The 53,672-nt window shown below is 44.2% G+C and overlaps 1 protein-coding gene across 2 annotated transcripts; it reads right to left on the minus strand.

Annotated features, from left to right (window-relative positions):
• Nucleotides 1-21,443: 21,443 nt before the first annotated feature.
• On the minus strand, nt 21,444-46,337 carry LOC122559839 (nuclear transcription factor Y subunit beta-like). 2 transcript variants are annotated; one of them, XM_043709942.2, is made up of 7 exons: nt 46,215-46,337; nt 36,720-36,813; nt 33,090-33,223; nt 27,609-27,806; nt 26,745-26,829; nt 24,252-24,331; nt 21,444-21,985 (listed from the first exon to the last, which is right to left on the minus strand). In XM_043709942.2, the coding sequence occupies exons 2-7, from the start codon at nt 36,811-36,813 to the stop codon at nt 21,953-21,955; spliced, it is 624 nt and encodes a 207-aa protein (XP_043565877.1). In that variant the 5' UTR covers nt 46,215-46,337; the 3' UTR covers nt 21,444-21,952. The 2 variants fall into 2 exon arrangements, with proteins under 2 accessions (XP_043565877.1, XP_087853161.1); XM_087997035.1 differs by lacking the exon at nt 46,215-46,337 and adding an exon at nt 37,097-37,275.
• Between the last annotated feature and the right edge of the window lie 7,335 nt (nt 46,338-53,672).

Here is a 53,672-nt window from a genome sequence, read left to right on the forward strand (position 1 = left end):
TTGGCCCATAGTAGTTAGTTCCTAAAGGAAAAAGATGAAATATGGGATGTTGAAGATGGCCTTCAGTCATCATCCTGATATGGGTCGTCACTAAACTCAGACATTTGTCACTGGCATCTTCAAATGCAGTTCATTTAATTGAGTTTAACTCCTTCAGTAGACTTTCAAGAGAACAGTTGACTCAGTGTTTCAGTTATCCCACTGGATACAACAAAGGGTTCATACAGAAAGGTAGAGGATGAGCTCAGTAGCTTTTGTCTCCCTTTGCAGGCTGTACCCTAACAGAACTCCGAACAATATCTAAAACAGCCATAGACCCAGACATGTGCTTTCCAGTAAGCAAGGCTGAGGAATTATCTTAAACCATGTGACTTTCAAGAAGTGTCCTTTTTAAATAAAGTCCCAACATCTTTTTTTATGAAAAACAGATTTGTGTATCCAAATGCACCACGGTCCACAATTCTTTTTAAGATTAATCCTCAGAAATTTTATGAATGAAGAACTTCATAACATTAGGTACTTTCAAAATGTGGCTGGCGAGATGTAAAGATCAGAATGTATAACCACTGATCCTTGCATTTATATGGAACTTTTATTCTCTTTATTCTTTCATGGGATGGGGGGGGGGATCACTAGCAACAATGAATATGTATTGCCCATCCTTAATTGCCCTTGAACTGAAGGCTTGCAAGAGAATTTCAGAAGGCAGTAAAGAATCAACCACATTGCTGTGGGTCTGGAGTCACTTGGAGGCCAAATTGTGTAAGGATGACAAATTTCCGAAAGGACATTAGTGAACCAGATGCTTTTTTAAATTCACGGTCACAATTTCTGAGACTAGCTTTGTAATTTTAGATTTATGAATTAAATTGAGCTGCTGAGGTGAGATTTGAACTGCTGTCCCAAGAGCATTAACCTGTGCTTGCCCACCTGCGTTGGCTCCTAGATCCCCCAGTTTTAAAACACTCAAAATCATGTTCCAATCACACCATACCCATTCTCAGAACCTCATCTAGCTGTATCATTTTCTAAGGGTTCTCCATTTCTCTGAACATGGGCATCCTTCCATTCCATTTACCCCATCAATGGGGGTGGGGGTGACTTTTCAGCTGTATGGTTCCCACGCTCTGGAGTTTCCTCCTCTAACCTCTCTTCCTCAATCTGCTTGTCTTTAAAATTTATCTCTTTGACCCAGCTTTTAGCCACTTAGCTTTATTTTTATTATTCAACCATGGAATGAGAGTATCGCTGGCTCTCACTCATTCCAGAAGGCTCGTAAGGGCTAACCACATTGACCTGAGTCTGGAGTCACATGTAGGCCAGACCAGGTAAGGTTGGCAGTTTCCTTCTCTGAAGGACATGAGTGAATCAGATGGGTTTTTCCAACAGTCAACAATGGATTTATGGTCATCATTAGACTCTTAATTCCAGATTTTTTATTGAATTCAAATTTGAACCCAGTCCCCAGAACATTACAGTGTGATGCTGGAAAAGCACAGCCGGTCAGGCAGCAGCTGAGGAGCAGGAGAGTCGACATTTCACACATAAGCTCTTCATTAGGAATGTGGGGGGAGGGAGAGCCCAAGGGGGCTGAGAGATAAATGGGAGGGGGTAAGGCTGTGGGGGAGGTAGCTGGGAATGCAATAAGTGGATAAAGGTGGACACCACCCTCTTTATCTATCCTACCTGTCCATCTTCCTTCCCACCTATCCGCTCCACCCTCTGCTCTGACCTACCACCATCACCCCTAACCTTCATCTACCTATCACATTCCAAGCTACCTTTCCCCCAGCCCCACCCCCCTCCCATTTATGTCTCAGCCCCCTTTGCCCCCGCGCCCCCCACATTCCTGATGTATGGCTTATAAGCAAAGCATTTACTCTCCTGTTCGTCGGATGTTGCCTGACCTGCTGTGCGTTTCCAGTGCCAAAAGTTCTGACTCTGATCTCCAGTATCGGGAGTCCTCATTTTCTCTTCGGATTAACAGTCCAGCGATAAGGCCCCCAATGGCTCAGTATCAACTTACATCTGATTGGGCCTCTCTCAGTTGATTGGGAGGGGGAAGATGGAAGGGCACTCTTTCATGTCAATGCCATTCAGTAAAGACAAGTTATCGTTGCGATGCCTCTGCAAAATCTGCCAACCCTAAAATTTGCTGCTCATAGTCACACCTCTTGCAACTGGAGAAAGGAGGTGGCATTGAAGACACTTGTTAGACTCCACCTGGAGGATTGTGTACAGTTGTGGGCACCACATTAATGGAAAGATGTGAACGCATTGGAGAAAAGGCAGGAGTGATTTACAAGAATCTTTCCGGGAATGAGAAACTTCAGTGAGGAGGACAGATTGAAGAAGTTGGGACTGTCGAGAATAAGGCTGAGAGGAGATCTGGGTAAGGTTGTCAAAATCATGAGCAGGCTGCTCAGAGTAGAAAGGGAGAAGTTGTTTCTGCTTGTAAAAGAATGAAGAACAAGAGGGCAGAGTTTCAAAATGATGTGAAAAGGAAGCAAGATTGATGTAAGAAAAACACTTCTAAACAGCAAGTCATTCGGGTATGGAATGTGCTGCTTGGAAATGTAGTGGAGGCAGTTTCAACTGAGGATTCAAGAGGGAATTGGATGATGTTCTGGATAGTAATGGTGGTTCAGGATACAGGAAGAAGATAGGAAATTTGTACGAGGTAACAGAGCTGGACTGGATGATGATAACGATAAAAGTAATGGTACAGGCAAAGTAGGCTGAATGCCCCCCATCTGCACTGTAATAATGCAATGATTCTGTGAATTGTATTTCTCTCTCTTTCTGCAGTTGACAGCAATGGCTGAGTCACAGGTTATTGGAAACTACCTCTGAAAACCAACACCAACAACCAGTTCCACCTTGCTACAAATCCCCACCTCCCCGAAAGCCTACATCTTCTGCTGTAATCCTTGCCACCTCCCGCAGATAACTTCCTGCTCTGGTGGAGACATGATGCGTGAGGTGTTATATTTTCAGTGGCACATTCAGTGGAAGGATATTGTTACAATCGAGAGCTTGAGGCAGCAGCACAAGTGCATTCTCAAAGGCTGCTTGATTCACTGTTGAACAGCTATATGTGCAGCTCAGTGTTTGAGCTCTTTAACTGCAGTAAAATATGCATACATTCCAGTGATCCTGCTGTAGACACCATGCTATTCTGAAGCCTACATCTGAATGTTTCTTCCCCATGGTGAGGACATTTACATAAATGATTTGGATGTAAGCAGTTAGCAAGTTTGCAGATGACACCAAAATTGGAGGTGTAGTGGACAGCGAAGAGGGTTACCTCAGATTAAAACAGGATCTGGACCAGATTGGCCAATGGGCTAAGGAGTGGCAGGTGGAGTTTAATTCAGATAAATGTGAGGTGCTGCATTTTGGGAAAGCAAATCTGAGCAGGACTGATACACTTAATGGTAAGGTCCTGGGGAGTGTTGCTGAACAAAGAGACCTTAGAGTGCAGGTTCATAGCTCCTTGAAAGTGGAGTCGCAGGTAGATAGGATAGTGAAGAAGGCGTTTGGTATGCTTTCCTTTATTGGTCAGAGTATTGAATACAGGAGTTGGGAGGTCATGTTGCGTCTGTACAGGACATTGGTTAGGCCACTGTTGGAATATTGCGTGCATTTCTGGTCTCCTTCCTATCGGAAAGATGTTGTGAAACATGAAAGGGTTCAGAAAAGATTTACAAGGATGTTACCAGGGTTGGAGGAGTTGAGCTACAGGGAGAGGCTGAATAGGCTGGGGATGTTTTCCCTGGAGCGTCGGAGGCTGAGGGGTGACCTTATAGAGGTTTACAAAATTATGAGGGGGATGGATAGGATAAATAGACAAAGTCTTTTCCCTGGAGTTCGGGAGTCCAGAACTAGAGAGCATAGGTTTAGGGTGAGAGGGGAAAGATGTAAAAGAGACCTAAGGGGCAACTGTTTCACACAGAGGTACGTGGTACGTGTATGGAATGGGCTGCCAGAGGAAGTGGCAGAGGCTGCAACAATTGCAACATTTAAGAGGCATTTGGAGGGGTATATTAATAGGAAGGGTTTGGAGGGATATGGGCCGGGTGCTGGCAGGTGGGACTAGATTGGGTTGGGATATCTGGTCAGCATGGACAGGTTGGACCGAAGGGTCTGTTTCCGTGCTGTATATCTCTATGACAGGAAAATTCCCTTCACAAATCTCTCTTTCCCTCTTTTAAGGCAATCTTTAAAACCCGGCACTTCACCTGATCCAACTTTTATTAATTCATTCCTAGAAACATAGACATGAGGAGCAGGAGTTGGCCCTTTGAACCAGCTCTTCCATTTAATATGATCATGATGATCATCCAACTCAGTCCCCTGTTCCTACTTTCTCCCCATCTCCTTTGGGCCCTTTAGCCCTAAGAACTATTATCTATCTCCTTCTGGGAAACACTCAATGTTTTGGCCTCAACTGCTTTCAGATGTGGGCGTTGTGGCAATTCCAGTCTTTATTATCCCTCCCTAATTTTGCTTGAGAGCGTATTGCTGTCGGTCTGCAGTCACATGTAGGCCAGGCCAGGTAATGAGGGCAGATGTCCTCCCCTGAAGGATATTTGTGAATCAGATGCGTTTTTACAGCAATCAGTGATCATTTCGTGATGACCGTAATCAACACTACATTTCACTTCCAGACTTCATTAATTGAACGTAAATTAAATTAATTGCTGTGGTGGAATTTGAACCTGCGCCCCCTCCACCACCACCACCACCACCAAAAAGCGTTAATCTGAGCCTTACCAGAACCAATAACATTACCATTGCTCCACAGTACATAATTCCCTAACTGGCTGGGTACCAGGCTTCTTTAAAAATCAACCTCATGGGGTTTACCAGTGACCAGATACTCAACTGGACTCACCACTTAAACAGTGGTTATGAAAGCAGGTCAGAGGCTGGGGATACTGTGGCAAGTAACTCACCTCCTGACTCCCCAAAGCCTATCCACAATGCACAAGTCAGGAGTGTGATGGAATATTCCTCACTTGCCTGATGAGTGCAGTACCAACAACACTCAAGAAGCTTGATACCATCCAGGGCAAAGCAGCCCAGTTGATTGGCATCACACCCGCAAATATCCACTCCCTCCACCTTCAGCGTTCAGTAGCAGCACTGCAGGAATGTACCAAACATCTTAAGACAGCACCTTCCAGACCCATGATCACTTCCATCTCGAAAAACAAGGGCAACAGATACATGGGAACACCACCTGCCAGTTCCCCTTCAAGGCACCTGATCTGGAAATATATCACGGTTCCTTCACTGTCGCTGGGTCAAAATCCTGGAATTCTCTCACTAGGGGCATTGTGGGTCTACCTACAGCATGTGGACTGCAGCAGTTCAAGAAGGCAGCTCATCACCACCTTCTCAAGAGGAAACTAGGGACGGGCAATAAACGCTGCCCAGTCAACGACGCCCATGTGCCACTGTGCCTCACAGTGCCAGAGACCCAGGTTCAATTCCCACCTTAGGCCCCAACACCAGGCGACTGACTGTGTGGAGTTTGCACATTCTCCCCGTGTCTGCGTGGGTTTCCTCCGGGTGCTGCGGTTTCCTCCCACAGTCCAAAAATGTGCAGGTCAAGTGAATTGACCATGCTAAATTACCCGTAGTGTTAGGTGAAGGGGTAAACGTAGGGGAATGGGTCTGGGTGGGTGCGCTTCGGCGGGGCGGTGTGGACTTGTTGGGCCGAAGGGCCTGTTTCCACACTGTAAGTAATCTAATCTAATCTAAGTGAATGTAAAAAAATGCCCTGTTACGTACCCTGAGACGTTCTCATTACTGCTGGGCGACCCTCCAGTTCTCACTCTGCAAGCCTGTGGTCTGTGTCCTCAACCATCCCATTCACCCATCACACTGAGCTCACTCACTCACAGACTCCCATTCAAGCAAAGCATTCATATTCAAATTATCAACCTCACTTACAAATGCCTCCATGGCCTTGCCCCTCCTGTACTTCCATAATGTTCTCCAACCCCCACAAAACTCTCCAAGTTATCTGCACTCACCCAATCCTGGGAATGTAACTATCCTTAATTTTAGTCACTCCATTATTGGAAACTGTGCCTTTAACTGCACTTTTGTTGGATTCCTTAACTCAGAATTCTCTCCCTAAGTCTATCCAGCTCTCCTTTTTCCTTTAAAACCTCTTTGGCCAAGCTTTTGGCAGCACAGTGGCTCAGTGGTTAGCACTGCTGCCTTCACAGTGATAGGAACCCGGGTTCAATTCCAGCCTCGGGTGACTGTCTGTGTGGAGTTTGCACATTCTCCCCGTGTCTGCTTGGGTTTCCTCCGGGTGCTCCGGTTTCCTCCCACAGTCCAAAGATGTGCAGGGCAGGTGGATTGCCCTTGGGAAATTGCCCATTATGTGCAGGGTAGGTGGATTAGCCATGGGAAAGGCAGGGTTAGAGGGAACGGATAGTGGGGTGGGTCTAAGTGCAATGTTCTTCGGAGGGTCAGTGTGGACTCAATGGGCCAAATGGCCTGCTTCCACACTGTGGGGATTCTATGATGCTTTTGTTGTTGACTTTCCCTATCCACTCATATATTCATGGCAAATCTTGTTTGTCAACTCTCCTGTGAACAGCTTTGAGATGGAAAGAGAGAGGGAGTGAGGAAGGAAGAAGCTATGGGAATTTAAAGGGGTTACGAATACAAGCTGTTGTTCAATATACAATAACATCAAAACCCAGGCAGGTTTTCTATTGTAGGCACTAATCTTTTGATAGATGACTTGCCAGCTTGCAAGCAACTACTGAGAGTACACAGCCTCTTCCCTTTTTCAACATTGAGTGCATCCAAAGTTCAAACGTATTAGAAGCTACACCCTAGAGGTTTAGCCTGACTGCCAGACTCACGATGACAATGCAAAAAGCTACAATCATGTTCCAGCAAGCTAACACAATCAGTTCTGCGGAAGGGAGCACTGATACTATTCTGCTCTAAATCAATCCCGACGATACAGCGGAAAATTTCACTCAGGCAGATGTCAGCCGTGGCGAAGTTGGTTGAAGCCTTGACTCTCGAGTCTTAAGGTTCAGGACTTATGTTTTGCTCCAGGGCTTAAGTGTACCATCAAGTCTGATACTCCAGTGTGGTATACAGACAGTGCTACACTGTCAGAATTTAATGGGTGAGATCTCAATGGGGGTCCCAGCTGCCTTCGTGGGTGGAATACTCTGGGGCAGAATTTTGAAAAGGGGTTATTCATGGTGTTCTGGGAACTGCCTCATTGCTTGTGGGAACTTGCTGTTCGCAAAGCTGGCTACTGCTTTGCAACAATAACCATACACTGTGGCTGTAATGCTTTCTGAAACGTCCAGTGGCCATCAAAGGTGCAATATAAATGCAAGTTTTTTTTCTTTCAGTCCCACAATCAAATACTAGATTAGATTCCCTACAGTATGGAAACAGGCTCTTTGACCCAATTGTGGGATATAGGTAAAGTAGTGTTATTTCTGCAATCATAATTACTTATGCAAGGTAAATTAGATTAGATTACTTACAGTGTGGAAACAGGCCCTTCGGCTCAACAGGTCCACACTGACCCACCAAAGCGCAACCCACCCAGACCCATTGCCCTACATTTACCCCTTCACCTAACACTACAGGCAATTTAGCATGGCCAATTCACCTAATCTGCACATCTTTGGACAGTGGGAGGAAACCAGAGCACCTGGAGGAAACCCATGCAGACACGGGGAGAATGTGCAAACTCCACACAGAGAGTCGCCTGAGGCTGGAATTGAACCCAGGTCTCTGGTGCTGTGAGGCAGCAGTGCTAACCACCGTGCCGCCCACTGAACTCACTCCAGTGCATAATTGTTTCAACCAAGAGCTGAGTCAACAAGAATGAAAACTATGTGAAGGAAATATATAATTGTTTTGTATTAGCTAAAATGTGCATACAAGAATGAAATGTGCCTGCAAACAATGGTAGATGTTACAGACAAATAGATAAGGTGCTGTGAGGGGAGGGGGTTGTAGGTTAAGCTAGATATGCCTGTACAAACAGTAGTTATAAGCATCTGTTTTCCGCTTCTGCAAAAACAAAAACAAACCATAATTAAAAGGTCATAAGGCTCAGTATGGATGAAGAATGGGAGGAAATGTTACCAGCAAGGGAAACAGATGGACCACAGCAGGATGTGGTGAAATGGCCAAGTAAAACTTGTACTTTGTGATGCACAAGGCTGGATAAGGCAGGAGATAAACAATAGTAATGGGCACTGGGTTTGGAGTAATGGGAGGAGGGAAAGAGAAACGAATCTTATATAAGTATGTACTTGCTAAACTCTGCGTGTCTATTTTAGGCACCATGCTTGCAAGCGTATAATAAACGATACTGTTGCTTCAGATCTTGTCTCAGACTGAAATTATTCAAGTGAGTGGGTTCTATTTCCCACACAATGAGTCCACACCTACCCTCTGATGAGTAACCTACCCAGACCAATTCCCCTACATTTACCCCTGACTAATGCACCTAACAACACAGGCAACTTAGCATGGCTAATTCACCTAATCTGCACATCTTTGGATTGTGAGAGGAAACTGGAGCACCCGGAAGAAACCCACGCAGACATGGGGAGAATGTGCAAACTCCACACAGACAGTCACCCAAGGTTGGAATCAAACCTGGGTCCCCAGGGCTGTGATGCAGCAGTGCTAACCACTGAGCCACCCAAGGCAGAGCTCAGTGGGCTGAAAGGTCACTGAGAGGTCTTGTTGGCTCCTGACTGCTACATGCACAAGGAAACTTTGCCACCTATGGGCTGCTCAGTGGTTAGCAGTGCTGCTCACAACACCAGGGATCTGTGTTTAATTCCAGCCTCGGGTGATTGTCTGTGTGGAGTTTGCACGCTCCCCCCATGTCTGTGTGGGTTTCCTCCCACAATCCAAAGATTTATCTTTCAGCCCCCTTGGGCCTCCCCCACAATCCTGATGAAGAGCTTATGCTCGAAACGTCGTCTCTCCTGCTCCTCGGATGCTGCCTGACCTGCTGTGCTTTTCCAGCGCCACACTTTTTGACTCTAATCTCCAGCATCTGCTGTCCTCACTGTCTCCTCCACGGTCCAAAGATGTACAGGTGAGGTGGCGTGACCATGGGTAATTGCCCGTAGTATCCAGGGATGTGTAGGTTAAGTGCATCAGCTGGGGGGAAAGACAGGGTTACAGGGGATAGGGTGTTTCTGGGTGGGATGCTCTTCAGAGGGTTGGTGGAGATTCAATGGGCTGAATAGCCTCTTTCCACGCTGTGGGGCTTCTATACTTGCTCTGGTTCAGGTTGTTTCCAGGCCCTCAGATAAAGCAAATATTCAGCCTTGGTAATGTCTAGATGCCCATCTCTTGATGTGCATGCCACATACCACTGGTACACCCTATCCAAGCTAGAAGCAGAAACAGAAATTTCCTGGCAATATTCTCAAGGAGGAAAATCTTACAAAAACTGTGGAGCTCCGAAGTAAACAGCAACCAGCATTTATAAGGCAGCTTTTGTTAGGCAGGGGAATCAAAGAATATTGGGGAGAGGAAGGCATGTGAAATTTGGAACACAACTCAAAACAAAAATTCACTACTAAATCACATAAGGATACCATAGCTTCCCAAAAAGATAGATTTTATGGAACATTTTATGTGAAAGAAAGAAGTGGGGTCGCAAAGAGGTTTATAGAGGGAGCTGCAGACCAAGACAACTGAAGGTATAACCTCCCAAAGCAAAGGCAATTAGGGGTGTACGTGAGGCCAGGATAAAAGGTGTGGACATTTCAGAGGGTCTGAATGAGGTTACAGAAATAAGGATTGACAAAGGTGGAGGGTGAGGATCTGGGAACGTCTGAAGAAATTTTAAATCCCAGTGGTGCTATGCTGGGAGTCAATTAATAAGCTGGCTTCCCCCTATCACATGTCATTGGGCCTCGTGCTTCGGTTAGAATACACATTGAATTGCAATCTATTTTGCGCATCACCATCAGGAAATGCATCTGGAGCATCTGTTCCAAATCGCTCTCATTTGTGAAATGTTTAATTGATGCCAGCAAGCAAATGCTTTCCCATTTGTATATGTTCAGGATGTCTTAACTAAAATCACTTGGTGGCCAAAGAGGTCCTACATGAGGCGTGGTCACTGCTGAAATGTGGGCGAGCAATGGGAGCCGATTTGTACATAGCAAGATCCTACAAAGAACGGTTACGTCAATGTCCAGAGATCCTGCTCCAAGGTTCTGCGCAGTCTGACAGTGGCACAGTTGCTCAGTGGTGTGCACTGCTGCCTCACAGCGCCAGGGATCCGGGTACAATTCCAGCCCTGTGTCTGCATGGGTTTCCTCTGGGTGCTCCGGTTTCCTCCCACAGTCCAAAGATGTGCAGGTCGGGTGAATTGGCTATGCTAAATTGCCCACAGTATTCAGGGATGTGTAAGCTAGGTGCATTAATCAGGAGTAATAGGGTAGGGGAATGAGTCTGAGAGGCTGACTCTTCGGACGGTTGGTGTGGACTTGTTGGGCTGAAGGGCCTGTTTCCACACTGTAGGGATTCTATGACTGGCATCAGCAATCCAATCGAGGTGTGGACTTCCAATTCCAGAAGTCGCAGTCAGAAAGGAATCTAGAGGGAATGCTGGTCACGATACAGAAACTAAATTCACTCCAAATTGCCAAAAGCGATTGCAAAGACAAATGGAATCTGTTGGACAAAGGAGCTTAATATAAACCGAAAAAAACTGCGCACGCTGTAAATCAGAAACAAAAGCAGAAATTGCTGGAAAAGCTCAGCAGGTCTGGCAGCATCAGTGGAGAGAAATTGGATAGGCACAGTGGTTAGCATTGCTGCCTCACAGCGCCAGAGACTCGGGTTCAATTCCCGTCTCAGGTGACTGTCTATATGGAGTTTGCACATTCTCCCCGTGTCTGCGTGGGTTTCCTCCGGGTGGTCGGGTTTCCTCCCACAATCCAAAAAAAAATGTACAGGTCAGGTGAATTGGCCATGCTAAATTGCCCGCAGTGTTAGATGTAGGGGAATGGGTCTGGGTAGGTTGCTCTTCGGAGGGTTGGTGTGGACTTATTGGGCTGAAGTACCTGTTTCCACAGTGTAAGTAATCTAAAAAATCAGAATCAACGTCTCAGGTCTGGGGACCCTTCTTCTGAGCAAGGGTCACTTGACCCTAAACCTTAACTCTGATCTCTCTCCACAGATGCTGGATGAAGGAGCTTTGTTTTTTGGTTTTCCAAATTCTTACCCAGCTCAAAAAGGTCACAGCCCTTGACTGGAATGGACGCTATGACCATGAACAGCCTTCTCAGTGTATTAACCATGTATCTGTTCCTCATGATCCTGTTACCACAGAAGTGAGGAACGGTACAGTTGAACCTGCTCATTTTAGCTTGATCGGCCAGGCAGCCTCTTGCCTTTCAACTGGACCCACTTAATCTGTGCCTCAACCCATCATTGTTCCATATTCCCTACAATCTTCAAACCTTCACTGTCGCTGGATCAGAATCTTGAAACACCCTCCCTCCCATCACTGTGGATGTATCTACACTCCCAAGGGCTGCAGCAGTTTGAGAAGGCCACCCACCACCACTTTAACTGTAGCAGTTAGGGATGGGCAATAAACAATGACCAAGGCAGTAACACCCTCATCCCATGAACAAACAATAAAAATCTCCAGTTGCTCTGTGGCATCCATCATCCTTTAGTGTGAGAGTTTCAGATTCCCACTCCACTTTAATGTGGAAAAACTTCTTCTTGCTCAAACATGGCCTGGGTTTAATTTTAAGGTTATGCCTCGAGGAAACAGTTCCTTCACCTCGATTCTCTCAAATCTCTTAATTATTTTGCACTTAGTGCTTTGCACGTATGCTATTCCAACAGGGATCGTAAGATGTAACTGCAAAGTGATAATTCTGATTAAGTTTCCTGTTCATAAACCAGAGACAGAACGTAATCATTATCTATACCATGACCTTCAGGTTGACCTGGTCCAATGTAAACACTATGTCCTTCCAGATCTAAGTTGGCACTAGATATGTCACTGCTGGAGAGGTCAGAGGTTAAAGTTAGCTTTCCAGCTGACGTGTACTTGCACAAAAAATGACTAAATCACAGATTTCCAGACTTGAAAACATTTTCAGTACAAGGGATTCAGTAGAGTACCTTCACTTACAGAAAGGTAACTGAACTGTATCGAAAGACACTCTGAAATCTACCAACTTGGTCCAGCTCTAAAGGAATAGAGAGAATGTGGAACAGCTCCTTGATCTACATCAGGCTGAAAGGAGAGTTCCTGCATAGCTTTCAGCAGATTTGGAAAGCTTACGAGTTTAACCACAAATGTAATGTGACGTCAGTGTTCTCCGGTGCTAATATGTAACAAGGATATCAATCGTCAGAAGGACACCTAAAGGAGCCTTATTCACTTCAAATTGAATCAACTTGTGTGACATTAATGGTGCAGTACACACCTCTTGTATATTTTGTGAATTAAAATGTAAAGCAAGCATTGAGTCACATCCATTGTGCCTCCTGCATGCAACTTGCCAATTTTTCTTCCAATATACTCCTCACATAAAGAAGACAACTTCCTGAGAACAAACATAAGGCAAAAAGGGGAGAAAATGAGTTAATGTGGGATAGGGGTGTGTGGTGGGAAATGTTTTATCGAAAAATAGAGACAGGAGAAAAGTCATGAGGCAGGGGCTTTCATCGGCGAAGAATAATTGATGTTGGAAGTCATAAATCATGGAATCCCTACAGTGGAGACAATTCATAATTTTAAAATTAAATTGAATGGGCACCTGAGACGCAAACATGCAAAGCAGCTAGGATAGGGACAGGAATTGGTTTGACGGGATGGTTCCATGCCTCAAAGGGCTAAATGGCCTCCTTCTTTGTCATAAACGCGCCGTGAGATGGATTAAGTGGACTTTGCCTTAAATTCTCTCTGTTTTCCCTTTATTACAAAAGGACTACGATTCTGAACTTTTTATCTCTCTATTTTTCTAATTTATGACTATGATTTTGTACTTTTGAAAGTGTGTAATGCTGGATTTTTTATTTCGTTATGTTCTAATTTTTCTTTTCCCCCAAGAATTTGTACTCAAGAATCTGTAGATAGGTACCTTTGCACTGAAGGTGGCGCCAAAAGTGGTGATTTATAAACTTTTCACTGTACTCATATGAGTACACGTGACAATAAACTAATTCAATTCATATCTCCCGGAACCTGATTATCAGGTAGAGTTTCTTTGGTTTCCATTGTACTCCTAAATGAGCTTTCTTTAGCCTCCTGTTGATGATTTTGAAGAAGGATTGACAAATCCTCAGGATTTACCTGGAGTCTACAGCAATTAAAGATTAATCAGGAGGATACTGATGCAACCAAATCTACAAATCAAAACATTGAAAATTTTGTGTATTTTAAAAATTTGTCTTTGAATAATTCTGTTTGTAATTCTAGCTGATGGTAATACAGGACAGGTCAAATCCCTGAGTCAAACTTGGCTTGATAGATCCTAAGTTCTAATTCAAGCAATTTGGTTTCCATGCTGAGCAGTCTCTGAGCACAGGACAAAGTGAGGACTGCAGACACTGGAGATCAAAGTCAAAAACTGTGGTGCTGGAAAAGCACAGCAGCATCCGAGGAACAGGAGAGTCGACGTTTTGGGCATAAGCCCTTTATCAGGAATAATGAGCTTATGCTCGAAACATCAACTCTTCTGTTTCTCGGATGCTGCCTGACAGGCTGTGCTTTTCCAGCACCGCACTTTTAGTCTCAGAGCATATTCACATGAGACTTCCTATGTACTCTTTATCAAAGGGCACAGGTTAATTACAAAACAAAGAAATAACAAAGCTTTACATATATTTAGCAATTTGGAAAGAACTTATCATAAATAGCACAAAGAAAGATTCGACCCATTTTCCCAACAATATTCTTTACAGATACTCAGTCCCAGTGCACCATTACTACGATCATTTGAAAATTTCTCCTCAACTGACAAGGTCACATCTCTGTGAATTTCTGCACACTCACCTGATGTGATTTTCCCCATTCTGTCTCTCTCTGAGACATACAAACACGGGCTAGTTCCTGATGTTTCCTTCCTGAATTTTTAAAACAAAAATCAGGGCTTTTTCCAACTATGTCTACTTGAACTGCTAAAACAGATGAAGATTTCTGTCCAGCTCTGTTTGGCTGGGAAAGATGAAGTGAGAAGGCCAGGACAGGCAGTCCGTATCACCTCGAGGAACAGGCAGGTTAGGACCCCAGGAAAGGTGACAAACCTGACACGTAGTCAGAAACAAAAACAGAAATCGTTGGAAAAGCTGAGCAGGTCTGGCAACATCTGTGAAGAGAAATCAGAGTTAACGGTTCTGGTGACCCTGCCTCAGAACTGGACACGTGGTCAGGGAATGTTCTTTCTGCAGAAGCTGCTAACTCTGAGTTTGAAAAAAAGAGGTAAGAGTTTTGCATGTTAAGGGTTTATCATGCATAATGTCTAGGGAGTTTTGTTAATTGAGCATTTTATTTGAAGTTCCTTGGGGACAAAAGGTGTTGGATCTGTGTGGGGGCCCTGTCCTGAGTTGAATGAAAGTGGGAGAGCGATATTATCGGAAAGCCATGAGTTGATTGCTTGTTTAGTAGCTGCTGTTAGGGATTATGTTTCAACTCCAGTAATTTTGAAAAACATAAATTTCGAGCACAGAGAGAGAAAGAGAGAAGTTTTAGGCACAGGAGGGGGAGCTGATCTGTCAGTAAAGGCAATGAATTTAAAACCAAATAACTGCAGATGCTAGAAATCAGAAACAAAAACAGAAATTGCCGGAGAAACTCAATAGGTCTGGCAGCATCTGAGGAGAGAGGGAAACAGAGTGAACATTTCAATTCCGAAATGACTCTTTTCCTCTGAGATCTGGTGGGATTTGCTGTTTTTACTTCAGATTTCCATCATCTGCAGCATTTTACTTTTATCCAAGGTGGGGTGCTTTGTGTTGGAGTCCCACTTCAGGATTTTCTGGACCCAGAAGAACCCAGTCACTGGCCCACCCATCCAGACCCATTCCTCTACCCTATTATCCTATATTTACCCCTGACTAATGCACCTAAACGACACATACCTGAGCACCACGGGCAATTTAGCATGGCCAACTCAACTAACCTGCACATCTTTAGATTTTGGGAGGAAACTGGAGCTCCCGGAGGAAACCCACACAGACACAGGGACAATGTGCAAACCCCACACAAACAATCGCCTGAGGTTGGAATTGAACCCGGGTCCCTATTGGAGCTGGTTCCTCGGCTTTGTAAGTGGAGAATGTTATTGCCTGTAAAACCAATCACCAATCCACAGATGATGGTTGATAAGGGTATGTCATGATCCACTGGGATAGTGCAATGTAAATTGAGCTCTGCTATTCCCAAAGTTGTACCGACACTTAAAATGTTTTAAGGCAAGCGCAGTACACCAGTTTACTTGATTTTCAAACCCAGGTTGACAGAAAGCATAGACCCGGTTTCTATACTAGACAAAAATTGTTTGTGAGTAATTAGACTATAGTTACAGGTAAACTAATAGAAACTACTAACACTACCAATGAAAACTCTAATCCTCCTACATACATGTAATCAGATAGGGAAAATAGATTATTGGCTGAGGATAAATTGGAAAATGTGGTCAGTGCTCTTTGCTTCCCAATTTCAATGTTGAGATGATCCTTCTTCAGCTAGCTAGCAAGTCTTTGTCTATAAGCTTCCTTTGGTTTGTAAAATGTACAGAGTGGCTGATTCAATCGGAAAATGTCTCTGATTTATCAATTCAAAAGTCAAACCTCACAACAACTACTGCAGAAGTAACTGTTAATTCCTCAAGTTCAATCTAAGTATTTTACTACAGAGAACATGCAGTTTCTGCTGAAGAGAACAAAACATCTGTCTGTGTTTTTGCTGTCTCTCTCTGTGCCTATGTAACTTGTTTCCAATTCCAACCTGCTCAGTTAACTCAGAACCAATCAGCTTCACTTGGGAATAACTCATTGGCTCCTGATCATCTGAAGGAACTCAGAGCCACAAAAACACAGTTCACAATAAGCATCAAAGTTTTAAAAAAAGTTCTATCTCATTGCAGTCTACAGTTTTTAAAGTTACAAAACTGAAAAGACACAGTCCTTACAAGTGGAGATGGAAAGGGGTGATCAACCAACATTGTGACAACACCATGTGATATAGGAAATGCCAAGACAGAGAACTGGTAACTCCATTGTTAACTTCAATATGTATATTAATTATTTTGTGATATACTTGAATAAAATAACTTTTGTGTTTTTAATGTGAGCCATGTCTGGATTATTCTGAATGTAGGCTATGATTTTTCACTTTAAGCCATTCGTTGCCAGGATTGGAGGATTTGAGCTATAGGGAGAGGCTGAATAGGCTGGGGCTGTTTTCCCTGGAGCATTGGAGGCTGAGGGGGTGACCTTATAGAGGTTTATAAAATCATGGGGGGCATGGATAAGATAAATAGTCAAAGTCTCTTCCCTGGGGTGGGGGAGTCCAGAACTAGAGGGCATGGGTTTAGGGTGAGGGAGAAAAATATAAAAGAGACCTAAGGGGCAACTTTTTCACGCCGAGGGTAGTATGTATATGGAATGAGCTGCCTGTGGAAGTGGCGGAGGCTGGTACAATTGCAACATTTAAAAGGTGTCTGGATGGGTATATGAATAGGAAGGGTTTGGAGGGATACGGGCCAGGTGCTAGCAGGTGGGACTAGATTGAGTTGGGATATCTGGTCCGCATGGACAAGTTGGGAGTTGGGTCTGTTTCCGTACGGTATGTCTCTATGACTGTCCTGGATGACTGTCTATGACTGTATAACTCTATCTCACTTCATCGAGGGTTTTGATCACTCTAAATTCTCTGTAAGGGGAGAATGTTATTGGCTGTAAAGCCAGTCACTAATCCACAGATGATGGTTGATAAGGGTGGCTGTGATTCTGAAGCTGATGCTGTATATTTTATACATTGCATCATGCAGAGATGACCATGGTTTAAATATGTGGAGCAATTTTACTTAGAAATGTTCCGAATTGTCTTTTTAGACTGAATGCTTCAGTCTAAAAACAAAACAGTATTGTTTTAAATGCGATGTTAAGTTACTATCAGTAATGTTTACTGTTAAGGTATCGAATTGGCATTAAAACAAAAACTGCATCACTTATCCTCATAGAGAAGGAAACCAATTTATCTCATCTGGTCCATATGTGATAGCTGAACCATAGTGGTGCAATAATTCATAACTGCCCTATGAAATTATATCACATCAACTGCTACAATATAGTCACCATATGGGCTGTAGTCACGGAGTCACAGATGTACAGCATGGAAACAGATCCTATGGTCCAACTCATCCATGCCGACTAGCTATGCTAAATTAATCTAGTCCCATTTGCCAACATTTGGCTCATATTCCTCTAAACCCTTCCTATTCATATATCCATTCAGATACCTTTTAAATGTTGTAATTGTACCAGCCTCCACCAATTCCTCTGGCAGCTCATTCCATATAGGCACCACCCTCTGCGTGAAAAAGTCGCCCCTTATCCCTTTTAAATCTTTCCCCTCTCATCTTAAACCTACGTCCTCTATTTTCAGACTCCCCGGCCCTGGGAAAAAGCCTATTCAACCTATCCATGCTCTTCATGACTTTATAAACTTCGATAAGATCACCCCTCAGCCTCTGACGCTCCAGGGAAAACAGCCCCTATCTATTCAACCTCTCCCTTTAGCTCAAACCCTCCAACCCTGGCAACATCCTTGTAAATCTTTCCTGCATTCTTTCAAGTTTAACAACATCTTTCCTATAGCGGGGAGACCAGAACTGAAGTGTTCCAAGATTGCACTCACCAGCACCTTTTCAAGGGCTATGAGTTATGGCCACTAAATACCAGCCTGACTATCAACACAAGTATCCCAAGAAGGGATTATTAAAAGTGATGATTCAGAACAAGCTTCCGATGAATAAACAAGAGCTGAATGCTACAAATATTCTTAAGTATAGATCTGCATGTCATGGGGAAAGGTTGAAACTGCATGCAAGGGACAGTAGAGGGTGCTAAAATTGAACATAAAGAATACTAGAGCCCAGAAGTGCCTGAAGGCTGAAGGTTATCTGTTGGTGGCAATTTAGCAAATTTATCATTTCTGTCCATCCTGACTTTCTATTGCACTATTGAACTTCAAAGCTTCACAGAGCATTCACAAATGTCATTACCTCGGATCAGATGCCTGAAAAATTCCTGTCTTCAGCGAAGGTCATTTCGATCTGAAACATTAACTCACAGTTCCTCCACACAGAGTTGCTAATTTATCTGTTGAGTATTTGCAGCTTTGGTGTTTCGATTCCAATATCCATGTGTTTTGTGTTAACAAGCTGTTAACTTCCACAGAATGCTATATTCATACCTGCTTGGTAATGCGAAAAATTGCCCAATTTGTCCTGAATGCAAACAGTGGGACAAATCTAACTCAAGCAGTTACGGTCCCATCAATCAGCTCTCAAAAATCAATAAAGTGATACAAAGGGTCATCAACAGTTCTATCAGGTAGCACTTGCTGAGCAATAACCTTGATGATGCCCCTCATCAACCAAAACCTAAACATTACCCAGATTTTGTTGTGTAGGGAGAGGCTGCTTCAGTGTGAAGAATTACAGATGGTCAACATTGAACAATTGCCCAATTTGTCCTGAAGAAGGGCTTATGTCCGAAACATCGATTCTCCTGCTCCTTTGATGCTGCCTGACCTGCTGCGCTTTTCCAGCAACACATTTTTCAACATTGAACAATCACCAGGTCAGATATGAGGATGTTAATTGATGAAATTTTTTTTTAGATTACCTACAGTGTGGAACAGGCCCTTCAGCTCAACCAATCAACACCGACCCTCTGAAGAGTAACCCATCCAGACCCATTTCTCTAATGCATTTAACACTACAGGCAATTTATCATGGCCAATTCACCTGACCTGCACATCTTTGGACTGTGGGAGGAAACTGGACACCCAGAGGAAATCCAGACAGACGTTGGGAGAATGTGCAAACTCCACACAGTCACCCGAGGCTGGAATCGAACCTGGGACCCTGGTACTGTGAGGCAGCAGTGCTAACCACTGAGCCACCAAATTGTCCAGAACAAACAGTCCATTGAACAAACATCAATTAACATCCTCATGTCTGACTTGATGAAAATAGTCCAGAACAAACAGTCCAATCACTTTTGTTTAACACTACCCACCACCTCCACAAGATGGTCACATCTCATCCTTCCCTGCAGATTCTTGGATTAAGCCCTAAGCATGTGAGAACTGATGCTCATTCCAATCTTACATTAGAGTGGTCTGATCAATATGGAATACAGCTGTGTCACAAAACCTTTTTTTTTCCCCCAAAGCTTGTTTTGTCTAAGTTAACTGGACTGCTTAATGGGAATTGGGAGATTTAGAAATCAGCAGTAGTCCTACCTGTATCAGGTTGCATTAGTTTCTTTTAGGGTCAAAGTGGAGAAGGAAATTTTAAGAAATATACAAAGTACTCAACTGTTTTATAAGAGTTACTCAACAAGTGTAACTGTTAAGTCCAGTTTTATGTTCTAATCACTCACTTCAAAACCAAATCAAAGGCATGGATGGTCTATAACACAAGAACAGAACTAAGTCATTTGGCCCATTGAGTCTGCTGTACCATTCAATGAGACCATGGTTGATCTGATCATTCTCAATTCCATTTTTCTGCTTTATCCTAAAACCCTTGGTTCCCTGATTAAAAATCCACTGTCTACTTCAGGCTTGATAGGTAAGGAATTGTCACATTCACAATCTTCAGAGGAAAAACAAACCCTCCACTCTCTTAAATAGACTACGCCTTACTAAGACAATCCCACAATGGAAAACAACCCCTTGTATCCACTTTGTCAAATGCCCTATCCTATATGCTTCAATAAGATCTTCTCTCATTTTTCTAAACTCTAGGCCCAACCCCCTCAACTTTTGCAATCAATATAACGAACGTCCTCTGGACTGCATCCAAGGCCAGTATATCCTTCCTTGAATAAGGGGCCATAACTGTTCACGTATTCCAAGTGTGGTCTGATTAGTGCCTTGTGTGGTTTTGCAAAATCTTATTTTAATACTTCATCTCCTTTGAAATAAAGCCCAACAGTACATTTGCCTTCCCTATTATCCACTGAATGTGGATGCTGGTTTTAAGTGATTCACTTCAGGATGTTCAAACTCTTTTCTGTTGTAGCTTTCTGGAGAATTTCTCCATCTAAATAACATTCAGCTTCTCTATGCTTTCTGCCAAAGGCATAACCTAATTTTTCAAAATTACGTTCCACCTGTCAAGTGTTTGCCCACTCACTTAAACCTGTTTAGAGGCCTGAGAGTTTTTGCATTCCCACATTAGTGTGTCATCTTCTGACTTGCCGATGGTACGTTCACTGCCAGGTCAATAAAATAAATCAGTTCCAGCACCAATTCCTATGGCATTCCACTAGTTACATCCTGAATATGTCCTGTTATCCCAACTCTCTTAGTTAGACAATCCCCTATCCAGGTGAACACACAACCCCAACACCATGGCTCTTATCTGGCCTTGTGTGCAGTACCTTTTGGAAATCCAAATCTTCTAGCTCTCTTTTATCAATGCTGCCTGTTATCTCTTCAAGAGCTGTATTAGATTTGTTCAGCGTGATTTAGTCTTCATAAATCATCTACTGACACTGCTTGATGTTATACATCTGAATGTTCAATTATATCCCTCACATTCAATTTTTGAATAAGAACATAGGTACAGGCCAGACAAACCTCTTTGTGACTGAATACTATCATGGCTGATCAGATACTTCCTTTTACTCACAATTTTACCATAACCCTTTACATTACACACAACATTTTAGCAATCTCAAAAATCCTCCACAGTCCTCTGGGTTACAGATCTCATCGTAGCCAAATAGTTCTTTTTTAAACATTGAAACGTTTTACATTTCATTTTACCTGCAGAAGCTTTTACAGTCCATGTTTTGCTAAATTGAATTCATATTCTAGTCTTGCTCAACAATTTCTTGCTCCTTTGTCATAGTCTAAAAGCTTCCCAATCCTGAGATTTATTACCATTTCCGTCTACTTTATAAACCAATTTAATCTTACACATCCATAACTTTATCAGCTACAATTGACTGTTTTTGAATGTTTGCACTCAGAGCAAATCTGCAAATGCGGCATTATAAATCACCATGAAATAGCCACTTTTAGTTGGAAGGGGAAGCGTGAGAAATTCACTGCAAATTATGCTGAACAAACCAATTACACAGAGCGAGCTCCAACCTGTGAATTGTGTGGGACAGAAACACCAGCTTCCTTACTCTCAAAAACAATTTATTATACACCTGTTTTATTAAAAGGGTACATCTAGTGAAATTACTTATCTGAATTACAAAAGGAGCAACATGATTCAATATGAAAATAAGATACTGCCCAGTAAGTTCTGACAGTAATAAATCAGACACACAGCGGCCAATGACATCAGCTTCCTGCATGTATCCACACAAAACCCAACAACTCTTGTACAAAACAAAAGTACTTTGTAACTGTGATACATTATAAAGATTCAGTTTTTTAAAACTGGTAAATAAGAAATGATCCTTCAGGTGGGGTCAGAAACTGGATTTCTTGGTCACACCCCAGGAACCTGTCAAAGCATCTACAACTATTCAGAAGAATATAATACAAGAGCAGCTCGAGATCATCCTCTTCGGTCAGCCAGCCATTCAACTGCTCTTATCTTTTCCAATTCTTTTTTCCTTTCTTTCAGCCAGTTATCTTGTTATCACGGAGATTGATATGTTTCTAGGTCATCAGTGGTTGCCATCAGGAGAACTGTATGGGCTGTACGCCCGAAATCTGCCAGAGCCAAAGGGAAGTCAGTCAGTTCCACTAAGAACAGAGTTTCAAACAGACGGCTCATTTTAAAAAAAAAAGCTCGCAAACAGTCAATTGTAAAACTGAACTGAATTCAAACAGAGTAAACATCCAGTAAACAGTGCTAGAAAGCCTGAAGCAAAATCAAAAATATGGAGAAACACAGTGGGTCAGACAACAGCAACTTGTATTTATATAGGGCCTTTAATCACCCCAATGTGCTTCAACAACATTTGACAATGAATCATATAATGAGCAACCAGGGCAAATATCTAAATGCTTGGTCAAAGATGTAGGTTTGAAGAGATGCAGAAATTAGGTGGTGTCCGGGGGATAGGGTTTAAAGATTTTATAAAGTATTATAGGTTTATACAGTGGATAGAAATGGTAACAGTCTAAAAGCTTCCCAATCAGACTTATGACAAAGGCTCTCAATGCTCAAGAGGTCAAAATTGGAGGGGCAAAGGTATCTCAGAGAATTGTGGGACTGAAGGGAATTAGAGAAGAGGGGTAAGGTCCTGGATGGATTTGAAAATAAGGCTGAGGAATTTAAAATTGCTTCAGTGAAAGTCACAGATCAGCACACACAGGATTGATGTGTAAAAGTGAAACCTTCCTTTAGTTTCGTCCACGGAAAAGACATTAATCTATCTTTTCTCTTTACACTCCATATTCTTACCTTTTCAAACACTAATATCTGCAGTGGAAGAGATACAGATTTCTAACAACAATGATGGTCATGAAAATTAGATTAAAAGAATCAAATTTTGGAAAACAAAATTAAACTGTGTTCTAAATTTCTACAGAAGTCATGATGAGAACAATGGGAGAAATTTAATTTTAACAAGGAGTTAAAAATTGCTGGCTATCAACCAATATTCAATTAGCTCACAGCTTGTCTGTACCTCTGTTCCATTAATCTGCCCCAGCACTATATCCCTCAATACCCTTCCCTTACAAAATCTCTTTCAATTAATCCCCAGCCTCAACATCTTTTAATTATAGGGTAGGAGAATGACAGTTCTAAGTTTTTACTGCATTTCGCAAAGACCTCATGCCTCCAGATATAACCCCCTGGAGGTTCAGACTCTCCCTTATTCAGAGATATTAAAATAAAGCAACTCACTGAAACTCCACCAACTGCAATGAGTGACAGTAGGGCACACACCAGACCAGACCCTGGACCTACAACTTTCATAGAGAACTACATAAACTGCATTTACTGCTTGCCTTACCAATTAGCTGGTGGTATTTACAAATCACAAACTATTTTTAAAATTATAGTCACATCAACAACTCTGCAGATTTAAAGAGAAAATAGAAGTAAGAGTAGGCCATTCAGCACTACAAACCTTCTCTGTCATTCAATATAACCTTGACTCATCATCTAACCCAATCCCCTGCTCCTGCTCTCTCCTACCCTTTGATCCGTTCAGCCCTAAAAACTACATCGATTTCCTTCTGGAAAACATTCAACATTTTGACCTCAACCACTTTCTGTTGTAAAGAATTCCTCAGGTTCACCTCTCTCTGGATGAAGAAATTTCTCCTCATTTCAGGCCTAAATGGCATACCTTGCATCCTTAAGTATGACCCCTTGTTCTGCAATTTCAACCTTGATAGCTAGTTTGCTATCAAGCCACAAACTGCATTTACTTTAAAACGTACGTTTATATACTTAAAGAACATAATGGTTCAATGAGAGTACTTTCACGTCAGAAGATAGTTGGTTTCTGCACATTATCTAGGCTGACACGCCTATTGCAGTACTGTCAGATAAGATTCTTTCAAAGGACATATTAGCATGAGGATGTCACACTAAATCGATGAGCAGTAGATCGCTCTCCAGTGTCCTGGCAAAAACGCCAACTGGTCATTATCATCTTGCTGAGTGTAAACTGGCTGCTGCATTTTCTACTATTGTGACTTTATTTCAAGAGTATACCAGTGGCCATAAATCCCTTTGCAATTTCATGAACTGGTGAAGGGCACAAGAGAAATTCGAGAGAAGTGTTTGCTGGGGAAAGGGAAGGGGGGCAGTGGGACTGACTGGTCAATTCTTTCAGAGAGCCAGTACACACACAATTGGCCGAATAGCTGCCTTTTGTACTGGATGATTCTATGATTTAACTCCATGATTTAAAGAGAATAAATCAAACCAAGGAAATGAGGAACAATGTTGTAAACTACAAACAGCCATTACTGCTGCATTAAAATAAGTTTGAGTATTGAAGAGAGGAGCACTCACCTGTTGATAAGATGTGGTATAAACCATAACGTTTTGTGGTGGACCATCTGTAGTGATTAATCCTGTTGTCAACTGATTAGCTGTTGATAGCAATAAGAAGTGTATGAAAAATTCTGAAAAGTGGTTGTTTTTTTAGCAGCCAAACTGAAATTAATATTGTGCATTAAACAAAAACACACACTAGATCGAGCAATTCTCTCCCAGAATTTAATATTCAGGACCTGCAATCTACAGGAGACCCTTCAAGCAGAGGCTACACCACAAACTCAGAAGGTACTTTACGATATTTAGAAACTTTTAGAAAACAAAAATTTCAATAAACTTTTCTAAGAAACTAAAACATAGATTTAAAATAAAATATTCTAAGAAACTATGAAACAAAGATTTCAGATAAAAGTTTCTAAGAAACTATAGCTGCATAACGGACACCTTGGAATTTAAAAAAAATGTTCAGTGGAACATGTTCCTGACCAGAAGAACATCATATAACATTAGATTAGATTAGATTACTTACAGTGTGGAAACAGGCCCTTCAGCCCAACAAGTCCACAGCGACCCACCAAAGCACAACTCACCCTGACCTATTCCCCTACATTTACCCCTTCACCTAACACTACGGGCAATTTAGCATAGCCAATTCACCTAACCTGCACATTTTTAGACTGTGGGAGGAAACCGGAGCACCCGGAGGAAACCCACACAGACATGGGGAGAATGTGCAAACTTCACACAGTCAGTCGCCTGAGGCTGGAATTAAACCGGATCTCTGGTGCTGTGAGGCAGTAGTGCTAACCACTGTGCCACCGTGCTGCCCATAACATGAAGCTTACAGCACAGAAACTGGTCATTTGCCCCAAGACCTCTGTGCAAGTCACTTAGCTTATGTATGAGCCACATCTCACCATATTTTACAACCATATCATGCTTAAAATCAACTGAAGTTTGGAAATCAGGAACCGAAAACAAAGTATTTTCGGTAGCATGGTTGATTAACAGTACTTTACTGTTTTTATTAATTTCATTCCCCCCCCCCCCACCCTCTTCCCTTGATTTAAAATTTAACAGAGGAGGGATGTATGACAATTGAATGCAGTTTTCGTCCTTCAGGGAGAGGAGACTGAGGGGCAATCTGAAGGACCAGTTTAGAATGAAGGATCTGGATAGTAGAGCAACTATTGCTGGAGGGTAAAAAAACCAGAGGCTGCAGATTTAAGGAGATTGGCAAAAAAGGAAACATGCTTTATAAGCAGCTCGTGGTTAGATCTGGGAATGCACTGCCTGAGACTGCAGTTGCAGCGGATTCAACCATGGCTTTGAAAAGGGCATGGCAATAACTACCTGATGGGGGAGAAAAATGGAGGTGACGGGGCAAAGTGAAACACTGGGACCAACTGAGCTGCTCTTGCAAAATGCCAGTCATGATGGGCTGAAGGACCACTTTCTATGCTGAAGTCATTTAATAATTAGGGAAAACTAGAGATAGCACTGTAAAGGGCAAAAATAACTCCCAGAATCACTCTATGTCCCAATTTTCCAACAGCATTAAAGACAAATCACTATTCTCACTACTGTCCATTAGTAGTGGAAGCAGTCCCTGGTAAATCCAGTTGTCATTACTTCAAGGAAGGTTAGGAGTCCAGATCCTTTGACATCCAACAATCTGGTCTGCACCTGCAGAAAATCTCCACGAAGAAGAATATAGCTTCCAAGGACAAGTTCGGAGAAATCATCTCCTTCACCTGAGGAATATCTTGTCAAACCTGCCCTTGTGCTCCAGGACTATCACTTGTCCCTTCATCTATCTAGGTCCCACTCTTTGCAAACCTCACAAGCTCTTCAACATCACTTGTTGAAACCTGCATCATTTAGAACATAGAAAAGTACAGCACAGAACAGGCCCTTTGGCCCACGATGTTGTGCCAAGGTTTAATCCTAATGCAAAATGTAGTACCTTGACCTACGCACCCCTCAACTCACTGCTATCCATGTGCGTGTCCAGCAGTCGCTTAAATGTTCCCAATGACTCTGCTTCCACCACCACAGCTGGCAACGCATTCCGTGCATTCACAACTCTCTGTGTAAAGAACCTACCTCTGACGTCTCCTTTATACCTTCCTTCTAATATCTTCAAACTATGACTCCTCGTACCAGTCAATCCTGCCCTGGGAAAAAGTCTCTGGCTATTGACTGTATCTATTCCACTCTATTTTGTACACCTCGATCAGGTTTCCTCTCTTCCTCCTCCTCTCCAATTACTTTCCAAATGCATTTTCTGTTAAAGTTACTGTATAATGCAAGTTGAATAATAGCAACACATTGTAGACAGATGGGTTAGACAGCAAGATTGTAGGTATTTTGTCATTAAGGTGGCCTTCTGAAGTGACCAATCTTTGTTTGAAATAATTTATTCCAGTTCCTCCTTGTTCCAATAGATAGTGTAGAATAAAAGTTTGTTTTAATAAGAAGAACTCAATGGTCAAATGCAGCACTTACAGAAAGTTTCTTCTGTGAGCTCCTCGCCCAGGCCATCTGTGCCTCCACCTGTTGATGTGTTTAATCCTTTCTCCCCCTTCATTGCCTGCACAATTCAATTCAGTTTTAATTTTTATTTTAATGAAAAATGCAATTGGTAAAAAAAAAGGTTTACTTTCTAAAAGTGTGCTAGCAAGGGTTCAGTACTCTCTTCACAACAACTTGCATTTATATAGCACCTTTAATGTGGTTAAAACATCCCAAGGCGCTTCACAGTAGTGCTACGGAACAACACTTAACACTGATCCAGGTAGAGAGAGATTAGACACATGATCCCAAAACTTAGTCAAAAAGTTCAGTTTTCAGGACTTTGTTGAAGGAGAAGAGAGAGCCAGAGGTTTAGGAGGAGAAATCTAGAACACCAGGACTCAGACAGCTGATGGCATGGCTGCCAATGATGGAACAATTATAACCAGGCGATGCACAAGGGGCCCAGACTGGAGGACAGCCGAGATCGGAGAGGAGTGAGGTCACAAGAGAAAATAAAACGAGAATAGGAGAATTTTTGGACATGTTCAATCAGTGAGGTGCCACAGTGATGGACTGAAGGACCATGGGTCTGTGTTTACACTTCCTACACAGCTCATTTCAGATGGGTTGATCATGACAGTTTAAAGCAGGCAGCTCACTACCGGGTTGCTAAAATCAGAAAGAAGCATATTTTTCTTTTGTAGGCTGATAGCACAAACACTCCAAGAGGAGTGTGGTAGCCCGCTTCCTCATAAATCAAATGCAGAGAAGCTAATTATTTACCAGCAAACCAACAATGGACACTACTACTTGATACTCCCTTTCTATGTAATGCAAAAGTGAAAGCAGTTTCACCTCTCTGAACTTTTGCAGGTAGAGTTTTAAAGGTTCCACGTAACTATCGAAGCCTAATGTAGACATGGCAAAAAGGATATCTTCGCCGTTGATGGTTTTGCGTTTCTCTTGATGACATCGCTCACTAGCCTCAGACGTTATAAAGCTGATAAACTCACTCACGCACTCTTGAACGCATTCTTTTGCATCTTTAGCGATCTAGTCAAAGACAACTTCGTTAGGAATACTGAGAGACAGTGACACTGCAACTTCACATCAATGCTTTTTATAAAATGTCTGTAATGTATAGTTCAGTCAAGCACAGGAAGTCATGATCTCTAGAATAACTTCATAGGATTTTATTGGCTTTGGAGTGCTTTGAACTGGATTGAAGGAAGGATGTGCAAAAAAGAGTAAGTGCTTTCTTTATGAATGATGAAAAAACAATGCACTTAATAACTTAAGCTCAAATAATAATCTTTTCTGTTTCAGAGCAGTTTCCCCTTTGTGTTCAAAGCATAATTCAGCATCGAGGGATTGTTGGAGATGTCAAATTGAGACTCCACTCCCTATTCAAGCAAACCTACCACAAAAACTTTCAGAGAGAGAGAGAGAATTCTCCTGGCATCTCGGCTTACAGAAATCAACAACTTGCTCATTCATCTGATTTGGTTTGATTTATGATTGTTACATGTACTGAGATACAGTTAAAAGTATTGTTTTGCTTGCTATCCGGGCAAATCATACCTTACAGATGTACAGAGTAACAGAACAGTCCTTCATGGGAGTTTGCTGTGTACAAATTATCTAGCCCATGGTTTGCCAATAGTAATAGCGACTGCACTTCAAAAATGCTTAATTGCATTTGGATCACTCTGGTGTCACATAAATGCAAAGATACAATCCCAGTCAGGGAAGGTACCCAATGTCAGCAGTGTTGTCAGTAAGGGAGAATTGTCACTTCAATTCATCAACAAACTAACCCCAAGTTGAAATGCACTTACTAGCTTCTAGTATTGCTGCAGACAGAGAGTGCACATCAATCTAACTAGCACAATTAATTCTTGCATAGTTCATATTTCATCAAGAGATGCCCCTTCGAAGATGATTATTTTTGAATGTAAAAAACAGAGTCCATGGATCTTCCAAGAATAACAATGTTATTAGTTTTATTTATGCTATATTTTATTGCGCAACAGCTTGGATTGATGTTATGCTTTAAACTTCGAGACCCTGTGGATAGGGTAAGTAGGCAAAGTCTTTTCCTTGGGGTTGGGGAGTCCAGAACTAGAGGGCATAGGTTTAGGGTGAGAGGGGAAAGATATAAAAGAGACCTAAGGGGCAACTTTTTCACGCAGAAGGTGGTATGTATATGGAATGAGCTACCAGAGGAAGTGGTGGAGGCTCGCACAATTGCAACATTTAAGAGGCATTTGGATGGGTATATGAATAGGAAGGGTTTGGAGGAATATGGGCCAGGTGCTGGCAAGTGGAGCTAGATTGGGTTGGGATATCTGGTAGGCATGGACAAGTTGGGCCGAAGGGTATGTTCCCATACTGTACGTCTCTATGACTCTAATGACCCACTGTGCTTCAAAAATCAGAAGGAAATCAAACACCAAATCAGGAAGGGTGGGGTTAGGAAGGACAATGGGAAGCTTGTTGAAAGTTTTTTAAAAAGGTGATGTTCAAGGAAAGAACACCAGAGAATGCATTCTGGCCACTAAAGGGACAAAGGCAGGTGAAGAAATCCATTTGCCGGCTAGAATGAAAGGAATGGACTGTTTTAGGAAAGACTTACGCATGGGACTGCAGAGGTAGGAGACACCAAAGCATAATCCAACCATGAAACCAAGGAGTATTTGAAAGAAGTTAGGTGGGTAGCAATGAATGTAGTGTAGCGAAGTGTTTGCAAGAGATTCATGTTGAAATTAATGTGAATTGAAGGAATACTAAAAGGGCAAATTACTATTTAAATTGGAGGCAAAAAATGGACACATGGGAGCAGCATGTAATGAGAAAGGCAAATATAATCCTAGCATTTATTGCAAAAGGACTGGATTATAAAAGTAAAGAAGTGTTGCTACAATTATATAAAGGTGTTGGCGAGATGACATCTGGAATACTGTGTCGAGTTTTGGTCTCTATGCTTGAAGGATGTCATGGCACTGGAGGCGGCTCAGAGGTGGTTCACCGGGTTGATCCCAGGGATAAAAGGACTGCCGTACAAGGAGCAGTTGAAGATCCCGGGCTTGTATTCGCTAGAGTTCAGAAGAATGAGGGGGATCTGATTGAGAAATTTAAAATGCTAAAGGGAACTGATAAGGTAGGGAGGGTTCTTCGTGTGGGACAGTCTTGAACAAGATGTCATTGATATACAGCAAGAGGGACTAGGTTCAAATCTGAGGTGAGGAGAAACTACTTCTCTCAGTGGGTTGTGAATCTGTGGAAATCACTGTACCGGACAGAATCAATCAACAGATTTAAGAAAGAAAGAGACAGACGTCTGATGAAAAGCAGAATGAAGAGTAGTCGGGATAAGGTGGGAATGTGGAATTGAGACCAGGATAATATCAATGGTGATCATGCTAAATGATGGAACAGGTTCGAAGGGCTGAATTGCCTACTCCCACTCCTAATTCTTATGTTCCTACATTATGTGAAACAAACAATGTAAGGAAGCTCTATTGTGGTGACAGTCCATGGTCTGACAAGATTCCCAAGGATGAGTGGGATATCACAGTTACAATGTTTGAGACAGTCACTGGGAATGGGAGTCATGATTTGGAGATGCAGGTGTTGGACTGGGGTGTACAAAGTTAAAAATGTCACAACACCAGGTTATAGTCCAACAGGTTTAATTGGAAGCACTAGCTTTTGGAGCAGTGATCCTTCATCAGGTGGTAAATGTTTTGCTATAAATTCTGTGTCTTACAATTGTGTACTCCACAACCACCTGATGAAGGAGCGGCGCTCCAAAAGCTAGTGCTTCCAATTAAACCTGTTGGACTATAACCTGGTGTTGTGTGATTTTTAACTGGGAATGGGGAAAGGGAACGAATCACAATCACAGCATTTGGAATGAATGACAAAGACTTTAGTCTTTAGGACATTGAGCTTAAAGAAGTTGTGATCTTTCCAAGACATCAAATGAATGTAACATCACAAGGATAATTCAGGAACAGGGTGAGGGGGCAGAAACAGGCCAAGAGCTGAAGGTCATCCACATGTGAAAATTGGCTTTTCAATAATGTCAGTGAGCAGGAGGTGGATGACCATAAAACTGTAGATATAGGAGCAGAACTTGGCCATTTGGCCCACTGAGTCTGCTTTGCCACAGATGATATTTATCTCAACCCCATTCTCCTGTCTTCTCCCTGTAACCATTAATCACCTTACTAATCAAGAACCTATCTATCTCTGTCTGAAATACACTCAATGATTTGCTCTCCACAGCCTTCAGTGTCAATGAGTTCCATAGATTAACCACCCTCTGGCTGAAGAAATTCTTCCTCATCTCAGTTCGAAAGGGTCACCCCTTCATGGAGATAGTGCCCTTGGGTTCTAGTCTCTCCTACATGTGGAAACATCATGTCCAGTCCATCCAGGCCCTTCAGTGTTTTGTAAGCTTCAATCAGATCCCCCCCTCATCCTTCTAAACTCCACTGGGTATGGCCCCCAAGTTCTCAAATGTTCCTCATGATAATCCCTTATCTTCAGGATCATTCTTGTAAACTTGCTCTGGACCCCGTCCAAGATCAGCATGCATTTCTTGGATTCAGAACCCAAAACAACACTCAATGTTCCAAATGCATCTGACCATAACCTTATGCAGCCTCAGAAATACATCTCTGCTCTTGTATTGTCGCCCTCTCAAAAGGAATGCTAACTTTGTACTTACCTTGCTAACTGAAACCTCCATGTTAGCCTTAAGAGAATCCTGAACTAGGGCTCCAACCTCTTCGTGCTTCACAGTTTTGAAGCTTTTCCCCATTAAGAAAATATCTACACCTCTATCTTCCTACCAAAGTGTATCATCCTCCCCTTTGAGAAAGCCATGCTGATTCAGCCCTATTTTGCCACGCACTTCCAAAGTATTCCACAATTTCATCCTTAATTGTGGACTCTCAAATCTTACCAATGGCCAAGGTTGGTTAACTGGCCTATAGTTTCCCATCTTCTGCCTCCCTCAAGAGGACTGTTTATTTTAGCCATTTGCCAGTCCTCTGGCACCCTGCCTGATTCTCAATTCCTGAAAAATCATCACCAATACCTCGGCAATCTCAGTTATCTCTTTCAGAAACTTAGGGTGTAATCCATCTGGTCAATGTGATTTATGCGCCTTCAGACCTTTCAGGTTCCTAATCGCCACCTTAGTGGTGGCCATTATGCTCACCTCTGCCCTGACTCTCTAGTGCTGGTGCCTTCCACCATGAAAAACAATGCAAGGTACCTATTTAGTTCCTTTGCTACTTCTTTGCTCCTCATTACTACTTCTCCAGCCTTACTTTTCAGCAGTCTAGTATTCACTCTTGCCTCTCTCTCTCTCTCTTAGACGTTTATATATTTTTTATAAGACGGTGAAATCTTTTTACATAAGCTAGCTTACTGTCATTTCATCAACTCCCTCTGCTGGCTTTTAAAAAGCTTTCCAACCATCTGGCTTCTCACTCATTTTCACCATATTGTATGCTTTTTCTCTGATGTGATGTTGTCCCTGACTCATGGCAGATAAGAAAGGAAGGAGTGCGCCTGAGACAGATCCATGGAAACCGGAAAGTAACAACGGCTTTCATCTGTTGTAAGAAAATTGTTTCTGAGCAATTTGCATTCAACTGTTGCTTTTACTCTCAGAATATTTTAAGTGCTACGAGAAAGTGAGGACTGCAGATGCTGGAGATCAGAGTCAAGAGTGTGGTGCTGGAAAAGCACAGCAGGTCAGGCAGCATCTGAGGAGCAAGAGAATCGACATTTCAGTCAGGAACCCTTCATCAGAAATGAGGCTCCTTAAATGCTGTCTGATGGGATTTACAAGCAAATGACAATGGGTATGAATTTAATTTGAAAATTATCATTGAAACAAAAAATAACTTGTTGGTTGTGTCAGGAACGTCACAAACAGTGAATTACTCTGAAGTACAATTTGCTCGGTTGGAAATATTCTAGTTGAAATCTCACTGATCAAAACTTTAATCATCAGCACTTCCAGTTATCTCAAGATGATCAGGTGACATGCAAGTTATGACCTTCATGATGTTGTTCAGAGCAAGATTGAGGATACAATGTTTAACTCTAACAGAAGTATTCTGCTACACAATACGATGCAATAACTGGACCATTCTTGCTATTTCCATTGCAGTTCGTTAATTTTAATCTTCAGTCTATTCAAATTTACAGCTGTTTTGCTTTAACCCAAACAAGAGCAACAGGAAATAAGTAGGATGATTACAGGAAGGGCTTACTCGAGAGTTTTAGCATCAAGCAATAAAGTTTATGCACTACCTTCCCTGTTGCGGGTACAGCTGATTTCATTATCCGGGCAACATTGGCAATCGGAAGATAGATGTCTTGTTCCCTGTAGGACTCTTTGGAGCCATTTGTGTCATCATGGTCACCAAGCCCCTCATCAGCATCTCCTGCAACAAAACAGATTATTACAGAATTCCGCAAAAAATAAGCAAAACAAGTTTCACAGCAAAAAGGTGCACTGGAAACTGAGTCAGACATCTCATCGAATCCTTAAATGAGCTATCCAATTAGCTCCGCTCCTTTGCTGTTTCCCAGTATTCTGAAATATTTTCCTTTTCATGTACACACGCTGCTGCATTTTGAAGGATTCTGTTGAATCTCCTTCCGTTACCTTTCCAGCTGCGATGAAGTATTACCGCCTATAATGGCACCTATTTTATTTGCAGACTCAAAGGCTATATTGGTTCCCCTCAAACTGGTGGGGATCATACTATATTGGGTACGTGGTTCCCCTTAATCGTGTTTTAGATAGGTTGCCTTCACCTCCGAAGACCAAGAGGTACCTCCCTGCCCATCTCACATTTATTGGGATGGTTTTCCCCCATTGGCTTTAATTAAAGGGCACCAAATTAGACGGATTAAGAACAATACCGGAAATTGTCGCCAATGATACTGCAAATGCCCTGACGAATACCATGCTGGTGGTCGTGATCAGGACAGTAGCCCTTCAGAATCGTTTGGCCTTGGACTTTCTACTAGCTAAGGAGGGCGGCGTTTGTGCCTTTGTAGGAAAGGAATGTTGTTCCTTTATTCCTGATAGATCCGCCAGTGTCACTGATCTCTCCAGACATTACCCAAGAGGTTCAGAAACTCAGAGATATAGATTTTGAAGACTGCATTGGCGCCACCTCGTGCTCCCGCGAGGAGGTTGAGCAATTCATCAACTTCACCAACACATTCCACCCTGACCTTAAATTTACCTGGACCATCTCTGACACCTCCCTCCCCTTCCTGGACCTCTCCATCTCCATTAATGACAACCGACTTGACACTGACATTTTTTTTACAAACCCACCGACTCCCACAGCTACCTGGATTACACCTCTTCCCACCCTACCTCTTGCAAAAATGCCATCCCATATTCCCAATTCCTCCACCTCCGCCGTATCTGCTCCCAGGAGGACCAGTTCCATCACAGAACACACCGGGTGGCCTCCTTCTTTAGAGACCGCAATTTCCCTTCCCACGTGGTTAAAGATGCCCTCCAACGCATCTCGTCTACATCCCGCACCTCCGCCCTCAGACTCCACCCCTCCAACCGTAAGAAGGACAGAACGCCCCTGGTGCTCAACTTCCACCCTACCAATCTTCGCATAAACCAAATCATCCGCCGACATTTCCGCCACCTCCAAACAGACCCCACCACCAGGAATATATTTCCCTCCCCACCCCTTTCCACCTTCCACAAAGACCGTTCCCTCCGTGACTACTTGGTCAGATCCACACCCCCCTACAACCCACCCTCCCATCCTGGCACTTTCCCCTACCACCGCAGGAACTGTAAAACCTGCGCCCACACCTCCTCCCTCACCTCTATCCAAGGCCCTAAAGGAGCCTTCCACATCCATCAAAGTTTTACTTGCACATCCACTAATATCATTTATTGTATCCGTTGCTCCCGATGCGGTCTCCTCTACATTGGGGAGACTGGGCGCCTCCTAGCAGAGCGCTTTAGGGAACATCTCCGGGACACCCGCACCAATCAACCACACCACCCCGTGGCCCAACATTTCAACTCCCCCTCCCACTCTGCCGAGGACATGGAGGTCCTGGGCCTCCTTCACCGCCACTCCCTCACCACCAGATGCCCGGAGGAAGAACGCCTCATCTTCCGCCTCGGAACACTTCAACCCCAGGGCATCAATGTGGACTTCAACAGTTTCCTCATTTCCCCTTCCCCCACCTCACCCTAGTTCTAAACTTCCAGCTCAGCACTGTCCCCGTGACTTGTCCGGACTTGTCCTACCTGCCTATCTCCTTTTCCACCTATCCACTCCACCCTCTCCTCCCTGACCTATTACCTTCATCCCCTCCCTCACTCACCTATTGTACTCTATGCTACTTTCTCCCCACCCCCACCCTCCTCTAGCTTATCCCTCCACGCTTCAGGCTCTCTGCCTTTATTCCTGATGAAGGGCTTTTGCCCGAAACGTCGATTTCGAAGCTCCTTGGATGCTGCCTGAACTGCTGTGCTCTTCCAGCACCACTAATCCAGAATCTGGTTTCCAGCATCTGCAGTCATTGTTTTTACCTCATATGAATTATGCTGCCTCTTCACTAAGAATTGGAGATCATTTATTAGCATATTCTAGGTCGTATTTGATTGATAATCTAGTCTTTTTCTATTGATCTCTCAGCCGGCTTGATAACAATAAAAGAGTGCTATTTTACAACCTACGAGTGGTCCAAGAATTTCTAAGTTCTCAGCTGGATCACATGCTACTGCATCAAAGATTGTCATCTTCCCTCTGGTTTTCTTGTCAATCATGTTCGATCCAATGTCAGTAGCCTGACTCTTGTCAAGAGATAGTTTTCCCCCAGCTACTCCAACATCATTAAATGTGATCGCCCCAATTTAAATCTCTCCTGCATCTTCCCTGTTCAAAGGGGTCAACCCCAGTTTCTTTAATTGCTGTACAAAACCAATGTTCCCTCATCCCTGGTATCACTCTGATGTGAATCCCTGCTGCAACCTCTCTCGGGCCTCAATTTACTTCTACACATTTGATCTGTGTACAAGCCTTCATTCATTTCACTGTATACAAGACGGTTAATATTTAAGCTCGAGCTTGGTGTCATTAAATGAAAAGACATCTACTCCAAGCCAACCATTCCTTTGAAAACGCATTCTCTCACAGATTAGTATGTCATTTATTCCCCACATTACCCTTCAGGACCAGTTTACTACAGTTCCAAAGGATTCACTGGGATAATTGTGAATTTCGGACTTATGACTCTTGATGACAGGACAAAGTCTTCCAGCACTAATGTTAGTTCAAACCCACTACATTCACTGGAGAGGGAACTTCTATCACTATTGCTGGATCATAAATCACTTTAAAAACAAAATCACCTTAACCACCTGTGATTAAATCACTGGGCAAATTATTAGTTCCTTCTCAAAATGTTCAGTGGATCCGCAGTATAACACGCAGCTCCCAAATATTCGGTCTCACATCGTTATATGAACAATACACCTCTGCGGTAAACTGATCTCGATTTTATATTCTGTATGACTTTAAACAGAAGCAATTTCCTGGGCACTGGCTGTCACTGCATTGGCATCTGTATAACAGCAACAGATCATGGATTTTCACTGAATCCAAGCACTCTTGCCTTGGAGTCACATCTCATTGCAGAGACACAAGCATCAGGGCTAACACTGAGGAGGAAGGTGGTGAAAGGACACGTTATAACTTCTGAGATGGCATGGGAAGTTGCCATGCAGGAGGGTGGAGATAGGGGATAAGGAAATGATAGATGTGTTGGAGGAGTGAACCAGGACGGTCCCTGCAGAATGCTGACAATGGAGGAGAGGGTAAGGTGGTATCATGCAAGTGTTTTTGACACATCTTTATGCAGTGGCAAAACACTAACCCATACCTTCATGAGACTGTAACACGTAGTGACTTCCACTAATGTAGTCACCTGCAATTCCTAACTGTGAAGCATCTGTCGTGGAACTGTCACCATCCATCTGAAATATTGAGAATTGCTGAGTCAGAAATAGTTACACCAAAATGTTTTTACGGTCGATTCATAAAATAAATTCAGGTTTCTGCATGCAACTGAATACTTGATCTGATTTATTTGTGGAATAGCATTGTATCCATGTGCACCTTATTTATACAACACAACTCACCATTATAATCTTGAACAACACAAAATACAAGCTTTTAATGACTGGGAGAGTCAAGCAATGGAGTAAATTTATTAAATAGAAAGACTTTATTTTATTTATATAGCACCTTTCACAATACCTGTAGACCTCAATGCTTTACAGCCAATTTGGAAGTGTAGTCACTCTCATAAAGTAGTTATCATGACTATCAATTTGCACAAACAGTAATGTGATCACGGCCAGACCATCCTTTTCTGTGATCTTGGTGAGGGATAAGGTCAGTCAGCTCGTCCTTCTTCAAACATGTAAATATCCTTAAAATATCCTTATGGCTGCAAACCTAAGCATAAGATACAAATCAGGAAACAAACCGGAGTGTTGTCACATCATTCCGCCATGCGCTTAACTTTATGATTTCACTGTATGATTTGCAGGGCTCAACTGGTTTTCAAAATGAGTGTGTTTAAAAAATGACTTAAAAGCACAGATATTTTATAAAAGCAATATATTCTCCAGATCTGTTGAGTTTCTGTAGCGTTTTGTGTTTGTTGTAGATATTTTATAGTTGAGTTTATAATAAGTTTACTGAATGAAGAGCATCAAACTTGTTTTAACTGACTGCATGCTTTAAATGGGAGGAACAGAGGTTATTACACAGCAAGAGTCAGGTACGCAAAGTAGGACAGGAAGCAGTAACTATCCAGGAAAACTGATTAAACAAATGTTGATAAAAACAGAAAAGATTTGGAAACAAGCTGTTACATACACTAACAGTTTAGGCAATGAACAGATTTGGAGATTCTCATGAAGAGCGAGTTTTGAGAAGATTTATTGCTCAGGTTGGGGTTCTGGATGTAGGTTTGCTCACTGACCTTGAAGGTTCATTTCGTCACCATACTAGGTAACATCTTCAGTGGGACTCCGGGCCAAGCACTGCTGATAATTCCTATTTTCTATTTATATGTTTGGGTTTGTGTTGGTGATTTCATTTCCTGTGATGTCATTTCCTGTCCTTTTTCTCAGGGTGTGGTAGATGGGGTCTAGCTTGATGTGTTTGTTGATAGAGTTCTCACTAGTATCCTTATATATGGATAAGGACGGACACCACTTCGACTGGGACAACACATCCATCCTAGGACAAGCCAAACAGAGGCACGCACGAGAATTCCTAGAAGCATGGCATTCCAACCGGAACTCTATCAACAAACTCCATACAGACAGTCGCCCGAGGCTGCGATTGAACCCTGGTGCTGTGAGGCAGCAGTGCTAACCACTGAGCCACTGTTCTTGGTGGGGAAGGTGACCATTGACTACAACACATAGTTATATGGGATTGAGTACTTTCCTTACATAAATGTAAATGTGGCCTTGGTTTAATGTTTCACCTCAAACATGCCACCTCCAAAAATGCAACACTCCCCCCGCCAGGTCTGTGATGAAATATCAGACCTAAGTTATGGTCGAGTTCTTAAAAAAAACAAAAGAAAATGAATGGACATCTCGTATGTTAAACATTGAATCCAATATATTTTAAATACTTTTTTAAAAAACACAAATGTTAATTGCGCCCCTGCACTGGTCAGAACAGCTTCAGACCAAAGTCAGAAAATTAAGATGATTCATAAAAGTTGAATAACATGCATGTTAAAACATCAACATCTACACCAACTAAGCTGCAATGCTGGGATTTCCTTCTCTGTATTTGTTGTCAGATATATCAATTCACTTGCTTGGAAATTGCTTGTGAAGCTTTGTTTGGATCCAGCACAAACTATCCCTATTAACTCGATTAGAAACTAAGTATAAAAATCTATTCTTAAAAGTCAAGTGACTACACAATTTGTAGCCATTCACAGAAATCACCATAATTGTTGATAAGCAAGAAGAACATCACTGGGAGTAGGTCATTCAGCCCTGAGCCTGCTCTGCCATTTAATATCATTTTATGTTGCCATCTAAGCTTCAACTCCACTTTCCTGCACACTCCCCATAACCCTTTAACCCGTTGCTCATTAGAAGCTACATATCAAGCATTTCCGAATGACTGATTGCTATGAAATTGTTTTCTAACCTACAAAGACTTCACGGGGCTCCTGTGGTGTAGTCATGGTGTTCCTAAATCTGGACCAGAAAGCACAGGTTGAAGACCCCACACGCCCTGAAAGGGCTTCATAATGCCTGAATAAACAGGTTTTTAAAAATCTATTCAAATTATGAATTCTTTAGGAAGAATGATGGCTACATCATCCGCATTCACTATTATTAGTCAAAATTAGAGCGGTGCTGGAAAAGTACAGCAGGTCAGGCAGCATCCGAGGAGCAGGAAAATCAACGTTTCGGGCAAAAGCCCTTCATCAGGAAAGGTCATCTCCGTCAACACCATTTTCCTGTGCTATTCCCATATTCTTTGATGTCATTAACATGCAGAAATCTTTCAGCCTATGTCAATGACTGAATTACCACAACCCTCTGGGGTCGAGAACCTCAAACACTGACTACCCTCTGAGTGAAGAAATCCAGGCTCAACATAGTCCTGAATGGCTGGGCCATTATTCTGAAGCCACGTCCCCTGTTTCTTTCAGCTGACTGCTTGCTGCAGGTTAGTTTGCCGTGATGGATGAACAGGAACGCCCAGTCACCTGTGAACAGTAACACTTCTGAATCTCTCACCATGAACAGTATATTGTACATCCGTGCCTTCCATCAAAGTGGATAACCTTACTAATCCATATCATATTCCATCTACCATATTCTAGTCCCCTAACTCAGCCTGTCTGTCCCTCAGCTTATCTGATGCTGAAACTCTCAAGTATACTACTTGCCTCTGGACGTATTTTAAGATGCTGCCTATGAAAAGTCTCTGCAAGATGAATGCCATTTTATCAGATTCACATTAATCAAATTAATCTTTAATTCAGAAAATTGAAACTCTCGAACAACATAAGTCATTATTTGTAGTAAGCACGCTATGACAAACAGTAGAATCTTCAGAAGTGCTTCTTTGGCAGGAGTGTCTCTAACAACACGGTTGCAAGACCCCAGCAACTTCCTGTGCTCTTCTAAAACTGAGAGAAGCTGCCACAACATTCAGGCACTCCTCCAGCTGGGTTCACATAGCCAGTCATCTGCAACTAGCAAAAGAAAGCAGGTGCATCCGATCCATTTCTCTGGATTAGAGGGGCTGGAAGAGCACAGCAGTTTAGGCAGCACCCGAGCAGTAAAATCGACGTTTCGGGCAAAAGCCCTTCATCAGGGATCCATTTCTCTGCCAATTTACAAGACAGAAACAGACCACTCTGCCCAAGTTACTCATACTGCCCACCCCCTTCACCTCCCTCACACCCCGGTGTGTATCCTTCCATTTCTTCATCCTTTATGTGCATCTATGCTGGTTGCCTCCACCAGTCTACATTTTCGCCACTGTCTGGATAAACAATAAATTTTCTGTTTGATTTATATGTCAGACAATCACAAACCATAAATCAATTCTAACTCAGTTTGAAGTATCACAGAAACCTTATGGCGGAGGAAGTCATTTGGCCATTGTGTCTGCGCCAGCTCTTCAAATCGTTACCTAGTGCCAATCTCCTGTTTCTTTCCCCATATGCTTGCACATCACTTTTATCCAAATAATCATCCAATTCTCTCTTGAATATCTCAATTGAACCTGCTTCTGCCATACTTCCAGCAGTGCATTCCTGAGTGTGTGAAAAAGGCTTTTTTTTTGTTTAAAATCACTCATCTCCCAGAATTGGATTTAACATTGAGGATTCAGAAGGGTTTGATGAGGAACCGCACATTAGGTTACTTAATAAGATGAGTCTCCAATGTGTTGGAGTGTAATGTTAAAAGATTAGATTATACTATCTCTCTGGACATTAATGTAATGTTAAAGGGTTAAACTGTACTGTCTTTCTCCAAGAAACTGAACAGTCTGGAAGTGGATGAGGGCGACATTCTGTCTCATAGATGGCATGCAGGAATGTGGCTGACTATCCATTGTAATCCACACTTCACCTGGGCAGCCATTTACTACTATTATACTGCTATTATCAAATTAAACTCTCGTTCAGTCCCTTCCACTCAGAAATGCTTTCATAGCCATCCACCAGCCAATCAAATTTGTTTGCATCATAATCCCCCGATACTGAAGTATATCACGCCTACATTGTCCAGGGAGGTAGCGGAGCCAGAACCTGTTTGCAGGGCTGTCCCGAAGCTAGGGCATATCACACCTACATTGTCTTGGGGAATCACGGAATCAGGAAATTGTCTACATAACATGATTTGGGCATTTACTTTTACATTATCTCTGAGGATGATCTCATCCTACCATTGTACCTGGGGTAACATGTGGTTATGGGCAGGTGGGGGGTGGCCAGAGTGCCTGTGAGCATTACCAACTGACCTGTATAAAGGAGATGTGGTTTCTTTGTTCAAGGCCTCTTTGACTCGACCTTGCATGCCTGCGAAGAGGGTCAAAGGAGGTCACCTAGTTTGTACTGGCTTTAATAAACTTTAACTGTTTTCAGAAGTTGGTGTGTGCAAATTGCATCTCGTGTGTGAAAGCTCAGGAAAAGAACCTAACAGGAGGTGGTATATTAACATGGATAGAGGATTGACTAACTGAAGGCAGAATAACCGGGGCATTTTCAGGATAGCAACCTGTAAGTAACGACTTTGATAAGCAAAAAGTGAATGCACTATTACCAAGTTTGCAGAAGACAAAAATAGATGGGAAGGCATGTGGTGAGGATGACACAAAGAATCTACAGAGGGATGCAGATAAGTTAAGCAAGCAGCAAAAAGCTTGACAGAGTGTGGGAAAACGAGAGGTTATGCACTTTGATGGCACGGTGACTCAGTGGTTAGCCCTGCTGCCTCACAGCACCAGAACCTGGGTTTGATTCCACCCTCAGGCTACTGTCTTTGTGAAATTTGCACGTTCTCCCTATGTCTGCATGGGTTTCCTCCAGGTGCTCCAGTTTCCTCCCACAATCCCAGAGGTGGGGTTGCAGGGATTTGTGGGGAGGGGAAGCGACCTGGTGGATTGGTGTGGATTCGATGGACCAAATGTTCTGCTTCCACATTGTAGGGATTCAATGAAGAATACAGAAGTTGAATATTATTTAAATAGAGAAAGAAACTAAAAGCTATAGCAGCAGGATTTGGGCGTCCTCATACATAAATCACAAAGTTTGAGCAACTTCAGTACGTAATAAGGAAGACAAACAGGCTATCGACCTTTATTTCAAAGGGAATGGACTATAAAAATAGGGAGGTCTTGCTAAAACTAGTTTTAACTTGTCAAGAAGGAAACCCATAAGTTCATTGGTTAATAACAGCTGCTGACTGGACTATTACTTTCAGATTGCAGATAAATAAGAAAAATTATTTACAGACTACAGACTAAAAGAACAGTAGGACAAATAAATTAATAACCAAATAAATAAAATCGAGACACAACGCCAGGGGATGTGTTGTACCCACATGATGTGGGAGCTGGTGGATCCCAGTGAGGTTCAGAGTGACCAGATTTGGATCAAGTGTTGGCTGCGGGTCAGAGTTGGTGAGCTGAAGTCTGAGCTTCAAACACTGACACATCAGGGAGGGGTGAAGGGTTACCTGGATGCTGTGTTTCAGGAGGCAGTCCCAAAGGCCGTGCTGCCTGCCTGGTGTTCAGGATCTCTCAGCTGGGCTGCAGAGTTCCTCAGGGAGAGAGGGGAAGATCCAGTTGTTGTGGTCCGCGTGGGTACCAATGATTTAGGTTGGAGGAGAAAAGAAGCTCTGCTGAGGGAATACCAGCAGCTAGGGGCTAAATCAGACAAAGCAGAACCAAAAAAGTAATGATCTCCAGATGACTATCTGAACCATAAACTAATTGGCACAGGGTTAATAGATTAAAGAGGTAAACACTTGGCTCAAAGATTGGTGTAAGAGGAATGGATTTAAATTCATGGGATATTGGCACCGGTACAGAAACAGAAGAGATCGATCCCCCACCATCCCAATGAACATTTCCTTCTCAACCATCTTTTCAATAAACAATTAGCCACCCTATTCACATTATTGCCAGTTGTAGGACATTGTTGAGTGAGCACGGAGACCAGTTTACAGTGTTAATAGTAATTCATACTCTTTGGAACACTGGGAGGTTGTAAAATCTACTAATAAAATTTAAGTTCCTACTTGTGCCCCATCATGTAGCCTGTAACAAAATGTTTGCAAATGTAAATTCACAAAAGACCATCAGATCAGTTTCTCCATCTCTACCCTCGATACACCTGCAACCAAACTTTAGTTGAGTTTTCAGACACATGAACCACAAATGCAGCAATTCCATCAAAACACAGCCTTCTGTTCTACTGAAGGTGTTCTGCGATACCACTCCCACCTGTCAAACAGCAGCAGAGTCTTCAGCACTTTATCTAAGCTGACACCCAGGTGTATTACTGCAAGACTGTTTGAGATTACTTGTTTCAGAAGTGACATTAAAGTAAGATCCCAACTACTCTTTGAGTACACCAAAAAAGATCCCATCGCGACTTTGAGGAACAATTCTTGCTGACAACCCAACAAATATTTGCCTTTAAACCAGCAGAGAAAAGAATTTGGTACCCTGGGTGCAAATTGGTTTCTGTATGTGTTTTTATTCCCCTGTATTTCTTGTTACAACAGTGACTGTATTTCAAAAACGACTCCCACTTCATATGTTAGCAATAATCAAACAGATGATACTTTTGACACACGAATTAATTATTCCCATTATGGTGAGTTATTTCATTTAAATAAAAGCATCTAGGAATTTCCAAGCACAAATACATAACGTCTGGCAGCACAACAGGTTAAATAACCCAATCGAGAAAATGTAGCACAAAAATATTAATAGTTAACACATCTTCACACACATTCATTTCCATTAACTTAGTTAAAAGCAAAATACTCTGGATGCTGAAAGTTTGAAGCAAAAACATTAGGTGCTGGAGAGATCAAAAGGTACGGCAGCATTGCTGGACAAGAATTAATGTTGAGACAAATATAACCTTCAGAATAGTTGCAAAGTAGTCACTGGTATGACGTTAACTTTATTGCTCTGCAGATGCTGCCGGACCTAGGTTTCTCCAGCACTTTGAATATTAAGTAATTGCTCGATACCTCCTTCCACCAGCCATACAGCTTGAAATTTAAGTCACTTCTAAACACTCTTTCCCGGTCAGAAGTAACATTATAACCACTATACTATAGATAACAAATGGTATGCAAAATATTGGCAAGAAAAGCAGACAATGGTGGACAGGTGAGTATTGGGGAAGAATATGATGGCAGGGGAAGGAGTGGGGTAGAAGGGAGAGTCTGGGGAGTAGGGTAGAGGAATGTGGGTGTCGAATGGGGGAGGGGAGTGTGGGGTCAAATCGGGGAAGGGGAGTGTAGGGTCGAATGGGGGAAGGGGAGTGTGGGGTCGAATGGGGGGGAAGAGAGCGTGGGGTCGAATGGGGGGGGGAAGAGAGCGTGGGGACGAATGGGGGAAGGGGAGTGTAGGGTCAAATGGGGGAAGGGGAGCGTGGGGTCGAATGGGGGAAGGGGAGCGTGGGGTCGAATGGGGGGGGAGGAGAGCATGGGGACGAATGGGGGAGGGGAGCGTGGGGACAAATGGGGGAGGGGAGTGTGGGGACAAATGGGGGAGGGGAGCGTGGGGACAAATGGGGGAGTGTGGTTTCAATTGGGGAGGGGAGTGTGGGGTAGAAAGGGGGAGGAGAGCATGGGGACAAATGGGGGAGCGTGGGGTCAAATGGGGAGGGGAGTGTGGGGACAAATGGGGGGAGGGGAGTGTGGGGACAATTGGGGAAGTGTGGGGGGTGGGGCCAGGAAGGTTGTGGGAGAGTGTTGTAGGGGGGGGGGGGGTGAAGAGAGGGGGGAGTCTGGGGAAGAGCGTATGGGGGGGTGGGGAAGAGCGTATGGGGGGGTGGGGAAGAGTGTGTGGGGGGTGGGGAAGAGTGTGTGGGGGGTGGGGAAGTGTGTGGGGGGGGTGGGGAAGTGTGTGGGGGGGGGAATGTGTGGGGGGGGTGGGGAGTGTGTGGGGGTGGGGAGTGTGTGGGGGGGTGGGGTGTGTGTGTGGGGGGGTGGGGTGTGTGTGTGGGGGGGTGGGGTGTGTGTGTGGGGGGGTGGGGTGTGTGTGTGGGGGGGGTGGGGTGTGTGTGGGGGGGGGTGGGGTGTGTGTGGGGGGGTGGGGTGTGTGTGTGGGGGGGTGGGGTGTGTGTGGGGGGGTGGGGTGTGTGTGTGGGGGGGTGGGGTGTGTGAGAGGGGGGGTGGGGTGTGTGTGGGGGGGTGGGGTGTGTGTGGGGGGGTGGGGTGTGTGTGGGGGGGTGGGGTGTGTGTGTGGGGGGTGGGGTGTGTGTGTGGGGGGGTGGGGTGTGTGTGTGGGGGGGGTGGGGTGTGTGTGGGGGGGTGGGGTGTGTGGTGGAGGGGTGGGGTGTGTGGTGGAGGGGTGGGGTGTGTGGTGGAGGGGTGGGGAATGTGTGTGTGGGGGGTGGGGAGTGGGGGGTGGGGAGTGGGTGGGGGGGTGGGGAGTGTGTGTGGGGGGGTGGGGAGTGTGTGTGGGGGGGTGGGGAGTGTGTGTGGGGGTGTGGGGAGTGTGTGTGGGGGTGTGGGGAGTGTGTGTGGGGGTGTGGGGAGTGTGTGTGGGGGTGTGGGGAGTGTGTGTGTGGGGGGTGGCGAGTGTGTGTGGGGGGTGTGTGTGTGGGGGGGGTGGGGAGTGTGTGTGGGGGGGGTGGGGAGTGTGTGTGGGGGGGTGGGGAATGTGTGTGGGGGGGTGGGGAATGTGTGTGTGGGGTGGGGAATGTGTGTGGGGGGTGGGGAATGTGTGTGGGGGGGTGGGGAATGTGTGTGTGTGTGGGGGGGTCTGTACCACCGACCATCCTCGGTGTCCCACAGCAGCCCCCGGGGGGGGGGGGGGGGGGGGAATGTGATGATTCACAAACAAAGGCCCCTCCGCCGGGAGCCCCCTGCCCCAGCCCCTGCCCCACTGCCCGTGTCCCTGAGGAGGGGGGACACGGTGCTGGGGGAATGCAGCCCCGCGGCAGGGCGGGCGGATAGGCCGAGGCCTCGGGCTCGGAGTGCGGCTCCAGGCCGAGAGGCTGCAGGCGGGTCGGCCCTGGGAGCGGGGTTGGTTGGCGGGCGGGCGGTCGGTCGCGCGGGCTGCGGGCGGGCGGGAAGCTGCAGCGATCGGTAGCGAATCATTGGCCGAGCCGGGGACAAACCTTATTGAAGCGCTGCCGGAGCCCTGGTTGGTTAGTTGCAGAGGCGGCTGTGGTTGGACAAAATGGCTGCGAAGGAGCCAGTCCCAGCGCGGAGCTGCACTTCCAGGATCCACCGCTCCTCCCGCCGCCTCCGCCAGCCCGGCCATTCCGGCTCCTCCCCAACTCCCTGCGGGCCCGCCTCCCGCCTCCCGTCCCCATCCCCCCACACCGAGCCCGCCCCCTCAGCCCGGAGCCCCGCCTCCAGGCCGCTCGCTCGCTCCCTCCCTCTCTCTCCCGCCCACCGGATCCTCACCGCGGAGCTCCGTCTCGAGGCTGCTCCCTCGCCTCCACAGCCCCTTCACTTTGCCCCAGCTCGGAGCTCTACATCCAGATCCTCTGGCCTCGGACCTCAGCTCGAAGTTGCAGTTTATTTTCTCATTTCCCCCAGCTCGGAGCTGTGGAGTCCAGGCTTCATTTTGAATTGTCCTCTGTGTCCCCAGCTCGGAGCTTCAGTCCTGGATCACCCTCTGTGTCCTCAGCTCGGAGCTTCAGTCTGGGGTCACCCTCTGTGTCCTCAGCTCGGAGCTTCAGTCTGGGATCACCTTATGTATCCCCAGCTCGGAGCTTCAGTCCTGGATCACCCTCTGTGTCCTCAGCTCGGAGCTTCAGTCCGAGATCACCCTCTGTGTCCCCAGCTCGGAGCTTCAGTCCTGGATCACCCTCTGTATCCTCAGCTCGGAGCTTCAGTCCTGGATCACCCTCTGTGTCCCCAGCTCGGAGCTTCAGTCCTGGATCACCCTCTGTGTCCCAAGCTCGGAACTTCAGTCCGAGATCGCCCTCTGTGTCCCCAGCTCGGAGCTTCAGTCCTGGATCACCCTCTGTGTCCCAAGCTCGGAGCTTCAGTCCTGGATCACCCTCTATGTCCTCAGCTCGGAGCTTCAGTCTTGGGTCACCCTCTATGTCAAAAATGAGGACTGCAGATGCTGGAAACCAGAGTCTAGATTAGAGTGGTGTTGGAAAAGCACAGCAGGTCAGGCAGCATCCAAGGAGCACGAAAATCGATGTTTCGGGCAAAAGCCCTTCATTAAGGAATGGACGCAGGGAGCCTGCAGAGTGGAGAGAAATGGGGGGGGTTACTGTGGATAAGGTAGCATAGAGTACAGTAGATGAATGGGGGTGGGGATGCAGGGAGGGTGGAGTGTGTAGGTGGAAAGGGAGATTTTGGCAGGTGGGACACGTCATGAGGGCGGTGCTGAGCTGGAAGTTAGGAACTGGGGTAAGGTGGGGGGTGGGGAAATGAGGAAACTGGTGAAGTCTACATTGATGCCATGGGGTTGAAGTGTTCCAAGGCGGAAGATGAGGCGTTCTTCCTCCAGGCGTTGGGTGATAAGGGAGTGGCGGTGGAGAAGGCCCAGGACCTGCATGTTCTCGGCAGAGTGGGAGGGCGAGTTGAAATGTTGGGCCACGGGGTGGTGGGGTTGATTGGTAGGGAAAAAAGGAAAAATTGGAATAACTTAAGTCTATTTGAAAACTTAACAGAATAGTACATACAGTAACTATTACTGATTAACTGTTCCAAAATAGTAACATCCCATAAACCACCCTTGGAAAAAGGCAAATTCAGAAAACAGACTGTTTCACATAAAACTCCCGTAGCAGTCAGAGATTCCCCCCCCAAGCTTTTGGCTACAACTGAGAGGTAGGAAATAAATAGCTTCCACTTCTTCAAGACCCCAACAGCAACTGCTGAGAGCTAAACTTCAAAATCCGTGGTTCTGTGGGAACTTGACCCCACCCGTTCAGGCTGCTTATATTGTTCCAACTTTTTTTAAAAACCAAGGCCTCACAAATTGCTTCCTGGCTCTTAAAACCACAGCATCATCACTGTTGAAGGGACTGATGATGGTAAGTTGGAAGAGATAGAAATGCTGAGTGGAAGTGTGCAGGGCTAGGAGACTGTGAAGGTGGGAAACCGGGGAGTGGGGTTCTCCAGAGGGGGTAAGCTCTGTGCCAGTCCTGGATAAAACAGCCTGATGTTCGGTGGTGGGGTCATGATCAGGGAGACGGGAGGAAGATACAGAGAGTTGGCTCTCAGGCTTTGCCAGATAGAGCTCAGCATGTCAGACAGCAACTGCAGTAACTTCATTAGAGCTTTGATAATAAGCTGAGGGAACAGAGTGCAGCAAGTTCAGAAGGAGTCAGGCTACAGAGGGTGAGGGGAGTAGAGAAATCAGGGTGGCCGATATCATGCCAGATTTCCAGCATCGGCAGGATTTTACTTTTACACTTTGACAAAAGAGTTCACAGAAATAATATATCTATGTTTATTAGAATAAGACTAATATACTTTCAAGGTCTGTTTGAACATTTTAAAGTTTTTTTTGTAAAATTATAAATGGCTGTCTTTAAGGGTCATTCCTCAACGCCGTATGTGTGCAGAGTTTTGCCAATTTCAAATAAAAGCAATATACTACAAATGCTTTAAATCTGAAACAAACACAGACGATGCTGGAAAAACTCAGGGTACCTGATGAAGGAGCAGTGCTCTAAAAGTTGTACTTCCAAATAAACCTGTTGGACTATGACCTGGTGTTATGTGATTTTTTAACACTGGTCATGAACCAGAGCCAGCAGTCTATTGATCCGTGACAGCTAGAATGTGACAAAGGACCTCGACTAAGTTGTGAAGAGGGCACAAGGAGGCTACAAAAGAATATTGGAGGGTTAGGTGAGTGGCAAAAGTCTGGCAAATGAAAGTACAGTTTGTCAATTACACCAGCGAATCATGGATTTGCACGTTGTATGAGTTCGGTTGGGACAGTTTTGTCAGTATGCAGATTTGCTGTTCTATCTGATAATTCTCCATAATTTTGTTTTGAATGAGATTGGCCTGTCCTTTGCACCTGAGGGACTTGGTCAATGATGGATCACTCAGAGTTGGAACCTCATGATAGAATTGTGATGGCCACCGCCCTCCAGGTTAAACCTTGAACACACTCATTCATTTTATGGAGCAATGTTTCAAGCCAAAGTTTGAGGTGCTTCATGCTTGCTGTACTTCAGGAGGATTCATGCTCATTCATTTTCAGGAGCTTCACAGAGACGGAGCTGGTTTTGCGCATGAAAATCTCAGTGAAACCGATTCATGCAATTGCAAGTTACTGTGTTCCTTTGGTCCAAACTCTGTTTTCAGAAGTGTGTGCAATCAATTGCTTTGCCGGTAATTCAAGTCTCCATATTCCCAGAGGGCTGCTGACTCATTAGAGAGAGATGACGTTTGGTAATTTTAGTCTGAGGGTCAATACACCTCTGGCGAGGGGTGAGGTTGAGAAGGCAGAACTTTCATGGTGGCTTCTGGGAGGTGGTGACCTAGTGGTATTATCACTGACCTGTTAATCCAGAAACCCAGGGAATGTTCTGGGGAGTCAAAAGGTGTGGTGCTGGAAAAGCACAGTCAGTAAGGCAGCAGCCAAGGAGCAGGAGAATCAACATTTCAAGCAAAAGCTCTTCATCAGGAATGTGGGAGAGGCCCAAGGGGGCTGAGGGATAAATGGGAGGGGGGGTTGGGCTTGCGGGAAGGTAGCTGGGAATGCAATGCATAGATGAAGGTGAGGGTGATAGGTTGGAGCAGATAGGTGGGAAGGAAGATGGACAGGTAGAAAACATTAAGAGGGCGATGCTGAGTTGAAGGGTTGTATCTAGGATAGGGTGGGGGGAGAGGAGATGAGGAAACTAGTGAAATCGACATTGACCCTATGTGGTTAGAGGGTCCCAAGACAGAAGATGAGGCGTTCTTCCTCCAGGGTTGGGTGGTTAGAATCTAGCGATGGAGGAGGCCCAGGACTTGTATGTCCTCGGTGGAGTGGGAGGGGGAGTTGAAATGTTCAGCCACAAGGCGGTGGGGTTGTTGGGTGAGTGTGTCCCAGAGATATCCTCTGAAATATTCTGCAAGTTGGTGCTGTCTTCCCCAATGTAGAGGAGACCACATCGAGAGCAGCAGACATAGTAAATGACATGTGTGGAAGTGCAGGAAAATCTCTGTTGGATGTGGAAGGCTCCTTTGGGGCTTCGGATGGAGGTGAGGGCACAGGTTTTACACCTCTTGTGGTGGCAAGGAAAAGTGCTGGGAGCAAGGGGAGGTTGGCGGGGGGGCATGGATCCAACAAGGGAGTTGCGGAGGGAATGGTCTCTGCAGAGCGCAGAAAGGGGAGGGGAGGGAAATATATCACTGGTGGTGGGGTCTGTTTGTAGGTGGCAGAAATGGTGGAGGATGATGCGTTGTATCCCGAGGTTGGTGGATTGGGAGGTGAGGATTGGGGGTTCTGTCCTTGTTGAGTTGGGAGGGCTGGGTTTCAAGGGTGAAGGTGCAGGAAGTGGAGGAGATGCGCTGGAGGGCATCATTGACCACGTGAGAGGGGAAATTGCGGCCCTTGAAAAAGGAGGCCATCTGCGATGTTCTGTAGTCCAGATAGCTGTAGGAGTCGGTGGGTTTGAAGTAGATGTCCCTGTTGAGTTGGTCACCGGAAATGGAGACAGAGCAGTCCAGGAAGGAGAGGGAGGTGTCTAAGATGGTCCACGTGAACTTGGGGACAGGGTGGAAGGTGTTCGTGAAGTTGATGAACTGTTCAACCTCCTCGTGGGAGCACAAGGTGGTGCAGATACAGTCATTGACGTAGCGAAGGAATGGTGCCAGTGTAGCTGCGGAATGTTCTGGTGAGCCAGGTTTGAATCCCACCACAGTAGATGGTGGTATTTGCTTTCAATAAAAATCTGGAATTAAGAATCTAATGATGACCATGAATCCATTGTCGATTGTCAGAAAAATCCTGGTTCACTAATGCTCTTGAGGGAAGGAAACTATCATTCTTACCTGGTCTGGTCTACCTGTGACTTCTGTCCCACAGCAATGTGGTTGACACTTAACTGCCCTCTGGGCAATTGGGGATGGACAATAAACGCTGACCTAGCAGCAATGCCCCCATCCCTGAATGAGTAAAGGAAAGACAGTGTGGGAATTGAACCCATACTGTTGTGTTGCAAACCAGCCATCCAGCCAACTGAGCTAACCAACTCTTTTTTCCTTATAACTGCTGTAGGTGGAGGTTACCTTTTGTGAATTTGCATTTGATGGACATGTTCTATTCTTGGTGAGTTATTTGTCCTTGTATTTATGGAAACCTGACTCATGTTTTGGTTTTCGGAGTGGTAAGGGAAACATGGACACCTTTGCCAGTCTTTTGTTATTTGTCCTTGGATGTGCGCTGTGTTGGCTGGGCCAACACTAACTGTCCTTGAGAAGATGGTGGTGAGATGCTTTCTGAAACCGCTGCAGTCCATTTGGTGTAGATACATCAATAATGCTAGTAAGAGAGGAAACTCCAGGATTTGGACCCAGTGACATTGAAGGAATGGTGATATATTTCCAAGTCAGGATGGTGAGTGAGCTGGAAAGTGAAGTACAGGAAGTGTCCAAATGGCCTAGGGGTCTTGGTAATTTAAGGACATATGAGAATTGATTACCCCAACAGCATGGCCTAAGAGCTGGAGGAGGAGAGGAAAAATATACAGCTGTATGGTGCATTTCACAACCCCTCAGAACATTCAAAAAGTGCTTTCCAACCAATGAATCACTTGTGAAGTGCAGCGACTATTGTAACAGGAGATGCAGCATACAAGTTGCACACAATAGTATCTCCCATAAAAGCAGTGAAATAAGGATCAGATCATTTGTTTTAACACCGATGAGTCATTATTGACCAGGATACCAGGGCGAATTGCCCTGCTGCTCTTTAAATAGTGATCTTGGGACCTTTTAATTCCAACTGAGAGGAGACCTCCGAAAGGAGGCATCTCCAACAGTTCAGGAGCACACTGGGGCGTCCAATTAGACCATGCCCATAAATCTCTGCAGCATCTTTGACTCAGATGAGAATGCTCTTATTAAGATGCCGTTCATTGGAGACGGAAGCAAATAGAATAGAAATTTATTGTCACATGAACGTTTACATGAAAAATACAGTGAAAGGTTTTATAAGTTTGCCCCACCATAATGCCTACATAAACGACAGAAGTTATACATGACTAAAATAAAAGTAAAATAAAAACAAAGCTCATCACAATTAAATGATTTTAGATGAAAATATTGAACCTGCCTAAGGCTCAAATAACAACTGATTGCAGAAGGGGATTTTGTGGTAGATTGGTAGTGTTGCTATCTCTGGACCAGTAAACCTTGGTTCAAGTCTCACTTATTCCCAGGTGTGTAATGGCCTCTCTGAACAGACTGACTGGGGGAAAGATTATCAAAAATCTGGGTAATTTATGGATTTTAACTTGCAGTTGTATTTTGCTAAGGATATCTTAAGGGTTGAAAATTGGAACTTCCATTCAAATATTATAATTACACTCTCTCAATAATCTTAAATGTATTAACTACAATTGAAATGACCCCGGACTGAGGAAAGAGAGACAGCAATTGACATTATGTGCATCCAACTGAAGGTGGCATTTAAGGCCTGAGCAAGACAAGTGTCAATGCGAATGGAGGAGTGGGAGGAGTTTCCCCGTTGGTTGGAATCATACCTGGTACATAGGAAGATGGGTGTGGTTGTTGGAGGTCAGTCATCTCAGCTCTGGAACATCTCTGCAGGAGTTCCTCAGGGTAGTGTCCTAGGCCCAAACACCTTCAACTGCTTCATCAAGGACTTTCCCTCCATCGTAAGGTCAGAAATGGGGATGTTCGCTGATGTTTGCGCAATGTTCCGCACCATTCACAACTCCTCAGTCACTGAAGCAGTCCGTGTTTAAATGCAACAAGATCTGGACAATATCCAGAATTGGCTGAAAAGTGACAAGTGATGTTCGAGACACAGAAATGCCAGGCAATGACCATATAGAGCAAGAGAGAATCTAACCATCGTTCCTTGACATTCAATGGTATTACCATTAGTGAATCCCCCATTATTAGCATCCTGAGGTTTTCGATTGACCAGAAATTCAACTGCATTGGTCATTTCAATATATGATGTGGAGGTGCCAGTGTTGGACTGGGGTGGTCACTCCGAAAGCTTGTACTTCAAAATGAACCTGTTGGACTATAACTTGGTGTTGTGTGATTTTTAACCATATCAATACATGATTATGAAATGAATAAATAAAATCTGGTCAGAGGTTGGATATATTGCAGCGGGTAACTCACACCCTGACTCCTCAAAGCCTGTCCGCCATCTACAAGCCACAAGTCAGGAGTGTGATGGAACAACCCCCACTTGCCTGGATTGATGCAGCATTCAAGAAGCTCGACGTCATCCAGGACAAAGCAGCCCGCTTGATTGTCATCACATCCACAAGTATCCACTCCCTCCACCACTGACACTCAGTAGCAGTGTGTACTATCTACAAGATGCACTGCAGAAATTCACCAAAGATCATCAGACAGCATCTTTCAGACACAGAGCAACCACCATCTAGAAGGACAAA

Source organism: Chiloscyllium plagiosum, unplaced genomic scaffold, assembly GCF_037043375.1.
Source record: "Chiloscyllium plagiosum isolate Xiang-an unplaced genomic scaffold, Cpla_swu_hap1 HiC_scaffold_19, whole genome shotgun sequence".
Classification (NCBI taxonomy): domain Eukaryota; kingdom Metazoa; phylum Chordata; class Chondrichthyes; order Orectolobiformes; family Hemiscylliidae; genus Chiloscyllium; species Chiloscyllium plagiosum.

What these genes read in the sequence shown, in the direction of transcription:
- LOC122559839 (XM_043709942.2), bottom strand. Translation starts at nt 36,813, where the DNA reads ATGGATGGTGACAGTTCCACGACAGATGCTTCACAGTTAGGAATTGCA. An exon ending in CGTGTTACAGTCTCATGAAG is followed by an intron (nt 33,224 to 36,719) that starts GTATGGGTTAGT and finishes GTTTTGTTGCAG; the next exon opens with GAGATGCTGATGAGGGGCTT. An exon ending in ATACCACATCTTATCAACAG is followed by an intron (nt 21,986 to 24,251) that starts GTGAGTGCTCCT and finishes TGGCTCTGGCAG; the next exon opens with ATTTCGGGCGTACAGCCCAT.